Raw genomic sequence first — 63,082 nt, 5'->3', positions numbered from 1 at the left:
TACAGATCTTCAACACCAATGTTTCCCTAATCTTATCCATTTTTTCAGGGAATAACAATGATAAAGCATGATTTTGTGTGGCAAGTTTCAATATCATTCTATGACCATTCATGGTTCATGTAGTGTGATAGAAATATTTTGTAATATTACTTGTTTGTGGCACACTTTCATCAACTTTAAACGATAGCGTTCCATGTAATTACCCATTTTGTCCCATGCCATATTGGTGTGGCCAGTTGAATGCCTTGCACGGATGGGTTTAGAAATGTGTATGGGTTTTATTCAGTCTTTGAAGTGGTTTTAAGTTACAGTGTGTTATCTTGTGACAATTGGATAAATAAAGTGTTCCCCTGTTGCGGGCACGCCCGCATGTTCTCTAGTTTCGCGAAATATGTCGATATTGCAGCGCAGTGAGCGCTGCGATTTAGCAAGAGTTTATCTTTCAACAAAATATCGATTTGGGGCCGCAGCAGTTCATATCGGTCCCTGTGCATCGATACCCAGAGGGGCCAGATATTGTGTCGTATTGCAGCGGTTCCGGCGTTGGTCATGGGACCTATGCTAGTGGACAAAGTGGATGGTTCACTCTCTATAGTCATTGTGATGGATCTGAGTGCCAGCCAGTCTGTGCAGCTGGCTACTTGGCAAATGATCTCAGACTTTCAACAACCTACAAACAGCAAATGAATGCAGCAGCTGAGAAGAACAAGAAGAACAGCAGCTTGTCTGGCACTTTGAATCGATCTGTTTCAGTATTCAAGTTTAGCGTTGAATTATCAAATCAATCATGGCCATTTGGATTCTATTCCATGTGTTGCCTTGGGCTTGAATGGAAGACATCCCCCTCCAAGTAGCTTTTTGCTTTGCAAATATCAATGCACAAGTCTGTTCTAGTGCTACTTGGGTCCAACATGCCTCTTATCATCTGTATGGGGGTATGCTGAAAGAATTTATTCAAGAACTGCAGGTAAGATAAATTCTCTAAGTATCTTACTAGCCTTGAATGATGTTTGATAGATACTGATTGGATTGATTATTTACAAGGGGATCTCCAGGAAATTCTGTCTCATAAAAATCTAGGGACTATGGACATCCAAGAGAAAAAAACATGTGTTCATTGGTGTTTCTGTTACATACATCAATCCAGACTGGAAGTTTTGCTGCCAACACCTGAAATTTAAGCTTGAGGATAGCATCACTATGGTGCTCCTCTGGCTCACCCATTTGTGTGCTTTTGACTCAACCAATTGTGTACTTTCTCATCAAACACAGGTTACATAAGAAGATAAGTAGTCTAATATTTCATCTTTGATTTCCTTCCTTGTTTGGCACTGTCTCTTGGTATTTCTTTATATACCTGTTGGCTCAGACCACCAACTCAGGTTCAAACAACAATATAATGGATCAATGACTGGCCAAGAACTCTGCTCATGCAAAGGATCCAGCTTCATGGAACCCAAAATCCATGCACACCATTGTGACGCTCACAAGCTGTCACTCGTGGTGAAAGCAGGACTTGCTCACATGGATTTATTGGTAGGACACATCAAGCTGTCCTCTCTACCAGGAGTAGAAATCCCTTTGATTATGTTGAACAATGGAGAATCAAATGTTGATATGTGGGCCAATTCTGAAGACTCTTATTGTGCTGGACACATCTAGTATCAAAAGGATACCAAAAATGGAGACCGTCTCTCTGGAGGGCTGATGGACCACCCAAACCCAAAGAAGATCAATCATAGCAACCATTGATCTGTACTTCTGGGGTACTCACCAGAGTATAGAAGCCTGACAATTTTTGGTTGGCTGTGAAAGAAGTAGTTGCATACATTCCTCTCATTCAAACAAACAAGTATGTACTGATTTTTATCATTTTCTTTTGATTTGACAAGGCAATACAATGAATCTCTTCTAGTAGCCCTTGAAGTGACTAATTCAAGGCAATTATGGGTGGAGGTAAAGGTAGCATTGCTGGTAGTTGTAGTCAATGAAATGGTAAGCATGGAGCACACAAACATGCCTGTGATGGTCAAAAGGTAAGTGTTTCTACTCCATCAACAATATCATATTGTAACCTTGTGTGCTGATACAAATAAAAATCTCATCAGGCAATCATTCAGATAATTGCCAAAAATTCCAAAGGACTCTTCTACAGAGAACTTTGCATAACTGGAAATGATTGGGCATTGGTCAAGGTGTTGAACAATGTTACAGAGGTAAGTCATTTGATTTGTCAGTTGTATCAGTTGTATCTGACATCAAACATTAAAATAAATCATGAAATATTGTTTTACAGCGAAATCTGCACATAGAAGGTGATAAGACAACCACAGGTATCATATTTATAGAGTAACAGCTTATCAAGGAATCTCTATTGGCTAAAGCAGGCAGCTCACCTTACAAAAGTATCAAAGACATGATTGGAGTCATGCTCAAGAAGCTTGATGGCTATAAAAAAGAGGTATTCAATTGTGATGTGGTTATTCTATCAAATATCCTAAACCCATCATCACAACTAGGTGTCTTTACAAAGTGCTTTATGGACAAAGTTCCCTGTGTGGAGGCTTTATGTAAATCAGTATCTGAAGTTGTCAAATCTGATGTCCAAACTGACCAAGAGCCACAGCTTGAATATTTGTCTCCAAAAGATCAGTCATCTTCTCACCCATTGTACAACTCATTGAAATTCAACCCAAAGACTCATGCACAGAATACCAACAAGACCAAGATCCAAAGGTATGCAGACATGGATCCAGGTGTTATATTGGAGGGTAAGATAGTGCCAAGTCGCTCAGATGTCCCTAGGGCAAAAAAACACAAGTTATACACCTTGTACAATTCCCAGTAGCACGTCAATGTGCACACACAAAGGGATTTGAAAAAACCAACAAAGAAAGGTTTCTGCAGTTTTGTTGGATTTCAGTGACAATCTCAGCACCCCTTTGTTGACCTTGCCTTCTGAGCACCTGGACAAAGGAATCAGTCTTTAGATGCAAAGACCTCTTCAAAGCATCTATCATCCCTCTATGAATTGTTTTTGGTGTGTGCACATTGATGTGCTACCAGAAAACTTACACAGTGATATAGTGGAGCAGAGCACTTGAATTCATAGTTTTTGTGCACTACACTACCAAATATAGGGAATAAAGTGGAGCGGCTCAGCGTAGCATCTCACATCACTAGTCAAGCTACCCCCCACACACAAAATTGCTTACAAAGGGAAAAAAGAGGTCATCTTTTTGTGGGATGCCCCATTGTATTTAACACAGTTGATGAGCCAAAATGTATCATTTTGGCCCTATTTCTGCATGATCTTGTGTTTCGGCTCAGAAAATGCATTAAATGTAATCAGTATCCTCATGGGAAAATACATCTTTGTTTCCTGTGTTATGCCATTCAGTTGTGATGACAGTAAATTTTACGCTGAGGTATGTCCCACACTGTACAACAACATCCTTGAAATTATGGTACTCCCATACCGTCAGGTCTCAATAGAGCAATGTGGTTGCAGTGAAAATTATGATCACACCACAACTTGACCACAGTCACTGCAACAAAACCTGTATCTGCTACATTAGGGGTTCTCAAAGTTGGCCCGGTTTCAAGAAAATCCAGTTGACCCGGTTGCTTTTTGGCAGTAACCTTGTGTATTGAGTTGTCTTTTTTTGACAGATCACAGCCAAAAAGTCAACTGGGTCAACCGGGTTTTTACAAACCGGGTCTACTTTGAGAACCCCTATTGACAACAGGGACATACCAAATTCTGTAATATCTGCAGCCTTTTTTGGTTTTTTGGTGCACCACACACCATGTCATCCTTGTTTTTCATTGAAAGGGGTCTCAACATCCCAAATTGGTAATTTTCCCCTGAATAGTGGAAGCAATTGTTGGCTAAAAAATGAAGAGTCTATAAAGTCACTACCCGCTCTTTCTCTAAATATCTTCATTCATCTCCATATCTTCATTCTGAAAATTTTTCAGCCTTCTACTAGTAGTAGTACCAATACTCACCCATTTTTATTATTATTATTATCTTGTGCTCCTGTCAACATTACCTTTACAATGGATGGTCCTGGAATCCCAGCTGGCTAGATTTGCTTTTTCCTGTCATTTTTTTATCCAGAAGTATTTCTATCAAAAGATATTGTCCTGATCTTGAGAGATTCTGGTTCAATTTCTGGAATTTCTGGCTTTCTTTTCCAGATGGGCTGAGATCATTCTGGTGTGTGAATCAACATCAATAATCTGTTCAGTTTTCACTACATTGGTTTTACGTAATTGATACCTTTCTGATCTACCTTCCAATACAAGTGTATATATCTGTCATTTTATTGGTCAAGACTGCAACAATGTCTGGATCCCTGGCATCAAAATTAGTGATTTGGGGTTTCATCACCTCAAAATAATAAAAGTTTTTTGTTTCATAATTCATTCTTGTAAGATGATATGGGTGCATCTCTGAAAGCATTTTATGCAATAATTCTAAACACAGAAATACCCAGCTCAGAACTGGGTTACATGATGAAAATCTAGTGAAAGGTAATTCCACTTTACTGACCATTTTCAGCAGCTCTTGGTAATGGAAGGTTTTCATCTGAATATTCTTCAGTAATCTTGTTAAGATCTGGGCATTGGAATTTGTGATGTTATTGAATTGATGCAGTTCCTTCTTGCAATGAATAGTCAATGTGTCCACCAAATATGTCCTGGTAATTGTGATTTCTGAAAAGAACATGTCCAATTGCCCAGAGTATGAGCCACAACTTTAGAGGAAACAAAGACTTAGAGAACATGACCCATGATTCTTTGACTGGGAAATAGTCTTCAGGAGAAGGAGAGAGAAAATTTCAATATCTGGATCAATGTGTTCAATAATTTGGACAGTCCTATCAACTATGTTGAGTCATTGGCAATGGTGAGTTTTGCCTCACAAGTTTACATAAGCCCAACTCTTATGTGCCAAAAGTTGTGAACCATGGAGATCAATATTGATTTGACTGCTTGTTAATCACATCCTGGAACAATTGAACACTTAGAAATTATTGATACAAAGTCTTCTACCAGTGCAATGAATCAATACATGATGTTAAATTGTGTTCTGGTAAATGAACTGCTCCAAGTTGAGTGTTGCCACAGTTGGCAACTATAATTACCCAAATTCAGTTTGCCACTGTTCAAAACTGGACTGAACAGAATTGCATTGCATTTTTTTGTTGTTTTCCATGTCACACAACACTGGTGACTTCAATATAACAAGAAGGTGATGATTCCTTGTGCTCTCCTTCATATGTATAAACATAACCTTAATGCTGGAAAAGCATCATGGGGAGCTTTGATATTTGGTTTGAGTTTTGCCAGCAACAAGATATGCATGGGGCAGTGCAATTTCAAATACCCAGCTGCAAGGCAGTGGCAAATGCCAAACTTTTCACAATGCCATGTATCTCTGGTATTTGCCCTGGTCATTCAAATACCTGAGGCCATATCAGTATTTTGGGGCACAAAACCCTCCTGCAAATGAGATTTTGTTGTCAATCTCCTGAAGTAATGCTTCAAGCCTTCTGTTTGGCTCTTGGCTCACACCTACAAAAATGTGTTACACCAAGAGCACTTGCAGACTTCTCTACAGGGAAAACACTCAGCACAGGTTTCATGTTTCTTGCATTCAGAGCTGGTGTCTGAAAGCTGAGTGTTGGCTTCACAAGAACAAAAGACCCTAGAAAAGGTTATCTCTTGCTGTGAGTAGCCATGCATATATTGTTTGTGTCCCACTAGACTCCCAAAAATAATGGTCATGAAGGTGCATGTACAAAAAATCCCTGTATCAAAAGAAAGGTCAATGTACAATAGCCCATAAAAAGCTCATCCAGCTAGCAAGAATAAGCATTAGTGCCAAAGTGAGACCAATATGACCGCGTAAGACCGTTCCACGTGATGGCCTTGTTTCAAGACTGTGGTGATTTGTAGATGTGAGAAAGTGTAGACCAGCAAAGAGAATGGCCAATAGGAACTCAATCGAGTTAAGGAAGATGAAAAACTTGACAAGTCGAACCATTAGGACAGTCCGATCCTCGGACTTGTGGCTCAGAATTGCTCCTGCCATCTAAGGAAGGTTCAGATGTGATGAATAGGCAGGGGATGGATCAAGGAAAGATTAGTTATTTGGGGATGAGGGAAATTTGAACAATGTAGCAGGATGAGGACTCAGCACAGTTTGAGATACAGTTGAGCCAGCCATCTCAATAGCCTTATGGATCCCCAAAGCTGTACTAAAATGTCTGAGAAAAATTCACACAACATTATCAAAGATGTTTGCGAGGTTTTAAGAAGCCTACACATTACATCGTATTCGAAGATGATTGAACGAACTCATTCTTGATGATTTTCGGTAGAACAGCTACAAGGAGAAGGGGAGCAGAGCCTCGCCCGATTGAAAACCAGATCATTGCGCCTACCTGCCCAAATGTTTCCCTCATCTTTGAGGTAGCAAGAATTAGAAGTGTCGCTAGCGTGCAGAGAGACCCCAGCCACAGAAGGACCGACGGTGAGGTGTAGCGAGGATAGTGGTCCAGGAAGTAGCCTAGTGTAGGATAAATCTGTACGAGATTAGGCTATCAGGTAAGGTGTCTCTCCTGGTACGGCAGTAGGATAAGGAATAAGTCGCATACGAATAAAGGTGTAAAAAGTAGCAGCGAAGAAACCCTTGAAGCTTCCTTTGCTGAGGAGCCAAAGAGTGTAGATAAGATGTCACTGAGATTAAGGAACAAAACAAGATAAAGATCAAACTTGGCATCTGTCCGTACCGGATAGCGGTAGATCCCATCACTGCCTTTTATCCTTAGGAGAGAAGGAGAAGGTGCGCACGTTGACAAATGTATGAAGGGGAACCATAGTGCCCCACACAGCGCACAGAGTGAGATATAGAGCCAAAACTGGTCTCCGAAAGATATGATTTCTTTCAATCTTACTATTGATCTGGGCGAAGGAAGAGGTGCCCGGGTCCGCGAGGCATGCGATATCTGAGCAAATGTTATGGCTGATAGAACCGAGCCCAGACAAAGTCCCAATGAAACGGCAAAAGGTAAACTCAGACCCCATTTAGAGCTAGATAATGGGACTGCAATGATGGAAGCTACCCAAGAAGCCTATGTATGATTTTGAAGACAAGAGGAATCAGCCAACACGTGTATCCGGGCCCAAACTGCCAATGGCCATGGCAAGGAGCAAAAATGATGCGTGTGGGTTCCAATCACCCATACAAGTTTGGGGAAGCAAACTCAAAGTACAATGACGCACCAATTTACCAAGTAATAAACTCAGTCCCATTGATTTTCCCCTTATACCCTTGCCGAAATGAGCAAGAATAATGGATTCTTGAACAATAGCTACAGGGCTGATACCAAGGCCAGTGACAAAGTATCCCAAAAGCATCCCACTGGATAATTCTTGAAGGGCCGATAGACAGACAATCAGTTGGCCCAGTGCAATGACCGAAGTACATAGCAATGCGGATTTTGCAAGGCCCTACCATATTCAGAACAATAATGAATCACTTTATGCTCAAAGATAGCTCTGAGGAGAGACACGCTCAGAAAGATCGAAGTGGGATAATTGAGCGATCCCATCATGAGGGTGACAAACCAGACGGGGCACAATGAATCCAATTAACGGTGTGATTGAGTTGATAACTTGAAAAGACGACAATAGTGCTGTTGAGAGATCGTGGTATATCAACACTACGTTCTCAAAGCCTTTATTTGATGACGATAAAGCTTCCTATGAGTATGTAGCAAAATGTTTGTCCATTGGCTGACCTGCAAAAACTGTCTCCGATACTTGGAGATTGTGCATAATCTCGGCTTTGAGCGGTCCCAGGAGATAAGAAGCACTGATTGATACTCTTGGACGTCAGCGATATGTTGGGTGATCTGGTATCGCTCAGCCCGGATTGGCTCACAAATGACTTCAGCAATTCCAGGACGAAGCAAATTTTGACATGAGTTGAATAATTCCATTTCTGGGTCACGGTATTGTAAAATACTAGACAAGACGAACCATCCAAAAGATAGAAAACCAGTTGCAATGATCCCTACCACCGCGCTACTCAACTCCCCGGCGGTCTCGTCATCTGGCAATGCATTCGGATCAGGTGAAACTATAATACCACTTTGAGATGAGTGAAGGATAAGAGGTGTGCTTTCTGATTGATGTTCTTCCTCTGGCATTGCTTGTGAACTGAGAAGTTTCCCGAAAATGACGTAGATCAAGATGTATGCGCTACATAGCGACTTCACAGACAAAGATACCAGCAGAAGCCAAAAGCATGCTCAGAGACATTTCACACACATGTAACCCAATGGACATATGTCACTACCTCCTATCTCTCATTGCAAAGCCCCTGAGGAAGGCTTATGGTAGCTCTCAATACTGACCTGACTATACCTTTTGGTCATTCAGCACTTTGGAGAGTATGTATGCGTTTTGGAACTATCATGAGCTTTGATGTAACTTCAGAGTTTATCAAAGAACACCATATATGCAGTCGAATCTCCAAACATGTAATCTATCCCAAGTCTTCCTTTTGAATCACAATTGACTTGAGAAAAGAGAAAAGGACACTGCACTTCTTGTTGAACAACTAATGCATTCCAAGAACGTGGCCCATATTACACCTCAGTGTCAAGCTTAGCTATACACTGATACAGCACCAAAATTCTTCAATGGATAGTTGAATGTCTTGAGGGGAAACTCACTGAGGGGATATAAATACTTTATCATACCCAAAAACACCCTTACAGTATTATACCCCCAATAATGAAGCTACCTAAGAGATCTATCTATCTGGCCACCAGTGGGGTTCTGTTGAAGCAATTCTGCGGCCTCAAAATTGTACCATCTCTTATGTCAGGAGATATATGCTTTAAAACCTAGAGCTTGTCTCAGGATATGATATTTGTCAGGATGTTGGGCTGCAGACAGGACCTGAGCTGCATGGAAGTGGGAATGACCATTTTTGAGACAGGTCCATCCCTATCTACCTCAAAGGCACTTTGGAGAACTCTAAGACTAGAGCTTGGTCTTTGGAGAAAAGTCACGAGCAGTTAATTAAAAAGAAAAGACACCAAATGTTGGGTTCCTGGACCAAATGTGAGTAGAGTTTTGGTCCAAGTTTTAAGCCAGCTCAAACCTCAAGGTTCTGTTAGCTCTCGTCACAGTAATGGCTGGCTTGTTAAAGTTGGTAACTTATGATCTCTTGCTGTGTCGGTCAAAGCAGATATTCGCGTGTAAATTGCCAAGGGTCACTCAATGACCCCCGTGACAACATCAGATACTCATTTTGAAAAGTTCTGAGGCAACAGAAAAACTTTCCAGCTTTCTCCCAATAGTGTCTCAGTATCACCTTCAAAGATGCCCAGGATTCTAGGATTCCAAGCAGTTATCCTCCAATGAAACTGTCCAAGAATGGTGGGACTCAAGGCACTGATGGGCTTTGGATGATCCTGTTGGGTCCATGCGGTATCAAAGGATAACTGAAAGACTACTTTTTCCTAAGATCCAATGCAGCAAGCCAAATGAATGTAATCTCCAGTCTCAGGTTAATGTCCTGGTTGAATTCTTGGTCAAACCCCTTGTCTACTGTTTTCTAAATGTCATTAGCAGCATCACTGCCCACATGATTGTGTCAGAAGCCACTAGAAATGCTGGTATCCCAACAGAAGAATAAACAAAGGGCATAATCTGAGCCTTAGACTTGCTTTTGACTCATGACAATCACCTGGATCAATGTCTTAGGTACCCTTCACCTCAGGGATGCCATCCTGGAACACCTCAGATGGTGGTGTGTGATACAATGATGGTGAAAGTGTTTCTTGATAAGTTTGGTGTGCCTTGGCAATGTGGACAGATTGTAAGTTTTTTGAGATGGTCAAAAGTTGACATCTTACATCTTTGGGTGCTTGAGGGCACGGAATGCATGTCAGGAGGATTCCTTACTCAACAAAAGCAGTGGATATATATATATAGGTATGTTCACATGATTTCTCATAAGATTCTTGGCACTAGGCATAGGATGTGGGTGTGGCCCAAAAAGCATGAAAGAGGTACAAGCCCAGAATTCAACTAAGAATATTGGAGCGCACCCACAGCCTGAGTGATATATCAAAAGCTACAACATGGGTTTTATAACAATTGAAGGTTTAGCCCACATGTCTTTGGCCTTTGATTCATCTGTAGTAGTTATAAGGTTGTTGAACAAGTGCAACAGCTTTGATAGATTTTTGCTCTTGTACTTTAAGTTCACAGGCGCATTCCATTTGATGTCATTGTTCTTGCTTTGGTCTTTGAGATACTCAATCTTCGTGGTTATGGGCTACTTTAAGTTGATTGTTCACTATGCTTCTGCGGTTTTTTGGGCGTTTGAAAGTATCCTCTCCTTTCGTGATTGGCTGAAACAAGATTTGATTTTACAAATTCGATAGACCCGGAATTGAACCACCTGATCTCGCTCACTTACCCTGAACGCGGGTGGGCCACTCTTCCTGTGTGAAAAGACAAGCGTCTTGCAAAGTGTCACATCTCCAAGACCGTAGTGATTGGTCCAGTCAGAAAAGACCTCAATATACCAACAATGGATAACAAACAAGCGAAAAGCGACCGGTTTGAAGTATCAGGGACGCTGCGCCTTGTTGTGCGTTCATGGGATTGTTACACGGAAGAACGATGGGAGAGATAAATGTCGACACAAGGGTTAAGCTGTACTTGTCTGCCGTCCAGTAACGATCTCATTCCCTAGTTCATACAGTCCCAACCTACAATGGGAACATACAATATGATTGGAGATAGAACAATCATCCCAGTGAATATTTTGGGTGAAAAGCAAGCTAATGCGAACGGTATGGTCAAAGGAGCCCTGCGAGGCAGATATAACTAATGGCCAGTCCGACTACGGTAAAGATAAAGCTTCTCGGTATGAGGAAGGATGATGAGGCAGAAGGTAAAGAAGGTCGATTCCGCTATAATATGGTGGTTAAGAAACTTTACTTTGGACAAATCTAACACATCCGAAGGTAAGAAGCGATTGCACAGGGAACTCATTTGTCGTCTGCTTCCTCGTCTTCATCCTCGTCATGACTGTCCTCATCATCCTCCAAGTCTTTGCTCTCGTCTCCCACAACAACATCCTCATCATCCTCGCTAGAATAACACAAAGTGAAGAGCGAAGTCAGTCAATCGAAGTCAAGTGGTTAGATCGGACGAAGTGTTAAAAAGGCTTACTCATCCTCATCCACACCCTCGTCGGCGATCTTGGTGAAATCAATCTTCTTTCCACGTGTTCGGGCGCCACTAATGATGTTACTCTCATCGATCTCGGCTAAGTCGTCTGAAAATCGAACAAAAGAAAGAGGAAGACGCGTCAAAAGATAAACAAGAGACTGAATATGGGATATAAGCAATTAAAACCCAGAAACTATCGTAGCGAGCGCTTGTTGATATCAATCAGGCTTGAACATGACATAGAGAATGAGGATAGACGGAGTGATATTCAGCTCATACCTTCATCATCATCATCAAAGTCTCCACCCTCGCCTTGAGGTGGGACATCGGAGTCCATTGATTTGTTTCTTCGTTAAATAATAAAGAGACAATAAAAACAAGAGACAGGCAGGTCAACAAGTGCAGAGTATGGTTTTGAAAGAGGAGGAGGATGTATGCACTTCTTCGCGTCCGGAACAGCAGCTGATTCTTCTCCGGCGCGTTTGCTTGATGGGTCAGATGATTTGACGCTTGTTGAATCAGTCATTTTGATGGAGTAAGTTCTGAGTGTATGAAGCGACGAGAGAAAGATTGCTAGTTCAGCGATAATAATGAGTTATGAAGACAAGGGGATAAATCAAAGCTTCAGAGAATGGGGTTCTAAAGGATATTTTGCCCTTGAAGTGAAGTCTTTATACTTTTGATGTGAATATGTGTGATTCTTGAGTTGAATTTTAAATGTGTGGCAATGGAAAGAGTGGGAGACAATTCAAACGGTCTTGGTGATGGTGAACAAAGAAGTCGGTGAGATCGTTTGAAAGTGTAAACTGGTGTTCAAGGGAAAGATTTCAAAACTCTCAAGGTGTGTGGTTACCAAAAATATCCCCATGACCAATCGTCATTAATGCGCTTCATGCATCCCCCGCTGTACCGAAGTTTTCGCTGGTACCGCGCCGGCGCGGCTTCATGGAAACCTATGGAATATTCAATTTTCAAATCGAATGAGTCACCAAAACCCTTTCCTTGGAGGTGAACTGGACCATGGCGCGAGACTCTTGCTCATTGTCTGACATCGTCATCAAGACAACGACCAACCGTGTCACGCGTCGTTGAGCTGAAAATTGGAAAAGAATTGCAAGTGTCCCCCCACTACGCATACAACATGTATGCTCAGCGGTCAACACCGGAAACGGAACGCAGCAATATTTGAGTGATTGTTGCGTTGCGGAGCCCCCACTATGCACCCAAGCGCTACCAAAACACTAAATACAATAAAAAAACCCTCACAAGGTATTGCAGTGGTGAAATTGCTAGGTGTTAAAGCGCTACATATGGCCCTATTGAGCTCAAGCTGATATTTCCAGTGATCTTTGAACAAGTAGAATAGTTGTCAATCAGCCATCACTGGGATATAGGAGTCACTTGCAAAGATCAGGCGTTGATGATACGGATGAAAGAAGTTGTATGTCACTGTGACTCACCAATCTTATAACTTACGCCAAGTACACCTGGGCCCGCATTGCAGATGTACTCGCTCATGGCGGGATACACGAGGGTCACGAGTCACGACGCAAAAGATGGCGAGCCAGAAGTGATTCATAAAGATGACAATAAAGTTGTGGGAAGCAGGAGATAGGGAATGTCTCTTTTTCTCGAGGAAATAGAGGTGTATTTCATAGCTTGACATTGTCCTATTCGCCCCCGCTTGTTTGCATGAATCACATATATCGCTCTGTGGGATATCCAGAGAGAATCACCTTTAGCAAGCTTGACTATGTAAATCAACTCGCTCTGCTCTACCGAGCTCTCGTTTAATCAAATCTGCACTTGGACCGACTCTCCTGCTGATTTATGTCCAACGTAGATGATGCGCACGCGGCCGCGTAACAGGGGAATTTCAAGCGAGGGCTGATTTCTTAAGAGGTGAATCCGAGTAAAATATTAGCAACGATGGATGATTGCGATTATCGTTGGATAAGATCCATAGAGATGTGGCAATATGCAAAAGACGAAAAATCCTCGTTTCTTTCTAATAAGCTATAGTATACATGGAATGCTCTGCTCTCGATGAGAGCATCCAAGAACTCCTATCAGCTGGTGGATATTGTACAGCTTGGCTGTTTCGGACATGTCTTTCAGATTGACAAGGTTTTCTAATTTTCACTCTTTGCGGCTGTGTTCAATCGTCTTACAATTTCTGATAACAATTGAGATTGCTGGTGTTAGGGCGTCTCACCACTTGAGGAAGCGCTGGATCAAATCATAGGGCATCACGCACGCTACGCTGCATGGTATCCTTTTCAGCTACATATACATACATTTTCAATCTCAGTTGACTGAAGCTTCGATTTCTAAGATCACAAAGCATCTGAACTTGATGGGTCAGCTGAGTGACCAAAGCTGCAAAACTTGTGCCCTGTGAGCCTGGCTGTTTAACTCCGGGTCAAGATTTGAATATATTTTTCTTATTTGTTAAGCTTTCTTTGGGAATTTGAAGGAGAAGCTTTCAGCATCCGCTCTCTACACACGTCTTCCGTCTGAAAGGACTTTAACCAACTCCGAGCAGCCCAAACGCCATTCAGGCAGCTCGAAGCTCAAAAGTTGTTATGTTATACCGACGTAAATATCTTAAAGTTCCATGTCTAACTGGGAGCATTGTTCTAACTGGGAGCATTGTAGGTGGGCCAACGCTGAGAGGAAGCTCAGATTTTAATTCGATGTCCAACTTATCAAGTCGCGCATACAAGCAGCAACCGAGTTTGTATTTCCTTGGTGTGGCTTGGAATGATTTTTCAAGCGCGTGAAGCGTGATTGAGTTCTCCTCCGACGCGTTTGAAATTAGCCGATCCGCTCACGGGTTGAGTCTGAAACTCAATTTGAAAGTTTTGTCTGAAGAACGTTGAGCCCGATTGGTTGAATGAAGTCCAAAAGCAGGTAAGTTTTAACTGATAGCCCTAACCATTTCTCAACTAAAAGCAAAATCATAAAATTTCTGTGGGGGAATGATACGGTGGTACCGAGTTTTGGATATCCGACCGGTTTAAGGGCTCGGTGAAATCCGGTGTTGAAAAAAAATAACAAGGTCGATAAGATTTTGAGTTTCTCTCTGTACCCACAAATAAAAAGCCTCATTACCACTTTTCAATATTTTCTTCAGTCTTCTCACTCTAGGGAATTTTGAAGCGCTTAAACTCCTGAACTCAATACTTTGATATCTTTCAAGAACCGTCATATCTCTTTCCATCAACTGCAATGTCTATCGAAACTACGCAAGAAGTTAAACCTTTAGACTCTGGTACCACTAATGGTGATAGCGATGCAGTAGCTCCAATTACTGGTGCAGTCACCAAGATTGAGGGTGTTGATGAAGAAGACCGGCTAGGAGCTATCAGTCAAGGTGCGTACCACCAAAATTTTGAATTGCCTCTATGCTTGATATACGACGTGTATCTGATCATTGTTTTTGTTTTGAATTAAATGTAATCTCAGTGGAATTTTATTTATCTGATGCCAATCTTCCCTTCGACAAGTTCATGTTCTTTCAAACCAGTCCTCATCTCGATCCGATCAAAGGTCCTACTTTATCACCAGAAGCACGGGCTAAAGCTGAAGCCTATGGACCTGGTTGTTCTCCCGTCCTTTTACAAACCATTGCATCTTTTAAACGCATGAGGCCTTACTCTAGCAAGTTTCCTACTAGCAAATTAGCTCAGATTATGGAATCAGATACAACGGTACCTAAATTATTTGAAGTCATTACAGAAGATCATAATGGTAAACCCACCCCGTTCATCCGTCGAATTCAAAAACTAGAGGAAAAGACCCGAGCCGGTGCTAGTGATCGATGTGTTTATGTCAAAGGATTTTTGAAAGACGAAGACTTAGCCAAAGAAGAACCAAGCGATATTCAAATGAAATTAGAGAAATGGGCTTCACAGTGGGGTAAAGTGGCTGTTTTGAGAATGAGACGTGAAGATCCTAAGAAGAAAGGTGGTGCAAAGTCAGATAAAGATGTAGAAAAAGAAGATAAACCTGAAAAGAAGAGGTGGAAGAACTCAGTCTTCATTGAATACAGGGACGCTGCTAATGCCGAAAAACTCGTTGCCGCCTCGAAACAAGAGTCAGATAAGCCTACATTCGAAGGACGAGCTCTTACGCCGATCATGTTCAAGTAAGCTCAACCAAGCACGTTGAGCCTTGTATCTTATATAGCTGCTAATACGTCCATCATCTGTCCCCGGAATCAGAATCGACTACGTTACGATGAAAGCAAAAGAAATGGGTCTACCTGCCCCCAAGCTCAGCGGTATGCGTCAGGCTTTTGCCGGTATCCAAGGTGGTGCCGTTGGTGGGAATGGTACCTCTTTCAATGCTTTCAGGGAAATGGCTGCTATCGCTGCCGGTGAAAAAGAATACGTCTGCGGCCCATTCTTAAAGTCAAGCGGAAAGGCAACTTCTCAACCTGTTACAATGGTTCACGAGTTCGAATATGAAGGTAATCAAATTCAAGTTGATAAGGAAGGAGTTATGAAAGATCCATCTCAACTGAAGACCTTTCGAGAAAACTTGGTCTTGGGTTTTGAGCTCAAGGGTGAAATTCCAGCTGACTTCAAGCAGGCTCGCGTCAACTTCAAAGAAGTCAAAGTAAGTCTACTACAAACGTGATCTTTGACATTCAAACTTGGTCCCTTAACTCCGTCTTTCGGTTCTTTTTGAATTTTTCAGACTAGCCTAACCGAAGGTGATGTGGTCTGTCAATTCTTACAAATGACAGAGGGTAGCAAAAGTTCAGGCGCCCTCGGATTCTTGAATCCTATCACTGATGAGATCTTGGAGAAAATCAAAGGCAAAGGTCTTCAAGCTGGTGGTCGAGAAATGGAATTCCGCAGATTGAGCTGTGAGTTATGACCCTATTGCTTTTCCCTCGCTATTTAACTGAGTTGTTTCATTCTCTTCGCCTGCCTAATTCAATTCAAAGTGGACGAGCAAAGGGAATACCATTTACAAAGTGCAGCACATATCGCAAAGAGTATGTTTGGTTCACAGGATCGAAACGGCCGAAATGGTAAGCAGGGTGGTGGTGATGACCGAAACGGTCGACGAGATGGTGGCCGGGGTGGTCGAGGTGGTGGTCGAGGCGGTCGAGGCGGTCGAGGTGGAGGAAGAGATAAGCCTCGGGATCGCAATGCTGAGCGAAAAGACGCAGCTGAAGCCGAGTCTGGAGCGGCAAAAGGAAATGGTACAGAAGCTGCTCCTGCTAAGAAGCGAGATGTTGAAGGAAATGTGATCGGTGCGCCTACTACAGGATCAGCTGAGCGAGTTTCAGTTCCTGAGATCGGCCGAGCAGAGAAAAAGTCAAAAGTTGCAGAATGATGAGTGTCATTAATCAAAAACAATCATCATTCTGAATTTATCAAAAGATAATTCTTATTATGTTGAATCTTTGCATACCTGATCTTCCTGCTGAAATGTATATTCAAAAATTATGGCTTCATATCAATTAGACTTGTGTTTTCTTTTGTTTCTGTCTGTTTCTATAATGAATTGTGCGTGGTATCTCACTTTTGGCAATCTAGATCATCTTTGTTATGGCAATCCATTCGTGCTTTCAATGATAATTGGATCTTTAGAGGAATCTGAGCCGGAGGATCATTTTCTTCATCACTTGATGTCCAATGTAGTGTTAAATGAGGTAGTCAGCTTGTTGTACCATGAATGAGACTAATGATGTCTGGATAGTATTATAGCATGCAATGGCAGCAATGGGTCCGGTCACTTCAAAGTTCAGCCCAGCTTTCTCAAGTTCCTTTGGTTGAGAATCAGTAAGCAATATCCACCAACTCAGTAGTTGTACCTACAAGTTTTTCTTAGAATAATAAAAGGGCTCTGGCTTAAACATTCAAGGGCTTCTTAGCTTACCCTATCAGTCTGATAGTAAGAGGCAAAGCTCTGGTACAGTTATATTTGCCATAGGTAAGGGCTATTTCCACAACAGTGGAAGAGTACAAATTAATTGGGGAATTTACCAGCCTCTCAACTTGTGTAGTCCAATCAAACTCAAAAAGTCTGTATTGTTCTACCACTTCATCATCATCATTTGCACATTTTTCCTTTGAAGAACAAAACCCTCTTTCTTTTCAACCAGCTGTTTTTCTAAAGACCAATCAGATTCTATGGCAACAAGGAGAACTACGTATGTTGGGTCTTAAAAACTCCAAGGTGACCTTGGGTGAGATTTACTTGGGTGATGAAGTAATTTATGTATCTCTTCACAACTAAGATCCTGGGTTTGTCAGTAACAGAAAACAAAAGCCATCCCTGACTCTTTCTTTCTATTTTTACTGTTTTTTTTCTACCAAGTGAGTAATTCACACCAAGGCAATCTAATTTGACTCAAATTCATTCATGATTTCATACTATGAGATGATAAAGAAATCTGAGAAAAAAAACAAAAATGATAAGAACAAAAGAGAAAATGAAGATGAAAATGTAAAAAAAACCTTGCCAATATGTCATCTTTTTTTTGCTGTGACCCAACTCCCCCTACCCGCGATTCCCTTTTTGAAAAACAATACCCAACACTTCTCCGATACAATTAAGTATTGGGATTGCCACAAAGAACAACTACAATTAAACCTTTCTAAAACTTCTCTAAGCTCGAATTTACTTCTTCTTTTGTCCCATCAAGTTCAATGCTGAACCAGCCTTGAACCATTCAATTTGACCAGCATTAAAACTATGACTCAATGGAATTCGATCAACACTTCCATCTTTATGTTTGGCTACCATAGTCACTTTACTACCTTCAGCGAGTTCAGTAATACCTTCGAGATCGATTCGATCGTCTGGTTTGACTTTTGAATAATCAGCAGGATCGGTAAAGGTTAGAGGCAACATTCCTTGCTTCTTGCAGTTGGTTTCATCTATGAACAAGTCAAAATATTGTGTACCATCAGTGATTATAATCATATGAGATTTATATAGATTCAAGGACCGGACATACGGATTCGAGCAAATGAGCGAGTGATGATTGCAATACCACCCAAAAACCTGGGTTCAAGTGCGGCATGTTCACGTGAGGATCCCTCACCGTAGTTCTGGTCTCCGATCACACCTGTTGATGATGACGGTTTCATAAATTAGTCTCAGTCGCAAGAGTCACAATTAATTAACCAGAGATACTAACACCACTGGATCCCATGATCACGGTAATATGCTGCGACTTCAGGAACACCTCCCCATTTACCGGTTTCTTGGTTCAAGACCTCATTTGCCTTCCCATTGGCTTCATTGATGGCACCGATTAACATGTTCTGGGAGATGTTCTCAAGATGTCCACGGAACTTCAACCAAGGACCACCGGCCGAGACTGGAAGAAAAATCAGAATACAGAGAAATCAACATCGATTGAAAAACGTGGAATCGGTCAAATCTCACTAACTGTGATCAGTTGTACATTTGCCAGATGCTTTGATGAGCACAGGCATGTTACTTGGGTTCTTTCCATTCCAAGGCTTGAATGGCTTCAATAATTGGAGTCTGTCACTGCTTGGAGAAACAGCAACATTGATAGATGCACGGTCCTCTGGGGGAGCTGAGTATGTGTTTTGACCGGGGTCGTATCCTCGTGGGGGAAGCTCCTTTCCGGATGGGTCGGAGAACTTAAAGGGCTTTCCATCCTTTCCGGTCAGACTATCAGTCAGAGGGTTGAATGTAAGGTCTCCAGCGAAAGCCATGGCGGTGACGAGATCAGGGGAAGCAACAAAGGCGTGCGTTCCAGCGTTGGCATCATTTCGACCAGTGAAGTTACGGTTGTACGAAGTGATGATGGAGTTAACCTGTTATAGAGGATTCCTTAAGTTCACGCAGATACAAAAGTGTTTGGGAGTGTTTGTTTCGACTTACATCACCCTTCTTGATATCCTGACGATCCCATTGACCGATGCAAGGTCCACAAGCATTAGCTAATACGAGACCACCGGCCTTTTCCAAAACTTCCATTTGTCCATCACGTTCGATCGTTGCCCGGATTTGCTCGGAACCGGGGGTGACAGTGTATTTCGATTTGACGGTAAGACCGTGATCAATGGCTTCTTGAGCGATCGAGGCGGATCTTGACATATCCTCATAAGATGAGTTTGTGCAAGAACCGATAAGAGCAACTTTCACTTCTGCTGGCCAACCCTTCTCCTTTACTGTCTTGGCAAAGACTGATAAGGGAGTAGCCAAATCGGGAGTGTACTAAAGAGATTCAACAACAATTTGAGTCAAATCGTCAGTTACTATGATTCAAAGTCCCTTTGACCCAGGAGCGGACGGGGGCAAGCCGCCCAAGCGTAGATAACTCACAGGACCATTGATGTGAGGCTCCAATTCGTTCAAGTTGATCTCGATCACCTGATCGTATTCGGCACCTTCATCTCCTTGTAAGTTGTATTTGAATTGTTCCGCGTACTTGGCAATGTTAGCACGTTTGGTAGCTTTCAAATAATCCGCCATACGGTTGTTGTAGGGAAACATCGAAGTGGTTGCTCCAATCTCGGCACCCATGTTACAGATAGTACCCATTCCTGTGGCAGATAAGGATTCGACACCTGGACCAAAGTATTCAACAATGGCCCCGGTTCCACCCTTGACAGTCAAAACACCGGCAACCTTGAGAATCACATCTACATGAGATGACGTGATATAGTGGGAATTTATCAATTTGTCAGCATCTGCCGATCAGATAGTTAGTAGAGACGGTTTCTGCAGACCTTTGGGAGTAGTCCAGCCGCTGATCTTGCCAGTAAGTTTGACTCCGATCACTTTCGGGCATTTAAGTTCCCACGGCAAGTCAGCCATGACGTCAACAGCGTCAGCACCTCCCACTCCGACTGCGATCATTCCAAGACCTCCGGCATTGGGTGTGTGAGAGTCGGTACCGATCATAAGTCCACCAGGGAAAGCGTAATTCTCAAGGATGATTTGGTGGATGATTCCGGAACCAGGTTGCCAGAATCCGATGCCGTATTTAGCTGTGGCCGTTGCAAGGAAATCGTAGACTTCCTTGTTGATGTTGATCGCTCGGGCAAGATCCTTTGGGCCTCCGGTTTGTGCCTCGATCAGATGGTCACAATGTACGGTGGTCGGGACAGCTACAGTAGGTAGACCGGCTGACATGAATTGAAGTAAGGCCATCTGTGCAGTCGCATCTTGACAGGCTACACGCTAAGGCGACATCATCAAAATCACATTAACGTGTCTTCCAGTGAAATTCTAGTATCGGTCAAGTCACTCGAAATAGGCTCACATCGGGTCGAAGTTTGAGATAAGAAGCACCACGGCGGATATCAGCCTCATGTGGATTGTCAAGATGACCGTAAAGTACTTTCTCCGAGAGGGTCAAAGGTCGGTTCAAACTGAAAAAAAATTGGAGATCCACATCAGTAAGTCTATCACTGGTGTCATATGAAGTGGAAGAGATTCCAGCTGAGAAGACTGACCGTTTTCGTACCACCTGGAGGTTATCTTCAATACGTTGATAGTTGATGAACTTGTCCTGCTCAAAGTTGGACATTGCGACCTTGGTGTCACCGATCCGAGCCGCATGCTTTAGATTGGCAAAGAAAGGTAAGAATGAATGTTAATGATAAACCCGAATGACCAAACCAGGTTCAAAGCAACGTACGGATGCATATGATCGAGCAAGAAGAGTAGATTTGTTGATGTGATTGGAGGCCAATCGGCCAGCCTTGATGGGAAGCATCTTGAACCAAACAAGCTCCACAGTAAAGAGATGAGGTTAAGGAAGACGCGATGAAGAAAAGTGTAAAGTAAGGTAAAGAGGAAATCAGGAAGATGATGTTGAGTTTTGATCAGTCAGTTGGTAGGTTGCTATGGATCAGCTAAGCCTATCACCACTAAATTCAATTCGATCGATTTCTTCCGGCTTACTAAAAACCCGATCGACCGAACACAGCAATCACATGAAAAATAACGGAGCTTCACGGATTGATACCACACCTGTCACAGTTTACGGTCATGAAATCTCTTCTTGACCAATCAGCGCTCTTCAAATTATCGCACTCAAACTTTTCATTTCGCCCTCGAAAAACCGAAATACCAACAAATCAGTTCTTGATGAACAGTCTCGTATCCATTACTGGTTACGGCTAAGACAACGAGAGGGTCGGGGGGATTTTCTTCATGGAGACGACTCTTTTGGCTATCTTCCTAACAACCATAAGTTGATCATCAATGATATTCATTTGTGAATCAATTGCAGCCTTGTACACATATATACCAAGTGCTCTCACTCATCTGCAAACTCAACAATCAGTGAAATACAAAGTCATACGCTCCTTATATGTTTGATTGCTCCTTTTTAGTGACTCATAGTGAGGAAAGCAATGATACATGGTTCATGATGAGTTCAGTATTCCACCTTGCCCTCATTGAAACAATAATCATTTATCGAGCACATGAACAACTTGATTAAGCGAGCTAGTTAAAGTCCAAGGAGCAAATCAGCAGTGTACAAATATTAGAATCAATAGAGCTACAATGAAGGTAATAGAAAAGGTCAAATTGGAGTACCAACATTCAAACCGAAGTCTAGGAAATCGGTCTTCAACAATGAGAATAGATTAAGAGAGAAAAAAAAGACAGATGCATGAGATTGAGAAGAATGAAAATATGTAAGTGATTAGGACTCTTGATGCACAGCAAAAGAAGCACAAATCGAAGCACACAAATCATTATTCAATGAACAAGTCAACAACATGTAGTGTAGATAAAGTCGTAAATCGAATAAACATCCCTAATGAAGGTCAAGTACCGGGTGAAAGGTTGTTATGCTTTCCAATATCTCATATTTGGGTATTTAGCGCTAGTAGTTGGTGCATCTGTAGAGTTGTAGCCGGTGGATGGAACAGCTGGCATCTTGACTTCACCGGCCGCTGGGAAACTTGGAATCTTCATACTACCGGACGTCGTCATACTTGACATCTTCATACCACCTGGCATTGTGAACCGATAGTTGAAACCGCCTGTTTTCCCCTTTGTTTGTACTGTGCTAGAGCTTGCAGAGTTTTCATAGCTTTGATGGGTGGTGGGTATGTTGGAATGATAATTAACCTCTTCATCATCTTGAGAAACGTAAGTCTCTTGCGAATCGTGGACCGAGACTGTTTGTGACGCTGTCTGGACGGATCGGGCTGGGAGGACAGAAGCAATTGCAACATGTAGTAAAGCCATCACGATGAAAACTTGAGCTTTAAGATTCATTATGAAAAGGTTCTGTTCTCAAGAAAAGACCAAAATAAGTACGGGAGTTCGATAGAGCGAAATAAATGCAGCTGAGGCATAGGGAATGGAGGCAGTACTCACGGTAAAATGAGTGACTGATGACAAAGGATTTGACACGTATGTGTTACGGACTAGATCTTTGAGAATGATGAACTGGATGGGTGTGAATTCGGAGTAACAAGGAGACTTTGAAATTGATGCTGAGTGGATTTGAGGGATGAATGTGATGTGAAAGGGGTAACATACGACAACATTTATCTGAGCTCAAATCCTCGGTTCTGCTGCTGTTCATTATCAATAAACAAGACAAGGAAAAAAATTGTGCGTATGTGCTCTTAGTTACTACCGAGCTGCACGTTCGAGTCAATTGGGAAATTATGAGGTGCGTGATGCGGTATGACTTGATCCGGCATTTCCTCAAGCGGTGAGAGTGACTCTGAGCACCAGCAATAATGGCTGTTTTCAGAAATGGGACGATCAAAAACATCCGCAAAGAGTGAAAAACACAGACGCAATGACGAAGAGATTCGAAAGTGGTATAAACGTCATGGATGCCTAATCATCTGTGGTATTTCCGTGCCACTCTTTAATTGTGAGCTGAACTTGCATGTTGGTCGATGAATGTCGTTGCATGTCTTGCAAGCTGTTTGTTTTGCCCAGGCTAGCCTTTTCCATGATCCTGGTGAGCCTAAGGATGTATCATCAGTTGTCTGTGGTGAGCCAGCTCAATAATCTTCTTCAAATCAGCTCTCGGATAGTTGATCTTTCATCTAACTCGTGTCGAAAGTTCTTGGGATGAGCTCACGTATCATCTAAGGCAGAAAATTCACAAAGTCAATGCATGAGAGGTATGATCAAATACAAAAAGGATCAAGCAAAAGGCTGCAGGGGAAGATTGAACCTACATAGGGAAGCTGTGTGTCTGTGCGGCGTGCACTCTTCACTCTTCTGGCAGTTCAATCATAGAAAGGTGTTCAGAATTCTATGCTTCATTTGGGCTGAGGGTAGACCATCTTTCAGACTGACGTGTGTTCATACTTTTAGTGCAGAAATTGAGATTGCCTTGTATCATTCCATTTTCGCGCCCACACGCCGCCATTCTGGCCAGGACGCGCCTAGGCGCACTTCTTAGCAAGAAAATGCTTATTGTGGTTATTGATGATTTGTCACTTATGAATATGTTCAGGTATTTCTTCAAATTTTCCTTCAACATTCCTGTTTTACTCTCACTTGTGGAATATCTTGTTGAGCTCTCTTGCCGCACAGTCATGGAAGAAAGCTGAAACACAGCACATCCAATGCATGGTTTTTCATTGATTTTATCTTAAGACTTATTTGATGACTAATAACACAAATGAAAATCACAAAATCGCCAAAAAAAAAAAACAGCTCAAGAGAGATGACAGGTACACAAAAGAATTTGAAGTGCTAGGATATTCAGTAAGAGAAGATTACATGGAACGGATCTATCGGACACGCTTCCTTTTGGCCGGACGTGAAGATTGATTTTCTGACCAGAAGACATATTGCGTGAATTTCCTGAGCTTGATCGTCTGGCGACAATAGGGACAAGTGTTTTCTCCTTGATTGAGCCAGGGCTTAATTTTGCGAAAGCATCAATTGAATCCAAACAAAAAATCACAAGCGATCAGCTATCTTGTCTTCACTCTAAAGACATCATTTTTATTTACCCTGAGACATTGTTCATGAAAATCGTGCGTTTTTCGTTTGGTACATTGCAACCGAAGAACTCGCTGTCCAACCAGAAAATGCTGCATGCAAATGGAGCATTCATTCTCTTGGTCTTCCTCTCGTGGATCGTCAAATTGAGGTAGTCTTTTGAACCTAAATATATCATCTTGAAGTTTGTTTTCATCACAAAAACATGTCAGCTATCAATAATGTCCCTCTATTTTTCCAAAGGATCTTAACGGTATATCAAAATCCCACAGGAATTATAGAGAAGATTTGGATACGGGCATCAAATTTCTTATATATTAAGATAGGCAAAAGCTCACTTTTGTAGTCCAATTCACTATTCAAATAAGGAACAACTTCATGAGGATTATGTGCACTTGCTTTGTATAATACTCCAAGAATGATATTCTGATCTTCAAGATATTCTTGAATCTTGAAAGGAGATATCCCGTACTGCTGTTCCTGAAAATTATGAATCGCGTGGTTTTGCACTTTGAAAGAGTCGATCACATGTTTGAAATGAGAAAAATCTGCTGGGGTATCCTTTTTGAAAGGCTGCAAGATGTTTGTGATATAAGGATCGTTTGATGCCTTTCGAATGATTCTCAGGATGTCTGCTTTAACTGTTGAAGCCCAGAATCTCTGAGAGTTTGTCTTGAAGAATCCATCAATCGTAAATCGCCATTCAGTATACCTCCTCACATTGACATCATATCTCAACATATGATTGAGGATGTCATAGGCCCAACGTGTTTCTAGACTTAAATCAAGATGTCGACTCCAATGTTCTTCAAATGTAGATACGAATCTCACAGCTTGGTCCTTATCCAGTGGTAATGCTGCTTGAACAAGCATGTCATGTAGCTTCCTACCACTCTGACTCAAGCGGGGTACAATTTTGGTTTTGATTGCTTTCTGCATAGCTGCCAAAAGTTCCGCTCTCTGAAGGGCCTCTATCAGACCTGAAACCCATAAAATTTTACGTTCAGTTATTATTTTGGTACCTGTAGAATGATAACGTACTGATAGGCAATGATGGGAGAGCTTTTGGATTGCACATCCTCTGCGCAATTGGTAGCAGATCAATTCCTTGTCCTAAAATTTGAAGACGAGTCAAAATGAAAATTCAGTACATATCTTTCTCATGAATCATTGAAGGGAAGGCATGAATATAGTCAAGATATACCTCTGATTAGGTGTAGCTCGAAAGCTCCTCGTCTCACGGGTCCCTCTAGAATATCCGTCCTCATTGGCTGCAACTCTCCCCTTGGAAGAGAAGCCTGGAGACCATCAAGGATAGCCAAAGTCCATATCCTCTCCTTTCTTGACAAATCTGCTCGATGTAAAGCATCGAGTGCAGTGTTGATGCATTTTTCTAGATCAGACCCCTTGCGAAAAGCCTCGGCCATTGAAAAATTATCCGGAGAGTCAAAAATGTTTGGCCGAGATGCGCTCTTGAATAGTCGGGGTAAAGTACCCGGAAGTGAGGACTCTAGTGCCGCGGAAACTAGGTCTTTGTATGGCTCAAGATTCCTTGCACTGGGTCTTGGTATTGGTGGGCTTGCGCGATATTCTAACGGTATGTTGCTGGTATCAAGCAGTTCAAAATGTTTTCTTGAATGCAACGTATACGTAGTTGAACTTGACTCTGCAAGATCTCGTTTTTGCTCCATGAAGTAACGGCTTTCCCCAAGGAGGTCGTATTCTATCGAGGACAGGATCGTAAGAGGCAGCTGAAAGAGGCAAATGAAGTATTTCATCTTGATCAGGACGATATCGATCAGAAAGAGGGCGTTACGATTGAAGTCTGGTCAGGGACTTAGTAGCAACTTGGCTTGAACCGCAGCTTTACTTGCAGCATAATCCAGGTCGGAGAACGTATTTACGGCCGACAGCGTGCTTCCACCTAGAGATTCGGCCCAGGAGGCACTTAGAGCAATGCATAAAAAAACCTAGAGAGGTATAACCTGTTTCGACTCACAGCTTACAATTGATATTCAATCAGAACTTAATCAAGTCAACGTTTCAACTTGAGAACATGAATATGAGGATGAGTCAATTCCAACACCGCTCGATATCGAAATTCTTTTTTGGTTCCAAGTCCCATGCGCGTACAATCGATTTTGTGTCCAACACAGCACGAGCTGGATAAAGAATCAAAAGGCAAGATCGTGTGTCAAAGCCTTCACAGGAACAAGCACTTGACCTTTTGAGATCATTTCCGCTTCGTTATAAGAGTTCCCTTTGTTATACTGCTGTCCTGCATATTGCTGTTCCATTATCGTAACTCAACTGTTTGTTCCCTCATATACCATGATCACATGTACAGAGCAAGTTCTAATACTATCATTTGTTTAAGGATTATTGATCCAATCTTATTCATCAATACAAAAAAAGAGATGAAAGATGAAACAGTTCACAAGACAATCTATGCCATATCATCACGAAAAGTCGTCAGCACTAAGCAGGAATTCCCTCTGAATAGGAAGTGTTAGTTAAACGGTATAACACATCTTTTACACAGATGAGATGAGAGTTCGATGTCACGTCGGAGAGGGTGTTATGCCGTGGATCGGATTTCTCATGGTGAAAATCTGGCTTCATCATCTATTGCACAGGGCAAACAATTGCAAAATGCACCCAAAACCATGGCGAGTTTGTTCATCTTTCAAATTTGACGGTGGCTCTAAATACTATTCCAAGAGCTTATTCTCTGAACTCTGATTCAACTGAGCTTGATCACACTGATGGTTCCCCTTGGTGGGGCATAATATTAAGACTATGGGTGGGGATCTGTGTGATATATTACAGTCATTTCGAGAAAGCTTGTCACAAATTCCCCGCCAATTTGCTCGAGTTTGGCGGGCAAAATTGGTCAAGCTTTTGTGAATTGACTGTATGTATTCTAGATTGAGTCTTGGCTGTAATAATAATATTCCCCGCTACTTTCTGGGTGCAGTGTAAACTACAAATTATTATGTCCTTACCTGTCCTTACCAAGGGCAAAGATGGCAACCATCAGTATGATATATGATCTGTGGTTGGTAAACCTAAAACGAGAGTTAAGGTGGCTTTGCTGTTACCTGCATCCACAGTAGTGTTTTTACAACTCATGAAACCATGTATCAATCCAGCAGGTCTTTTGTTACAGAACTCATCTTTCACTTGAACCATGCATCATAGTTTTTGTTTTATAAGGCATGAATATTTATTGTATCAATTTGAGTCTAACAGGGCCCAGGGGTGATGGACAAGATCTGAAAAAAGAGTGTATCATCAGTGAAATCTTGCAATTCCAGAATCATAACCCGAAAATAAAGCAGTCTATGCCCTTTGATTAGAAGATTGATACTCATCAGATCTATACATCAAAAGTGAAATTGATGTATGTATCCCCCTACCTTTTTGCAACATTGCCCCCTGCCTACTTATCAGAGCAAGAACTAAAAGAAGTGTTCCCAAGTCATACTGATATGGCATCAAATTTTGTTGTCAAAATGATAATTGATTTCTGGCAAAACGGGCTAAATAAGCAAGTGGATATCACATCAAATACACACATTTGCCCTTATTTTGTCTTTGTCAATAAAACAAAGAGTGATATGATAGCTTTGAAAAACCACCAAAAAAATATGGTTTCACAGAACTGTCAGCATAATTGGACCGGAGGCCAGTATCCAAGGCAGCATTGTAAAGCGGCCCCGATGTAAAGGGAATACAAGACCGTGATCCGAGAATGCTGAGCAAACAGCAACCGTAGAATTATGGATTTTCACCAAAGCTGTCTTAGGTCTCATGACACTTTTCAAGTGAAGTGAAGTTCAAAGGAAGTCACATCAAAATCAAGCAACATACTCACTCCTGGAAACCTAGTAAAAGACATTGGGACAAAATTTCAAGATTATGTTACAAATGCACAATTGTTCATGTGAATGATCAAAACTGATCAAGATTATAAATGATCACAACTACAAAGAAATAAAGAAACAGGTTAAGATTGATTAAATGTGGATGTGATGATACAAATTATCACATGAAGCAACCAAAGATTAAAAAAGTAATATATGTGTAGTAAATTTGATTAAGAAAGATTAATATCATCTGATAAAGCTCTCAGTAAATCTTGATAGGATTCCAGTCATAGTAATATCAGAACTTTCACTTTTGGATTTAGACGTTTCTGATATTTTATCTTCCTTGAAGTCTACAACTGTAAGAACAAATTATCAGCTTATCTGGCTATTAAATTGCTTATGTGAAAAGATGCTTACCCGCTTGGAGCTCAGAGGGGGACTCTTTGCGTTCTTCCTTTACATGTAAATCAGACTACAAGAAATAGTGGAGAGATCAGTTCATATATAAAGTGGATCACGCTCATTCTGAGAATCAATGTTGCAATAAACTTACATCTTCTTCCAAGGCGCCATCTTCCTCCTGGAAAGATAAGGGATTGTTCAGCACTAGGCCCATTGAGAGAACTAAAGTGTGACTTACATCAGCAGACCAGGCTTCACTTCTGGGGTCGAGGCTTGTATGGTAAGTTGGTATGTCTGAAATCGTGCTAGACTGAAATGCCAAAGGGATAAGTTCATCTTAAAAGGATATAAAGGAAAGGCGATTTTCTTACCGCTGATAATGTCGAGCTAAATCTCTCGTTGACATGAGTAGAAGTCTCATCTCCTTGAGAACTACCTCTGCGAGCTTCCAGCCGCACTATCTCCACACTCTCCATTCGATTGTGAATTTCTTCTTCACTTTCAAACACTTCTTCCTCCTCCTCCTCGGGTCCATAACCTGCAAAAAAACTCGTAGGTCAGAAAATCTGATGTGTTTATTTTGAACTTGTACTAGATGATCAATCGTCTTACGAACCTACTGCTCGTACCGCGGCCTGCACATCTACACCTCTCTCTTGAGGAATAGAACTGATCAAATAAACTTTACATAATTCTTTTAAAGCATTCCACCAAATCATTAATTCATCATGATTCTTAGCACGAAATGTATAAGCTTGTTCTCGATTGAATTTTGATTTTTTTCCAAGAATCAAATTGAATTTTGGTGTACGTGATTGAGAATGAGTTGGAGCTCCTAAAGTACATTCAAGTAAGAAAATCGATAATTCTGGTGTTGAACTTTTTTTTATGTCAGATGATTTAAATTCATGCAGGTAGCCAGCTGGTGTTATGACAAAATAGCCTTCACCGTAAGACCTTGTATATCTGTATGTAGGTAATCGAAAGTCAGAAATACCTTCATATAAACCAAAAATTTATAGGAATAGACTAGGAAGATATTGAGATCGGAAGGCCTACCTCTTTTTACGCCAAAGTATTCCTTGATGAATCGGAATTGTACAAGGATCTCCCATGCCAGGATAATTTATCTTTTGAGGGTTTCGAAGAGGTGTATCAGGGTCAAGCAAACAGTCCTCGCGAGAGCTGAATGCTTCCCACTCGGTGGTAGGTGAGATGGCATCGATCAAATTAGCGGAATTCGCCCAACGGTTGTACACTTCACCCGATTTACGAGTATTGTACTCGTGGTAAACAGCCCAGATACTTTGGATAGCACTACAAGAAGAACAAGGTCGCAATGAGTACGATGTACCATCTCAAGATTTAAACAGGTTTTCATGAAGTGCTATGAACGAACCGAACTAAACCTTCTTCAAACTGAGCGCTATTGGTTTGCATGATCAATATACTTTTCTGTAGCATGTTTTCTTCTTGAACTTGTTTTCGAAGTTGTTCGACTACAAGTTGATTGCAAAGCCATGGGTCTTGTCGGCCTTCAAGGTTCAAAGGGCTGTGTGTAGCAAACGCAATGGAACGTGTCAAGGATGTGATGAGTCGAGTGGACGACTCTCGCTCGCTAGCGACCAAAGTTGCCAATTTACCCGTGTCTTCTATGATGTTACGAATGTGAAGTTTCACCTCGGTTTTGAGTTTCTGGAGGTGTAGAACGATTGAGGAATGGACGATCTTTGCCAGTGCATCGTGCTCCTCAGCTATGATTCGAGTATTTTCTCGGACACCGTATAAGATGTCCTGTAGACCGCCTTCGTCCAAAAACTGGCTACTTCTCAGCGGTAGGACTTCATGGACAGCATTTCCCAAACGGTGAAGCTCGTTTGAAGTCTCTTGTTCAACACGATTGACACCTACGTATCAGCGTAACAATGTCAGGCTTCAGCTCACGTCGGGTTCTGATTCAAAAGTCGACAGATTTGGAGCTGACCTTTGAAGAATGTTAACAAAGTATCACAAACCGACTTCCAGACCTGAAATCGCTCGATGAGGATATCTGATGGTTTGAGATCATTGGATGCAGTAGCACGCTTGATAAGTATACTGTTCCTTGTGGACGCAATACTACGACTTGTCTGACTGGATTGCGAATATGATTGCGACATCTTTGAACGATGGAGGTAATACTAGTTGAGAATGAAAATGAATCTGATCGTTTAAGGTCAATGAGGAAGTGAATGAAGCTATAAGGTCAAGAGAGTGATCTGGTTGATTACCAACTTCGGAATCTTACCCAAATTGGTATTCATCCTCAACTTTTATCTAGTTTTGTCTCATCAAATCTTAATCCATCAAGCCTTATATCAACATACAATCCATCTTCTTTGATTTTCTTCATTAGGATTTGTCCTTGGTTTGATCCGTACGAAGATATCTGCTTTCTCTGTTTTTAGTTTTACTCCATTACCAATGTGACGTCATTCACCGATTATCACCTTCATCTCTTCCGTTCTTGCATGCTATTTACCGTGTTACCGGATTTGGACCTCTTTACCACCAAAAAAGGACGCTTCTCAACTTGGATTCTTTATAACAAACTGACCTTCATTGGTCATGTTCGGTCTTTTTAGTGATTCTGGTGGTGTATCACGTACCAATTCCTTTCAAAGAAACTCTGAAGCTCGCATTTCTACCTTTGAACATACTTCATCTGCACTGGGAGATAAAAACCTGCTCGGATCACTTGAAAGTGTCCTGCGGTCATTAAGGTGATTGATGACTTGAATGTAGCCTACGTTTGCCATGACAAAAGAGGTGTTTCGAAAAAAAAACTTGAAGTTCCCTGTGAGAATCGTAGGAATCGGGGATCCCAATAGATCAAGAGAACAGATGCCAAAGAATCGTGGGTCAACCAGTTGACGGGGATTGGTTTTCCTTTTTGATCTCTAGCAATAGTTGACTTGCGGAACTACATCCAGCGTGAGTGAAGTATTGAGGACGGATAAGATGTGACATTGTAGGCTTTGAAAGCAAACCCATCCATAATCCTAGGCGTACCCATGTCCATTGTGGGTAAAACAAGCCCCTCTCGGGTTGTTATGATCCTCTCCGGAGTTTTATTAGAAAAGGTTGTGGATAGCATCAATGAGGTAGGGAAACAATTGGAGATATATGAAAAGAAAGGGTTTTTCTTTTTTTTTAATTCGAAAAAGAGATGGAAAAGAAGTAGCAAATGTTGACAGGATCAACAAGTGAAGTGATTTTGATTATGGATAAACTTCAATGATGTACCTATTTACACATACATACACAATCTTCTTTATCTGAAGCATGTTAAAACAGTTCTTTTTCTCACAATTGCACACAAAACCTTCACATAGAAACTGAGGAGCATAGTGCTTAGAAGGGATGATATATGTGACAATGAGCCCGGGAACAAGTCCCCTCACCCCTACATTTCCCTTGGATTGGGGTGCATCCTCTTGATCTCAAAGATGACCATTATAAAGATGATTGTCTGGGTGTCAGTTTAATTTGATATGTATCTTAAATGATATCACAGTGGCAAGGTGGGAAGTGACTTTACCAGGGCTCAAAATGGTGTTTGGAATACAGGAGCAAGCATACAATCAAAATAGAAGTGCAAAGACAGTGGAATAGTTGGAGATAGAGACAAACAAAGACATTTTGATCTTGGACAAATATCAATAACATAGTAGAAGGTTTTGGTTGACATCAATAATCAGCATTTGTAGTTTTAAGTTTTGTTCAAGTTTGACTCAATTTTGTTTGCCTGCCAGGAGGATGTTTGGATTGAGTTCAAATGAAATTTAAAGTCATTAATTAAAAAATGTCTTGAAACTTCAATGAGCTTGGAAGCTTTGTATGTATTGTCTTAGGATTGTGTTATGTTTATTGTATGGATTGTACAAATAAAAAGGTGGAATGATGAAATGAAAGGAGTAAGAAATCATATGTTGGTTTAGTCTCAAGGTCTAGTAGTTACAAATTTAAAGGCTCTGAATTTACAGGAAAGAGCATATGTTGAGAAGAGATGAGTAAGGTGATAAAAGTTGTTCTGACAGGTCTCCCTTCACTCATTCTTGGTGGTACACAAGAAAGACAACCAAAATGTTAGAAACTTCAGGCCAGGAAAGTCTAAAAGAATGTGGTACAAAGTGTTGAATCAGGGAAGATCAAAACCTCTCATTTTAAATGAAAAATTGGATCTACCTGCAGCATTTCGATCATCTTCTTGCTGGCGGATAAGGCCGGTCTATGATGGCTTTGATATTGGCTTGTGCACAATGCTCCTCCAATGAAATTAATATGTCCTCAAGCACTTCAGGTTGAAAATCGTAGTTTGGAAGTTCGTGCCAAAGTTGCCGTTTTGAAACCACCTTCTTGAGCTGAGGCCAAGGACCTTGAAGGAGAGTACTTTTAAGTGACCGACAATGGTCTGATGACCAAAAAGGCCAACGAAGACAGCTTATGGAATTGCAGTCTCGAAAGCTGTTGAGTGACTGAGTGCTCCGGGCACATATCTCCAAATCAGCCAGTAATGGAAGAGAGAAACGAAGTTGAGGATACCAGTTGGAATCAATGGCCCATGTATCATGGCCGAATATATTGGAAGAGCGCAGCTGAAGCTTTGTTACGCAAGGTGCAATGTGATGGACGATCCGATGGGCTGAACTTGGTGATACACCGCCACAATCCCAAAATGAAAGATCAGTAATTGTCTTTGGCCAATCATGAAGGCACCAACTTTCATCTACATTGTCAACTCTTGCTAAATGTAATTGTGATAAGAATTTGAGCTTAGACAGATTAAATCCAAAAGAACCATCCCCAAGGTTTCGTTGATCTGAAAGTCCACGCCATGTGAGCGACTCAAGCAAAGGTAGAGCACAAACAAGTTTTAACGGGAAATCATTCAAAGTTATCTGGTCGTGTACATCGTTCAACGTGAATTTTCGAAGGTGTTTGAGACTTGTTAGTAATGGAATTAAATCCAATAGAAAAGCTGTTGTTCCGCCCTCGTCTTCATTATCTTCAGCGCATTCATACGAAATCTTTAGTGTAGATAGGTTAGGGCACCGATCCAACAGCGCCCTTACATTCTCTGGAGAGATCTGTTCCTCGATGTCATCATGAGACTCTTTACAAACGAGATTATCGTAGAGGGGTGGATACTCGTTATATTCACCAGGAGGTTTACTGCAGTTTGAGGAGAGTGAAATTGATAGAGCTCGGACATAAAAGCCTTGTCTGATTAGAATATCTTCGGTCCAAAGATCCATTGGTGCAGGAAGGGAAGAAGGAAACTCTAGTTTCTGAAAATTGGCATGAGTGATATCATGATCAGACAGGATTGAGTATTGAACGAGTTACTTTGAAGATGACTCACTCGCCAAAGCCATGGTCGACATAATTGATGTATTTCACGCGAAATGAGTGCAAAGGCTTGAATGCTATTCAACACTGGTGGGTTTCGATGTAAGTAGGTCCAGTATCCCTCTTCTTCATCTAGACCACAGATGTTCACCATGGCGCTCTCCTTTTTTTCTCCAACATCCTTAGCTTCGAACTGAGCCATGCAATCGAGAATTTTAATTATATTTTCAATGACCTCATTGGGTAAATCCACGAGGCCTCGGGGACGAGATGCAGTTTTCAATTCCTTGTCTTGAATGGCTTTTTCGACTTCATCCGATGGAAGTTCAAACTGTTGATAGGCGGGTGATTTGAGTTTCCTGCGGACGGATGAGATAGGACCACGTGGGCTGTCTGAGATACCGATTTGAAGGAAGATATCAAGAATCGACTTCTTGGACCAAACAAATCCTCCCGAGTCAAGTTCATCAAACCGCTTTCGAATGAAACCGAGATGTTGATCCACTGGCTCAGTCTCCGGGTGACGTTTCGAAACGATTTCGCGCCAAAGTCCAAGCTGAGCTGTATGACCCGAGGATGGCATCTTGACTTATATTCTTGAGAAGCTATACGGTTAGATCTTCAAAGATCTCAATATAGAGGACCGAGCTGAGAAGCTTGTGTGCACTGAGAATTGTCGCGCGAAGAGACGTAGTATGATGAGTCATGACAACAAATGATTATTTCCAAAGACATTGAGGAGGATTTGTGTATTGTCCCGGTACCGAGTGCCATGATCATGACAAAATCCTTTTTTCCTTTTCCTTTCTCCTTTCGCAGTTTCCTTCCTCAAATGCCATCTTTCAGGTAAAAACATTTCGAAGGCAGACTTAAAGTCACATCGCGCAAGACTTAACTTCAGAATGATGGTAAAGTCTCATATCAAAGATAGCTACATTTTTAATGTTGAGCCGGGATGAGGTCAGCTAGCGTCTGAGATGGGTGAAAATTATAATGGTGAATTGTCTCTCGACTCTCTCCCTTACAATCAAGCCACGTCCGAAGCTTACAGAATCATAACGCTACATTCATTCGCCATTGTAATTAATCATCAACTTTCTTGAATAAGATACAGCCCTTTGCAAAATTGATGACTTTGGAAAAGGAGAAAACGCTTGAGTTTTCAAAAAAACCTGCGAGTTTTTTTCCAAAACTCATTCATTTTTTCAAAAACTGAGCGAGCTCTTTCTCTTTTAGACTTACTGAGCCAGGTTTCCAAAAAAAACTCACTGACTTTTTGAAAAACTCAGCAGCTTTTTGACAAAACTCAAGGTTTTCTTTGAAAACTCAATGTTTTTTCTTCTTCAAAGTCATCAATTATGCAAAGGGCTGTAAGTCTTTCCAGTCAGAAAGAAGTCAATTCCTGATTTGAGGAAATATTGGTAATTGGCTTTTGTGGAACACTTAAGAGTGATATCAAAACATAAGATTCGTGATACCCTTATAAGTTGGCGAGAGCAACTGGCATTACAAGATAGCAATCAAAAATTCTTGTTCAACATGAATCTAACAATTCCCTAAGAGCAAGTCTACGTACCCATTTTTTTGAAACAAGAATATATGAATGTCCTTGACATATGTATCACTTTATACATTCTTGAATTGGGTCTTGATGTTCTACTTTTTTTGAAAAGCACTTGCATCAAGCATTCAAAATCATAAACCAAGAAACAGATCCCAAGTATATATAACGATCTTTCAGTCCTGATTCACAAACCAGTGTAAGCCGGTTTGGCTGACCTAACCTTTCTCTAATATCATTTCAAATAAAAAACATTTTTCTCAGTAACCATTCACCCTATTAGAAGACAAAACTGAGTAGAATAGAGCTTACTAGGGAAGGATTCGCGATAAGCCTTGGGAGGAGTACCGCGACCCATAGGCATTTTTCTGGCCCCAGATCGACATATATTTTGTTTATCTGAGAGAACATGACTGAAAACATGTTTAAGTGTCAATTCGATTTGATTATAAACCACATTGAATGTTAAAATGAATTACCGCTTCAAGGCTCTAGGAAGCTTCATAATTGTGATAGCTTCAAGTGAAATGCAAAAAGAAAATGTGTGAATTTGTTATAGCCAAATGAAGAATTCAAGTCGAGATAAGTAACCTACGCGTTGGACCCCGGGAGATGGAGCTCCTCTTTTTTCAATCCTCTCGAGGAGTACTAGTAGAAGAGTTGGCCTGCTTTGTAACTTCAGATGCCTCACCCGCCGAGTTAAAATATGGTTAGATAACCCCATCAGCTGATATATATTAACTGATGATAAACATAAGGTTATATGAATGATTTGTGTGGTCAAAGATACCTACGAGCTTGATTTTCATTTGCGCCACTTTCGGGAGCGCTGGATTCTATTTGAGAAAGGGAATGAAAATCAAAAATGTGGATCAGCATTGTGAAAGTGGATCAATCAGCAATTTGCACTTCTGAGAATGTGAATGTAGGATTGATTACGGATGGAATGTGATGTTGTAGGTATTGGAAGAAAGGTCATCTATATGATAAGCAGATGATCCTCGGCGGACCCTTATTTTTGGATATTGAGGTAACCTTGGCCTCATCAGGTTCAGGAGTCTTGCTCGAGCCTGGAAAATAGGTTGTGGGGAAACTGAACGGACCTGGGAAGTTGTCAAAGAAAAGTGTCAATCTTTTGTGCTAGAAGTTTGATGAGTTTTCAGAATCCTGCGGATATCTTCTATCAGCTTACACGTTCAAAGGTCATGGAGCATCCACTCCGTTACTGGGAGATAGATACCTGTGCCGTGTCCTAGTGCAGGACCGTGAACGTGAGGCACTGAAAATGGAAATTCACAATTAGATGATGACATTAGGGTGATGTATCAAAGATGGGACCTACAGCCATCCTTATAGAAAGCAGGAAGCTCCAATTTGTCCATTTGATCTAAGAAAAAAGCTACAAAAATGGGCAGAAAGAGTTTCAAAAAGAGGGCTTATAGCAGATGTCAAAGTAGATAAGAAGCAAAAAGGAACAATCATCACAGAGATATAACAACAGCCCTTTGATATGATGGATAGATAGTCTTGAGTCTTGCCATCCTTCTCCACTTTGAACAAATCCTTAAATAGGATCCTTGCGTACCTTAAGGCATCATAACCCTGAGGTTAGTACTTGCTTCCGTTACTAGACTTTCATAAGCAGCCATGATGGACTTTGGAACGGGCAAGGATTGTACCGGTGAAGGATTGTACCGGTGAAGGATTGATCAGAGAATATGGCAACTACTTATTCAACCTTCCATTACATTCCATGATCTTGGATAAACCCATAGAAATGGATTGAATCTTGTATGTAAAGGTCTTGTATTCAAGTGTATACTGCATATATATATACACAAATATTGAGATGAATTTGCTTTACATGTTGTTTTGAGGTAATTGTGCTTAATCACGTAATTCATGGCTTCATAAGCGTTTGAAAAAACAGGTGAAAGGTCACCAGGTTTATAGGGGTTGGGCGAAAAAGCGACCAACCGGTTTCCAAACCCAATTCAGTCGCAGTTCAAAAAGTTGGGAATGCTTTTGAGATTGCTCAAAAGCAATATGAAAGTCACTCCAAACTGACAAACATTTTTGTCTGTCTTTTTGCTTTGCAAAAATACACACCGGTATAAAGTGCTTCTAGATGACACCAAAGTTTTATCTATTCAAAAGTCTTGCAGGCAAGACAAATTTGCGCCGCTACAAGCCACACAAACACCCGCTTTTCTTTTCTTTTTTTTTTTTATATGAATGTATTTAAAGTGCGATACCTGGCCCTAGGGCATAAAAACACACTATCTGAAAACAAGCGGCGACTGACAACTTTAAGCTGAAAAGATGAAAGATAACTTGGTGTGACATGATTTTGGGTTAAGATTGGACCCGGCGCAGCTCGATATGAGAAATGAATGAAAGAAAAATATAGGAAATAAAATGAACAGAGACATGATACGCTCATGGCGTCGGGTGGAAGCTAAGCAGTAGCAGTTCAGGGTGCGGCGTTGACTTTGACTCGGCAGAATCTCTCTACGCCAGATGGCCAGTGCGGAGGTAACACTCTTAGGCGCCGGGGTGATGTCCCCGTTGGTCTTTTAAGACATCTTTTAGTCGGTGGAGGGTTTGACAGAGAATACTCTGCGTCGTCTCAGTCTCAGCTTTCCCCATCCCTATTCCTGGCTCCGTACCCATCGGACACAATTTGAATAGAACTGAGAAAAGGAAAAGAGAAAAAGAGAGAAAACGAGAGGAACTGATGAGAGATGAAATGCAATTGATGTGGTTTGATTTGAGGTTGTTTGGTCGGAGAAGAGACGATAATGAGAGAGGTTAAACTTGAGGTTTAAGATAAAGAGATGTTGAGGTTGAGGTTGAGGTGAGGTTGGGTGATGGATTAGGTTCGTTGGTATGATGATGTGTTGGTGTGAATGTCTTGATGTCTTGAAACTTGAAGCTTGGAACTTGTTGTCTTGAAGGCTTGAGGTCTTGAGTCTTGATGTAGAGTGAGTCAGAGTGGGAAGGGTCTTTAGGGCAGCGTGAAATCAGAACGTGAGGTCTGGTAATCGGTGGAAGTTTTGGTGGTTAGGTTCCCCGCCTGAGTATCAAGGCGATATTGGCGTGTTGGTGTTTGGTCTTGGTGGAGGTTGAGCCGCGCGGTGTGGTGGTCGACTCAGTCTGTTGTTTGGGAGTCGCCTAGTTGATGGCCGTGGCCGCGGTGGTGGTGGTTGAGTCTGTTGTTGTTGGTGTTGCAAAGGGATGTATGTCTTGATGCCCGCTTTTCACCACAGGTCCCCGGCCCCTTCTGTGAAAGGTGCAAAAGCTTACTCAACGAGAACTTTTTGAAACAGCCTTTCTCAAAGAATGAAAAAAATCATGTCGGGCCCAAAGGCTGACCTTGGGTCTGACCTGTGAAACCTTCACACAGGTCTTTTGGTCATCTTCCACTCTTTTCTGCTCTCTTCTCAAAGGTGTGAAACTGGTCGGTCAAAATTTCGCCCAACCCCTTATGTTTTCCTGAGAAAATGTAGCGCACATCTTTGACTCTTTCCTCCTATATCCAGTTTCAATACCTGATTCAATTCTTCTTGTGTTTCTTCATTTCTGGTGGTAGTGTAGGGGTTATTTTGAAGATTTTCTACCCAAATCTAATAACTTGTCAAGAATTGGAAAAGTCCAGTTTATCTAGCATCTATCCAAGGCCGTCCACCGGGGCGGGCTTTGAGGGTTGAAATCCCTGTTGCAAACTGGTTAACCAACTTCGATCACATATGGGAATGTCCACAAGAACACTTCTTCAAACACATCCGAGCACCTTTGATACTGCCCGCAATAGGGGGGCTCAAGTCAAAATACTTTACTACTTTTATCGTAAAAAACTTTTCCCAATTGTGTAAAATTTACGCAAAATTTTACAGCTATTCCAGGAATTTGTGTCGTGGTCGCACAAATTCATGGTCTTTTTCCCCCCAGCGCCACCGGCGAATACAGGCAGTGCGCAGCGCAGCACAGCTGTAACGGGGTGTGGACCTGTGTGGACTCGTATATCCGGCAGCATTGGATGTACGAGTTTGACTGGCCCTGATGGTTTGTTTGGGTTTGTTTGCGACATCCGTTCAGTGACCCACCGGATTGATCTATCCATATCCACCACCATACCGAATCCACCACCATACCGAATCCACCACCATACCATATCCACCACCATACCAACCCAAGCTCACACATCAACACCTCAACCCAACCATCCCAAGGCCGGATGGCCTTCCTACGTTTGGCCAATGTTTGGTTGCCCATTCACCAGAACCGGACATTCACTCAACCCACGAGATGACCAAATCCAACCGGACCCCCTCATCCCATAAAAAGACGGCCTCCGTGACCGTTTCGCCCCTCAAGACACTCACTATTGTCAACAGATACTCCACATTTGTCAAAAATTACTCAACGCCCTCAATCATCACCTTCAGTATGGTTAACAGCAAGACTTCCAACGCACCTTTGTATGTCTTTTGTCCCTCCAATCCGTTCTTCATCTCGTCATGATCTCATTTTTTTGTTCATTTTCATTTTGTCAATTCCTCTCATTGTGATTCCGATAGGTCGGCCACAGGTAGAATTGATGTTGTGTCCCGTGTGCTTCGCAACCGCACCTATTCACAAGCACTTATGAATCAGAATGCCGGTACAGCTTGGTGAGTTTTTTGTTCTCGATTATTGAAACAGAGAGATTAACTTATCTTTTTGGCATTGTGTTGGATCGCCAGATCCTCTATCTTCCCCTCTTCTGCTAGGTCGATCATGCCCCCACCGGTTATTGCTCCCTCGCTCATTGGGGTGTCATCACCCCTAGCTTCGCCTTGCAAGGAGCCCTCTAAGCGATGTGATCACCCGGCCGGCACGATAACCCCGTCGATGAAAGATTTTCGCAACGGTAGCTCTGCTGGCCCCACCCCTTCCGGGTCACAAACTTCTTCGGTTTCTTCTTTTAACCCCCATCTCAATCCTTCGATTTGCGACACATTTGACTCTTTAGAATCTATACCGCCTCTTCCTCCATCCATTGTCCGGCCAATTCTTTCCACCGCTGCCAAACCAATCCCTGATTCAAGGTCCTCAAATAAGAGGTCGGCTGCGGTCCTTGACCTAGACTCTGACCAGTTCGACCAACTGGATGGTAGGTCAAACGAGTCTCTGGTTACCTCGTCGAAATGATCCTCATGCTGACTTTCATTCTATGTAGAACTAGCTGAGGCAAATGACCATCGAGTCGAAGATTATGGTCAGTAATGGTTTCTATTCCTCTTTACCACGTGAATCTCAAGCTGACATTCATGCTTACTAGATGTAAATTTAGAACGGCTTGACCCCCAGGATGAAGATGACGGTTAGTACCTAGTTTCACTTTTTGCTTTACCCTCATGAATGTCTAAACTGACTTTGGACCTTTTTAGATCTACCTCCCAATATGTTCTATGACCCCAAACCAAACACCGATTTACCTGTCGACTTGCAACCTAACGAAGGGGAAACATCCGATCTTGCGCGTACCTTCCAAGTCGGTTTCAACCTCTGGCAACCAGTAGTCCCCGACGAGCCTGAACCTTCCACTTCTAACGGTAAGAAACGCAAGAAGGCTCAACCAGCTCGCAAGACCCCAGCTCCCAAATTTGAGAACTACAACCCCAAGGCCCCCATAAGTTTGTAATCAGCAGCCCTGCACTCCACTTCGCTCAATTCCGATCGGTACTTTTCAGAAGTTGCAACAAACGGCTTGATGGTGTTCAGGATTCACTTAGGAAAGCCTGGTACGACAACACCATCGAGATTCAGGGTTACATCCACGGCTCTTGTCACCACAAGGCCACTAAGATGGGTATTGATGATAACAACAGTTTTCAAGAGTTCATGGCCATTACTCAGTCTGTCCCTGCTACCACGGTCATGGGTTTCAAAATCTATCACGAAAACCCTAAACTCACTTCGAACGTTCAACGGAACTTGGAGATTGCTCGCAAAAACCACGCCCCTAAGCCTCCTTCTTCTGATACCGAAGCTCACCCTGAATCAGACGACTCCGCAGGGGTTAGTAACTTTTTTACCTTGCTTGTTGATCAAGGGCTGACTTTATCATTTGCATGATTAGTCCGCGATATTGAGCAATGGCGAGCGTCACTTTCGAAAACTATGGGCACGGTTTTCAAAGGACTTCACAGCAGGCGAAAACGTCACTTACGCGCTGAATCCAAAGGACCCAAATCTATGTGTCGTGCTCAGCATTGCGCGCATACGCACATGGGCTACCGATTGGGTAAGTCTTCATCATTCCTCTATCTCCTTTGAGGTTTAGTTAACGCTCTCCTTTGTATTAGGCTGCAGGGGTCGCAGGCGTTGATGAGGTTAATCCTCCTTCTAAGCGCCCTGATTTCCGTTGGATTCCTGTGGCCGAATACGAGAAGGAAAAAAATCAGCTTAATGGTCGAACTACCCCCGGACCAGTGCAGCCGACTGCCAGTTCGACTTCAGGAACGGTGGTCCACCATAACTATTATGGTGCACCATATCCTTCATCTGCTTTCCCACCATCTCAAACTTTCCCTTCGGCTCCTTTCCCACCATCTCAAACTTTCCCTTCGGCTCCTTTGCCGCCCTCTCAACCTTTTCCTTCGGCTGCTTTCCCGCCCTCGCAAAATTGCCCTTCGGCTGCGTTTCCACCGGCTCAACCTTCCCTTCCAGTCCCCACACCCAATACCTATGCTCCCACTGATTCAACTCGATTATCGCCACCTCCCGAGATGCCTCTTTTCGAGGACTTCCTCCTTTTCGCCGGTATCAAGTCTGAAATGAAGAAAACACGTGACATCCTGTCTGATGAAGGTATCAACGATTTTGCTCGACTGTTGGACCGCAAGACATACACTTTTGAAAGTTTCCGAAGTATGGGGATAGCGTTTGCTCACGCTGATGACCTTTACAAGGCCGTTCCTGAGTATAACCAGTTCCTGAAATCCTCTAGAGATTCTTCTTGATCTTATTCTTTTAGATGTTGCTCTTTCTGATAGACTCTTTGTGATCGATCAATATCCTTACTCAATCAAATATTTGTGATACATTTAAACAAACTTGTGATCGGCGCAATCAATAACTCAACATCCCCTCTTAAAATTTTGTGAACTGTTTCTTCTTTAATCTCCTCTTGCTTGTCTAATTTGAACTTCCAGTCTTACCTGGTGAACCTTGGCTTTTGTCTAACCTCTACATGCAATAATGAGATGTGTGATCTGATCGCTGCCTTCACTTTTCCCAAATTTGCCTCTATATGATGTGTCTATCTTGTGAGTCTCAGTCAAGAAGACCAGTCTTGCGAGATGTCAAAGTTGAGACTGGTCTTTTGAAATGAACACTTTGCAAAAGGTCCGATTTGAGACTTGCCTCTTTAAATGAACATAAGACAAATATTTCAAAGGTTCTACACAAGACCTTTTTTTGCACTCTCAGTGCGTTTTCTCACATGCACAAACTGCAAATTTTTGTGAGAGCATTACATAAAGTCCGATCTCTCACAGGGAACAATATCTTATTGTGACACTTTTTCTCACATTAGGCCTTTGGGACATTTCCAACTGAGCAAACGCTTATGACAAGCAATTTCTGATGATATTTCACATAAACTGCTAAATCCAGTAGCCACAAACTACATATAACTTGTGCATGAGCTGAGCGGTAAACAGCTTCCAGGTTGTATCCGTGATCACATCAATCTTATCTTCAGTAGCGGTTGAAACAAGGATCCGGGTGCGTCGAAAGTGGTATTTAAGGACACTAAAAGCCTTCTCGATTGGGTTCAGATCGGGCGAGTAAGGTGGGAGGTACAAGATGGGGATACGTCTTTCTGCAGCAAGTTCATCGATCCGACCCCCATGGTGAATCCTTGCATTGTCCATCACTAAGACGGAGTTTGCCTGAGGGTAGGGATTCATCATAGGAAACTAGCAAAGTTCAACGTAAGTTTTTGAAATTTGGGGGATGAAGGTTGAGAAAAACTGCTTACCAAACAATGTTTGAGGAATCCCTCAAAGTCGTCTCGATAGTAGCTGCCTTCTTGGCAGTCAAGTGCTAATACGCCGCCTTGGAATATGGCCGGTAGGAGTGAGTACCGTTTCCCTCCTTGACTCCAAGGAATTCGTGTGGTCCGTTGACCTTGTCTAGCGCGGCCGAACGTCCTGCCGAGATGCCTTTCCTGAACCGCGCACTCGTCTGAATGGGTCAATATATAATGTCAGCTAATCATTCATCATTCAAAACATGACCAAAAACAGACGAACCGAGGAAAACAAGCATGTTGGGGTTCAGCGCCCCTGCTGCATACAGATACTTAGCTCTCTTCGAGGGACTCTGGTTCGGGTGTACCGTCCGAGCCTTCTTGCGAGTCAGGTGGAGTCGATCCTTGAGATCACTCGCGATGGTTTGCAACACGACCCATTCGCCGGTACGTCGATATACCGCAAATCGATACTCGTCCAAGTAGAGAGCTGGATTGCAATCTAGTAACTCCAACATAAATTCTCTATCCTTGTTGTCCAGACGGGTTGATCTTCCAAGGCGACGATAGTCTTCAGGGTTGCGAATCACTGAATAGGTACGTCAATATAAAGAGTGCCAACGGGATATGCTCCGCGTGCTGACCGGTGACTTCAACAGCCGACGCACTTGCTCAATGGTTTTTCCTGTGCGAAGGTGCTGCACTGCCAGCACCTTGATGCCAACGTCGTATGGACCGGGTCGAGATTGCATGTCTAGAATGGGGATGTGGAAGTGTCAGCATCATGGTTCTCTGAAAATAAAAAAGAAGACTAACCAGAGAAGATATGGAATGAAATTTTCCGATGTGGGAAAAAATTCCACGTGGGAAAAATTTTTGATGGGGTGCCAGGCCCGATACCTGGTCTGTGTATCCGGCGGTTCGGGGCTGAGCTGCTCTTCACCCCGCTGCGCCTGTATTGCCGGTGGCGCTTGGGGGAAAAAGACCATGAATTTGTGCGACCACGACACGAATTCCTGGAATAGCTGTATGCAATTGGGAAAAGTTATACGACATCCCAAATTTTTTTGAGCAGCAAATTTACGCAAATTTGCGTAAATCTGCTGCTCAGAAGGAGATCCAAAAGAAATTTTTACGGTCCTTTTTTACGAATTGGGAAAAGTTTTTACAGCACGGTACTGTAAAAAACTTTCCCCAATTTTTTAAGAAAAGGCTGCAAAATTTTTGACTTGAGCCCCCTTAATAACTCATTTTGGCTTTTCAATTCTTGGCAAAGTTGCTGAGATGTTTTAGAAGTAAAGACTGCTGAAACTATCCACAAAAGAAGAGATATATCTCAGTTTGAGTTGTTGAATATCTAACTGGATTGTGATGTACAGCTGCCTCTAGGATTGAGATATGGTGTCTTCATTATCACCCAACAATATAAAAAATGCTACATATAAGCCGTCAAATATTATATAGGCCCTATTATGTGTTTGTTGTTGCCCCAGAGCCTTTAGTGGGAGTGCATCTGGTCTTTGGGGCTGAAGGGACTATTTCCTTTGAAAGAGTGCTGTATGTCCACCCTCAAAATATTATTCATCTATTGACAGTGGGATTAGCAATGAATTTGATGGTTTTTTGATCCCTTGGAGACCATGGAAGCTTGGTTTGCGGGATAGTATCAAGCAAAGGAGGCGTAGACTAAAGTCATTTGAAAGCCACAATACGTTGTATGACTTGACCAACTGAGCAAGATCTTTTGCTCAAGAACATATTATCCAACTGGATGTGATGTGCCCAAAGACAAACATTGACTGGATACAACCACGACAATTTGTGAGACTCGAACAAATCCGCGCAATATTTGGCTTTACCAACACATTGATGTATTTGCAGAACAAAAAAGATGGGGTTTATCTGGCTCTAGGAGAAACGGGCCTGAATCCATCATACAAAACATGAGAATGGAAGAAAACAATCTTTGAGGTCTTGGCCGCCTCAATTGTTACCCTTCCACTATTGGGATTTGGGTTTGCTTTTGATGATGCAAAGTGTCACAAAATATCTGGCAAGATGGAAGCATCATCACAGCTCAAGAGTTGTGGAATGAACATTTCTCAAAGGATGGAAGTCTCTGCTTCAAAAGACCGTGATGAACAGCCCGATGGGAAGATTCCAATTCTTAGACACAGCCTATGTATCATTGGCTTGTTGATGGAACGTCCCGCAAGGTGCGAGGCCGCATACAATAAGAGCCTCTGATAAAACAGATCGGATTGTTGAATCAATGCGGTTGAGGGAGCCTGGATACTCTTGAGGAGGCCTTTACCTGAGGCTGGTCAACTGCAACAGTTGTTGTGGTGTTGCAAATTGTAAAGTTTTGGCAGATGAGATGAAAAATGTGTTGAAGCAAGACTCAATCATAATCAAAGAAGAGAGAACCGGTTGCTCATACTTGGAGTATTGAGATGAATGTAGATGTGAGTACGGTATTGTAAGAGGAGAAGTTTGACTGGGGAATTTACAAGACCAAGTCAAGGACCAACCTCTTATGTATATTTGAGGTGTGATGGCAGTCACTCAGCGTTCCTCAGCACCAGCCTATGATGCATCCTAAAAGGAGATGTATAAACAGCACAATGACCTACCTGAGTAATCTTGTGCCATCAGCTCAACAGTTGTTTGCTCAAGTTGATCCAAAATCTTCATGATCAAGGATTGGTCTGTAAACCAGCTCTCTTAAAAATGTCTTTCTACTTCTTAAGAGAGTCATAGTTACTCCCGCCGTTTACCCGCGCTTATTTGAATATCTTCACTTTGACATTCAGAGCACTGGGCAGAAATCACATTGTGTCAACACCACTTTCTGGCCATCACAATGCTATGTTTTAATTAGACAGTCAGATTCCCCTTGTCTATACCAGTTCATAGTTAACAGTTAAATGCTTGCCAGACAGAAAGCGGTAAAGTTTCATCAGGTAGTGTGAAATTTTGCGCAAAAGGACCTTCATCATTGGTAGTATTGCCAGATTTTGGAACTCAGTCTGTCCAGGTCATTTTGTCAGCCTGAACTCATACCCCTATTCCTTTGAACATGTTCAAAGCTCTTTATGCATGTGTTGATATAGAACATGTCATCAGCAAGAGACCACTGTATGTCAGCAATGTGAACACGTGACAGAATTTAATGATTGACAAAGGGATCACTTAGGACAACCTACGCATGTACTTCCATAGTGTATCATGGCTTTTTTGTTGGATGATACTGTATCTTCATGAAGTTTTATGACAGCAATTGTCAATAATTGTTATCTTCAGTCATCAGGATATAGGAGGAGAGCGGATCATGATCACAAGTTTGTGAGGATTGGTGCCAAAGCTGAAATAATACTAAAGAAAATCTAATATACAAACAAGCAGTTTGGCCTGACATGTGAGGGTTGGGTACTCAGAAGAATACTCAAGGCTCACTAAAAATGGCAAGGTAAGTTGTAATTTTATATAATTAAGGTTATATTTCAAATATACTGTAATTACAATGAAATTATAAAGAAAAGAAAAGATGAGGAGGAAGGGAACTGGTCTGCTTGGACAAATCCAGACAGACTGCAGTTAAATGACTCCTTAAAAGGAGGTTGGCAATACAATATGAGAAGGCTGGATCCAAAGCCCTCCTTTAATCTTTGAGGTAATAGATTAAAGAGTGATATGTAGGTCACTAGCCTGGTTGTTTATAGTCACCAACTGGTAGTTATTCAGAAGGTCACTAACCTGTGAGTTGATGTAGGTCACTAACCTGCAGTTGTTCAAAAGGTCACTAACCTGTGAGTTGATAAAGGTTACTAACCTGCAGTTGTTCAAAAGGTGACTAACCTGGAGTTCTTTGGGAGGTCACTAACCTGAAGAGTTCTACTTGGGGAAAGTAGAGGATCCAAGGGATGAAGAACATAATTACTTTATATTTTAGGCAGGAATCTGCTTTAAAGAGTTGAAGTGAATCACTAGTCTCATGTTTATAAGACTTTTGATTATGTACTTCAAAGGAACTTTAAAGGGTTCTTTAAAAGAATTGTGTAATAAAATGCTTGTGGGAAAGTCCTTGAAGGCTGAGAGAGGAGGGGTTTACACCGCGGGAATTAATTAGTTCAAAACCCAATTGAACCAAATTTTGGTGTCCGGGTTTGAAATTTCCTCAAATTGTGAATTTCGTTCACAATTCGTTTGCAATAGGTTTGCCGATTTCCCTTGAGTGGTACTCTGCTCGCCCCGTGTATGTACAGCTACAACATACAACAACAACCCCATTTCCGACCATTGAGCCATCTTTCCTTTGTCATGCATCCTCAGTCTTGCTCATATATACACACAGAACATTGTGTGGTGACTGTTGTTGAAGGCGTTGTTGTTGTATGATGTGGCTGTGCATACACAGGGCGAGCAGAGTACCACTCAAGGGAAATTGGCAAACGTATTGCAAACAAGTTGTGAACGAAATTCACAATTTGAGGAAATTTTGAACCCGGACACCAAAATTTGGTTCGATCAGGGTTCAAGCTAATTAATTCCCGCGGTGTTATATACTCTCCTCTCCAAACCTAATTGTAGTGATATTTGATTGTATCATTACTGTGGTTTAGGGTTCAATGATTATTATCAATTATTATTATTATTAATATTACATAATTACATATACATGTTATGTAATTTATGTAGTATAAGCATTTTAACTCTTGACACTGAGTTATGAGGTGTAATTGGTGTTGTATTACATGTTACATATGTTTTTAAATGTATATGTATATGTAATTGATGTTTGTATATGTTTTATTATATTTTACATGTGTTTTATAAGCTGTATGTACATGTAATTAGGTTTATAAGAGCACCCACTATGGTTGCGTTAACTCGGTGATTTAGCGTTACCCTAACGCTAAAATACCAACAGGTCCACTATGGACCTGTTTTAGACCTGCGGTCCGTACGGCTGCGTCAAGTCTTGCACTTCGTGTGCTCAGATTTACGCAAGCCTACGACTTGATTTATCGTAGGAACTAGGGAAAGCAGACAATAAATCATCCCATAGTGGATTTCACGCGGTTACCAACTTTGGTAAAACACGCATGATCAAACTTTGCCCTCAGGAACGCAAACTTTACGATAAAACACTCCCACCATAGTGGGTGCTCTAAGTGAAAGTTCTATATTATAAGTTAGTTTTGGGTACATGTATATGTACCCAGGGCTGACATGACAATACTTGTCACAATTTCCTGATTAAGCCATATGGCAGTCGCAGTTATTGATAAAGACACAGATGTGTAGTGTTGTTAAAGTTCAGCTTGTGTACTTTCTGAATGGTTCTTGTGTCATCCTCGTATGAGTTTTACTAAATCAAAGTGATCATCATTCCCAGCACGTTATTGTTTTTCTCTATTGGATTATATGTGTCGTAGTTGCTCTCTTTGCTCTGAGTCTCTTTCCCCATCCTTTGGAAAGACAGGAAGTTCTTTCTTTTGAATTCACCGAGTTATTTATTTCACTATGCCATAATACTTTATGGTATCAACTGTCACAAGGTATCACACCCATTATGGTGTTTCTCGTTTGAACCACTTTATCCTCCTACAAACTTAAATATATATTTTATCATTTGTTTGTGTTACTTCCCATTTAGTTGATGTGTTCTTTATTGCTTTACTCTACATACTTATTCCCCTTAGGTTAGATTGGGTCTGCATTACTTTGAGTGTTAGAGTTTGAGAAGATTCCTTGTCTTTTAGCACTGTCTTGAATAATTCACGATGTTCTTCGCCATTTTAAGGTGTTGACAGTACATAACCCACGAAGGGATTTTACCCCGAGAGCAAGTACAAAAAGATCAAGGAACAAATTCACGAAGAAAGTCAAGAATGGGATTGTTGACAACAATCCTGCAACACAAGTTTTTCAAATCACAAATCGTTTTCAGGCTTGTAGAAGGACAGACTGAATGAAAGAAGCATGCAACCGAGACATCATCACAGAGGAAAAAGGCGCGTATGTAAAACTCGGGTACAGCAATAGATTGAAAGATTCAATTCAAAAGTTTTTCAAGTCAATATCTCATGACTATTTCAGCTCTTCCTTACAGTAAAATGAACCTTTGATTGACCAGGAGTCATACTCTGGTTTACATTTCGTTTTTGGAACCTCACCAAGTCAAAGTATCCCATATGTGCCAAAAGTCCATAACAAAACCCAATGAAATTTCCAAATTCCCTTGTTTCACAAAGTAAGATCCACATTCAAATTAAACAAATGATCAATGATCGACTGATAACAGATGACTTTAAAAAATATGTAAAGAGTGACTACTGAAAAAAAGTACGACTAGACAGATAATTGTAAAAAAATGTGAAAAATTCTAAGTTTACTTTATTTTGTATAATTATTTCTTGTTTTCACCACCTTTTAATTTTTTGAAAAGACTTCCAGACATTTTACGGACTCGGGATAGACTAGATGATCTTTGTAGGGGTTCTTGAATTGGATTTTGAGAGTAATAGTATTCATCGGTAAGAACAACAGCTGAAGGTTTATAAACATATCCAGTGGTCTCGTTGTTTTTGAAAGCTCCATCAACAGAAAATGCACTAGCTTGAGCAAATTCTCCGACTGAGTTATTTCTAAATCTTCCTAAAGGCGCCGAGAGAATTTGAGGAGGTGGTGGTGCGGTTGAGTAATCTATGAGTAATTCTTGAACATGACCAGGCACACTCGCAAATCCGGAAGAAGGAGACGTTGGGGAGCCAGAAGGGTGATCTAAGGGTGTGTGACCGGCACGACGTTTGACAATTTTCAAGGGCTCGACTGATGGGAGTTTTGGGTGTTGTCCTATGGTTGGAAATTTTCGGCGAGAGTATGTTGAAGTACCAGAAGAGCGGACAGGGGAAGATAGGGGAGGGCGATCGGATAGAGAAGGACGGCCGTCAGAAGACCCAGTGGCAGCGTTGTTGTTTCGAGACGAACCAGGGGAACTATAAGGGGCAAAACGAGAAAGAAAGAGCACAGGTGTGAGGCAGAGTCGTCGACTTCAAGAGCGATGTAGAACACCAGAGAGATCAAGAGCACAAGAACATACCTTAGTGGAACGTAATCGTCACCAAATACGGATGATGTAGCCAACGAAGCCTTGCGTGGAAGTGGAAGAGATGGCAGCATGTCTTGTTTGTCGTCTGAGGTTTGTTCGTTCGGTGGGTAGCGTGGAAGATTGTTGTATGGAAGTGAGCCTTTTCTCGTATAAGCGTAGGGAACGTTTGAGTCAAAAGCATTCGGCCTTGAAGTTTGAAGGTTGGATTGTGGTAGAGAGGCAGAGCGATCACGAGTGAGATGAGTAAGTTTTGGATGACCAGAAGGACTATGAGAATGATTTGGGGACATCTTCGTTGACTAGCTGATTGGAAATATTTCTGGAAATGTGAGTTGTTGAAGTCGTATGTGTTTGAAGCGTGAGTAGCTGAGAAGCGTGGTTGTGGTTGTGGTTGGATGTAGATGGACTACAATCGAGGTGCACTAAATTTATACCTTGGACTTCAGCGATCAGCGATCAACAGCACAGTGTGGATCAGCTTCTCCAATCCACGGCTGCATTATTAGCATTATTAGCATTATTTTTCTGGCGGCGCGAGGTCATTTCATTTCATTTTCAAAAATCGAAAAGCCTTTGTACATGCATTAATCGAGATACAGGAAGCTTTTTTGTCAAATGCTCGCGTTCTTAAAAATGACAAAGACATCAAAATTCATGCCTGCCCCATCGTGGAGAACAGCGCACCAAATCTAACCAGGGACCACATTTAGTCTGCTAAACATATGTTTTGTTTTGGTTTAATGAGGTCAAAACACCGCCTTTGGTTTCTTTTTTTGACTGTAAATTCGAGTCGCTGCCTCGCAGCACCATCAGCCCATGCAATGAAGAGATAACAAGTTTGTTTGCTAGAGCATTGCTCATTTATCGAGGAACTCGCGCCAAAAAACATAAGGAGGTACTTCTATGGACCATCGTGATCAATCTCATCTGGTAAAAGGCGACTTTCAGACGCAAAAGTGGATAGAGATCACATTTAATGATATAGCACTTCAAAAATCGTCAATCTCGAGACCTTTGAGGTTCATAGACTTGGGCAATTGCTCATCTCACATAATAATCGGTTTTGTCGCTAACTGTTCCTATGCATATAATCCAATTCGGGCTTACCAGGGCGCCCACGTCATTAAGCTGAAGGCTAAGCACTGTTCAGGCTATCTAGCACTAAGGGCTCTGCAGTTCCTCATCCTAATTCTACAGGTGTGTCCGCCAGACATTTTGTGGAATATAACAAGTTGGAATCGGATGATTTGCCTCGAGCAAAATATGCGAAAGTGGAATAAAAGTCACTAACTATAGCCTCGAGTTAAGACCTGTTGAGACACCAGTCTATTTTCCTTACAATATCTTAGGTAGACCTTTAGCCGGGAAGTAGTCTTTGATCTGGCTATACATGGCATTGTGTAAAGGGCATCAAGATCTAGACTCTACCCATTCCCTCAAAAGACTGCTTCATTCAGAATCGTTTCGGTCTATTACTCAGTAATGCTTATTGCGATACTTGCTGCCCAAATGATCACCTGATACAGCCTGATAGATGATCTATATCAAGAAATTCGGTTGTAAGAAGACAGGACAGAGCCATCAACAGACAAGAAAAATGACTTCGTGCTTCTCATCTGGCTCTCCGTGCGATGAAGAACGGTGCGAGTTCCTAAAAAGCGTGCAATGGTCTCATCTGATGACGTTGACGTGGTGTGTTTGAATTGATCTTGGTCCAAGAATTGCCGTACGGCGAATTGGCCATCAGGCTGTCTCAAACCAAGCTCAGGAATGTACGTTCTGCGCTCAACTCCGAAAATGATATGGCGCACAGTGAAAAACAAAGCCCTCTTCGGAACATTTTTCAATAACTCTGCGGTCACTCTTGCTCATTTTGGCGGTATGTTTGCCATACTCTGCATCAAAGATGCCAAGTTGAATGATTTGAATCGATCATAGCAGATATAAGCGTAACATATACTGCACACGCCATTGAGTCAACATCCAATCGAATGATCGCACACCGCTATGCTTGGTATAGCTCCTCTTGAATGCATCGCCGACACGGTGTAAATGCTGACATTGGGCTTGATGCAGCTTGCGATGCGTCGGATCCTCTGCTACGGTGAACCTTGAGAGACTTGAATCCAAGCCATATTCTAGAAATCATCAGACAATGTGGAAATTATTTATGATCGAATAAAGGATTCAAGCTCAAAAGTAGTCCAAAAAGTCCTGCTTCACAAGGAGAGTTTTGCGATCAATTTTTTTTGGCCTGTTTGTACCGGGCCGGACTTACTATAATTAGCTCATCACGATACGGGTCGTCCTCAAAGCTGACGTCTGCGGGTATCTCATTGAGCCTTTGTTGTTTGAATAACTCTTGAGTCAACGATCTAACTCAACTCATCTGAGCCAAGATGGTACGTATCTTTCACTGTCTATCATGTCGCAAAAATCAAAGTATATCGATCTAACATCTTTGCAATCGTTTGTTCAAATAGCACGGAGTTCAAAGACCTAAAACTGTCACACCACGTCATCCTAGTGAAATCGAAGAAGAGAGAGTTCGATTGCAAGAGTATCAATTATTGAATAAGAGTTTACTAGAACGAGTTGAGTTTTTGCCAAGATCATTCATCACTTATCTTTCCAATGAAATTTCTCTTTGATATCCTTTGATATTTCAAAAAAACTGACTTGGATCATTTCGATGTTCGCTTGAATTTTTCTTTTTTGCTTCGATCAAAAGAATCACAGAAAGGAGTTTGAAGAAGACGATTCATTTGATTTAAGTACAGCACTTTTAACCTTAAATCCAGAACATGTAACAGCTTGGTCATTCCGAAGAAAATGTTTAATCTCAATGATCAAATCAAATGAAGTTAATCACCATGAAATAATATTAGAAAAATTAAATGATGAAATGAAATTCACATTTAAAAGTTTTGAAAACCATCCAAAATGTTATTCGATTTGGGAGCATCGTAAATGGATTTTAAAACAAATGAAAAGTCAAGATTGGTTTAATGAATTGAATTTAGTAGAAAGTTTACTTAAAAAAGATGGAAGGAATTGTGAGTGAATCTTTATAATCAAATGAAACTTTCATACCTAGAATCAAACAAAAACAAAACTTGGTTAAATATTGGTTTGCCGGTCAAATGACAGGGTTTATTCTTTTGTTTTTTTTCTATTATTATTTGTTATACTTGATCTAAATTTAGTTCATGCATGGGGATATAGACGGTTTTTAATTTCGATGATTTCAAGTCAAGATGATCAACTTTCATCTCAAGAAAGGTTTAAATCTGAATTAAATTTTACAACAAAACAAATCGAATCAAATTTTTCAAATTTTTCTGCTTGGCATTATCGATCAAGATTACTTGAATCTCAGTTTCTAGGTTCTAAGACAGATGAAAAAGAAATTAGATTGAAAGAAGAATTTGAATGGGTTCGGAATGCTTTATGGATTGATCCGAATGATCAGAGCGGTTGGTTATACCATCGTTGGTTAATGAGTCATAGTTTAGTTCTCCTGATTTTGATGATTTTGAGAAATGCTTGATAAAAAAACTAACCTAATGATTATTTTTGACTCATAGACGATCGAGATGATGTTCGGGAAGCAGAGATTGCATCGATTAAAGAATTATTAGAACTCGAACCTGATTCGAAATGGGCACTAGCCACATTACTTCAATATTGTCCAAATGAAGTAGATGTTTTGAACAAGTTAGTCGAATTAGATCCATTACGTAAAGAGCGGTACTTGGATGTGGCGAAAGGTCTTGTAAAAGTTTGAGGGATTAGAAATGTTTTTTTGCCCCAGAGTCTTGATGCTTTCCTTTTCATGTTCAACTCTTTTTGTTGTGATTTGATTTTCTTTGTTTATTTTCAGCTTTTGGCCTCGTTGGATTCCAATTCTCTACCCTTGTTTTCTTCAAGTCCCATGATACAAGACTAAAGGCCCTTTCAAATATTCCATTTTGTCTCATAGAGTTCCTTGTTCTTCTCTATTCTTGTAATATATGTGATGTTCCCAATAATAAGCTAGTGAACTGCAGACATTGGCACCGATGCCATGAGGCGAGAGAAATTCTACTTGATCATCAAGACTGTTGGAGTTATGAAAAGCTTGGGTATCAAAACAGTCAAGTTTCTATTACCACAACTATCCAACATTCTTTTTATTTACAAAAGGCCATGTTTAAGATTTTACAGTGTTGTGTAAAACTTGACCAATTAGGACGCTTGGATGAGCTATGTATCTTATTGTGAAGATCAATTCTTTTGAACTTATTGCTTCGAGTTAAACTGACCGGGAATATGAAACAGGTGCAAGGATGAGTTGACTGGGATGAACCCAGAAAGGGAGACTTGAAGCGGAGGATGGATGAAAAGTATCAATATCAATGGTAAAGAGCCAAGAAAGATTATGACGTCATCGGTAATCAAGTTCAAGAAGAAACTCGTGGCGTCTGGTACCTATATGCGGAAGGCCAGGATCACTGAGAATTGGGGGCAGGAAAAAACTGAACGCATAATCTGCTCGACGACCGTTATTCAACGTCCCTATCTATCAAACTACAATAAAGGTTGGCGGAATGCTCAATATGTCAAGGCTTGCAAGCAGTGCGTGATGGTGCTTTTGATAGCTGGGCTGGGACTGAGTGGGACAAATGGTATGGGCGGTGCGTGATTTCTTGAACAAATCTTCAAGTCAAGTACTTCATGGCATCCGGCCTTCGTGAGCTTCTTTAGAGAGAAAGAACAAGATCAACGAGTTTATCCTCTTGTATTCTCTGTGTCAAACTTGACTTTTGGGAAACTTCACGTCTCTATTGAATTTGTTTCTCAATGAAACCTTTTTCGAAAACCTCACCGGTCATGATCTGTTGATAGGCCGGAAAGGTACTTTTCACGAACAAAGCATTATAACATAACTGATCACCAATTTTCCTGATCAGATTGATTTGCCGAAGAGTACCTTTCCGGTTCTCATCAGCTCAATAAAGCATGGAAATAGAACTGATATCAGGAAGCGCTTTTCATGCATCAAAGAACGTTGATTTATCTTTATAGATCACCCAGTGTTTTGCTGATTCTATCTTTCATTGCGCACACAACTCACTCAGATTATAAATATTTGCTTTAAAATATCTTTGGGACCACTACCTGCTCTTTTACCCTTTGATTTATTTATAAAAACTTTGCAATACTTATAAAAAGAATATATACATTTTTTTGAAGGAAATCACTTCAAGAAAACAAACTTTGCGCTATTTGACGTCATGGAGAATACTCATCAAGCTCATCAAGAAGTTCCAATTGAGACTATTGAAGATGATGACTTTTTTGATGTTCTGATCATTGGTGGAGGTATGTTTGAAGTTCATATATCAAGATAAACTCATCAAGCCTGAATGTCTCCAGACTCTTGCGTACAAAACTTTCGAGATCCTGATTTTTTTCATTTATATTTCGTAGGTCCACATGCACTTGGACTAGCTGCTCGTTTACGCGAACCATTTCCAGCTTCTCTATACACAGATCTAGAACATTCAAAACTATCATTTCTAAGAACTCGTAGAAAAAGCCAATCAATCAACTTAGGCAGAAGTGATACTGATGGAATACATACTAAAATCTTAGCCTTGGACTCAAATGCCTCTGAAGGTTGGTTAGGTAGATGGAATGGGTAAGCACAATTCGAGTGGAATTTTAACCATTAAAAACAAATCATTATGATGAACTGACTAATTTTTTTTGAACACCTGGATTCGAAGGTTTTTCAATCACCTTCAAATTCCACATTTACGATCTCCTATGTTCTTCCATCCTGGTCAGTATAGAAAACTTTTCGGAAATTTATCACAACGTCTAATTTAATGATCATACCACAAAAACACAGGTCCCTCCGACGTGGATGGACTAGAAGCCTTTGCCAAGAAAACCGGTGCAGAGTCAGCTTGCGCTACCTCGAACGGAGTCGAGAATACAAAACCTACAGTAGGACAATCTGAAAAAGGTGGTGATAGAAAATGTAGAAGATCACGAGCGCTTTTAGGTCGAGCAGTGAATGAGCGAGAAAGAGCTTCTTATTTTCGACCTACCACTGATCTTTTTCAGAAATTTTGTCAAATCGAATTAATCAAACGATATAATTTAGGAGAAGTGATCAAGCACGACACTGTCACTGGAATACATTACTCTATACTCCATGTTAAGACTGAAGGAAGAGGATTCGGTTTCACCGTTACAACTTCGAAGGGAAAGAAATATGGAGCTAGATTTGTCGTCATGTCGATTGGCCCTCAAGAATTTCCAATCGTACCCTCTTGCTTAATTCCTAGTCAAAGTATCACTGACTCTCATCACGGAGACGGTTGGTGTCATTCTTTGTGGTTTTCGAAAGGAGGAAATAATGAGTTCAAAGCTTCTGTCAAGCAGAGTTCGATTGACGGAGGTAGTATCGTGGTGATTGGAGGAGGGTGAGTCTCATTAGCTACTGAAAACGATATCATCTAGATTAGATACGAGAGTACGAGTTTGACATACTGTTTGGTTTTGCAAAACCAGACTAACCTCTGCCCAGATCTGTGAACTGGCAATCAATAAAGGAGCCAGAAAAGTAATACTAATATGTCGTGGCTATTTGAAAAGTACGTCAAGTTTATTCTCAGGTTGTGATTTTAATAGAGATCGATGAAATGTTTAAAACGAGTCTGGAATTATCCTGGTGGCTGATCTTGCTTCTCGTTGGGTTTTCCGTAACAAATGATATCACGTTGACCTTGCAGCCAAGCACTACGATTTTCCACTCTCCTGGGTCACCAAATATAGCAATCTAGGTTGAGTTAACCTCTTTCTGTGCTTTGTCCTCTCGAGGTGGATGAAAATTAAAACTTGATCTGGTATCTTTCGAAATTTAGAAAAAATGAACTTCTGGCAAGAAGATTGTAGAGAAGGTAAGTAAAAAGTTAATCGGGTTCCTGAATTCCTCAAAACCTTACCCATTTTGTTTTTTTCTTCTAGCTCGATTGAACATGGTTCGTAATGCTCGAAATGGTGGATCTGTTAATCCTTCAACACTTTTTCAAATCAAAAGACGCGTTGCCGAAGGTCGACTCAAGGTTCTTTTGCATACTACTGTACAAACTGCTACCCGAGATAAATCAACTGGAACTTGGTCGCTGAAGTTGAGGACTGAATCACCTGAAGCTTCGGAACCCGTCTTTGAACAAATGGAAGACGTGCGGTTTATTGTTGCATCAACTGGTAAATATATTTCCCAACGAGTTTCTTGACGATTTTTCCTCTTGAGTGTAGTTATTCTGATTGATTTTGTTGCTTCAGGCGGAAAGTTGAATTTTTGCAAGATCCCTTTTCTTCAACCACTTCTGCAGCAAATGAGAAACACTGAACTCGATCAGCCCAATAACTCGTCGAACCAAATACCTCCAATAATCCAAGGTCTACCACATTTAACAGAGAGTTTACAGTGGGGCGAACAATTACCTCTATTTGTCATGGGGGGTTACGCGGCGTTGGAACTTGGTAAGCAAGTCGTTCTGTCTTTCACAAGGCATCTTCCAAGGTATCTTCAAATTATTCAAATCTTTTCATTTTTTTCGTTGCTTGAAGGTCCAGATGCCGGTAACTTGTCAGGTTCAAGGAGTGGAGCTGAGCGTGTTGGGTCCAAGTTAAATGAGTTACTTGAAGAAGAATGGCCACTCGACTCCAATGCAATTAACCCTGAGCCCAACGACAAAGCTTTGCATCATTCAAACAAGGTATCCTATGTAAAGCGAGCGCTAAAACGGCAAAATAAGATTCACATGGGCGCTCGTGATCGTCGAGCTGGTAATATTGGTGGATGGTTTGACAGTCTGAAGGAAATCGAAGCTTGAGAACCTTTTTTGTACTTTTTTTCGTATCTTGAAGGTGTGGTTTTCTAGAGATCAACATGTTGTAATAAATAAACCTTTTCTATCCTTTCTTGTAAACATCTCACGAAGCCTCCGAGGGTTTGTCACTGCAAGCGTCCAATGTTAGTTCTCTTTCCTCTATGAAATCACTCTTGGAGTTGTCTAAATGCAAGATTGTCTGAAATTGTAATTTTGAAATCTTGAAGCTGATTGAAGCTTTGTAAGCACAACCTTCGGATTGTTGATAAAACCAACAAGAAAATATATCACATACATTTTAAATTAAAGAAAGGTACATATACATTTTGCGTTGACCAAATATACACAGACCAAAACAACTCTAACAAAAGTAAAACCAAACCTTCCGTGAAAATCCAACATACAGAAGACGCATAAAAATAGATAAGTCTTATATGTAGCAGGGCCGAAGGCCCTGTACTAGCTACATTAAGACAAATGGCTTAAACCTGACTACCGAAGGATTCCGCCATTATAAAAGGGCTAGTCTAAACCGAAGTATTGTATTCGAGACTAGACCCTAGTAAAAGAACATTTAATTGTAAACCAGGCACATGCCATCGTCATTTGTGCCTAGTCTAAACAAGGCATCCTTAGCCTTCTTGTTTGTATTAAGATTGTATAAATAAAGGAAACTATTCCCATTGTAATAGTTTCTGCACTTTATCTTTGATCAATCTGTTACCTTTTACTTTTACAAATTCTTATACATATCATCTGCTCTATAAAAGATCTTTTTATACACGCAATTATATTTCTTACTTTTGTTTACAACATTTAAAAGCCTTTTTCTGCCTTCATCGTTATTCATTGAACTCCTTCGAAAGCATCTCACCTGCCTCGGTTATCCTAACCTCCACCCGTGCCCCTTTTGACTCAATTCTTAACTTCTGAATACAGTTATAAGATCTGTGATCTTATTCCTCTTTCTTCCACTTCGTTCACCTCGAGTTCTTGTTATACAAGAACTTATATCATAACATGGGTAAATCTCCGCCCTGTTACACTGGTAGCGAGAGCTTCTTTTTTTTATTTGAAAAAATTGATCCTGACGACCTTTCAAAAAAAAAAATTTCTTTTTGTCTATATTTTAAGTTTTAACAGATTCAAAAAGACTTGTCTTTTTTCACTGTCAATAACTTCTTCAGAACGTATTAGATCTAAATTTTTTTTTTCCGAAACAAGTGAGTCTAAATTCGAGCTAAGTTGAAAAGAAGAGAGAAAAAGATATCCAAATATCTAACATCTGATTCCTTTTGTTTAGTAAAACATTAGATAACAGTCATGTCCGGAAAATCTGTCCCCCAATCTTCTGGTCGCCGAGCTGGCTCTCATATCCCTCTTACTGACGAGGATGTTAAAAAGATTATCCTCGAACTCCCGGAAGTCCTCTCTACCACCTGGGATCCAAACTACGGTGTGTGGGACAAGGCTAAGGTTGATAACTTTGAGAGTTGGGATGAGGTTTACTTTCAAACCTTGAAGACCCACAAGGAAAAACGACTTCTTTCGATTCCTCCGGTTGTCCAACGCTTGCTTGGCATCAACTCGGACGGTGAACAACGTCTTGAAGTTGAATCCCCGACCACATACAAGAATCCTGCTTTACCTACGGATGGATCTGTCGGTCAAACTCCGGCTGCCCCCCCAGCCAACACGATGCCCCCTGCTCCTGGGAAGAAGACCTCCTCTTTGTTTGATAAGAAGCAACAAGAAGCTCCTACCAACAAAGGTAAGACTCGCGCCAACAACGAAGCATCACAGTCTTACCCCCTTACTGGTTACGTTCCACGTGAACGGAAATCAGTCTCGGCCTCTTCTATGGAACCTATGGACGACGTTCTCAATGACCAAGATTATCACCGTCAAGAGTCCAAGCCACTTGTCATTGATCCAATTGAAGATCCAAACGAGGTCGCCGCCTTTCGTCAATGGAAGGCTGCCTCTGAAGCCGAAAGAACTCGACTCTCTCAACGCATCGAAAGTGTCACTCTGTCGGATTCGACAATCATCCCTAACCCTGTTTCGACGCCGGCTCAACAGCTCATCCACCAAATAACGGTTAGAGATTCTGTGGGTCCTTCTGTCCGACCTGGAACTCAGCCCGGTTTCACCAGTTTGACTTGATATTCTCAGCCACCTGAAGCTGGAATTTCCCGTGATAAAGATTATCACAAAATTTGCAAGACACTGGCCATTCAAAAATTCGAAAAATTCGACGGTACCAGTTCTTATGACGCCCCACTTTGGTTTGCTAATTTAGCCAAAGACCTCATGCTCCTCAATGTTGATGAAGCAGTATGGCATTACATTGGATTTCAGTTTCTCGACGGTGCTGCTTTAACTGAACTTCGTCAAGTTATCGGATCACCAAATTGTCCTAGCACCTATTCCGAATTGGAAGATTTCGTAATCAATGCGTTCCCCAGTTTGCTCTCCCTTATCAACATCCAAGGGAGATTCGATAACTTCAAATTCCGTCCGAATGAGAAGGTCTGTGATGCGGTTGCCCGTTTTCGAGTTCTCCAAAACGATGCTATCTACTTGGGATTCGAATATCAAGAATCCACGGTTTTCCTCAACAAATTACCTCCTTATCTACACAGATACGTTCAAGGTGAAATAGAGCGCGATTCGAGAGCTGGGAGACCTATGACGTTTTCGCAGGTCACTTTATGTGCTATCGATAGAGACAACCAACTACGATCTGAGAAGGACCATGTTAATACCGTTTCGACTCCTCAAAATCATTCATCCAACAATAAGAAGAATAACAAGAGGAAAAATCCAGAAGGTGGCAAGTCCGACGTGGTCTGTTACAATTGTGGGAAGAAGGGTCATCGTTTTGGCACGTTGGTTAATCATATTTGTCCTGAAAAAGCTTCACCGCGTACCTTAAATTATTTTAAGAAAAATAAAGGTAGCGGTTCTTCTTCTAATGCCGTGGCTAGTGGCTCTGGGGAGTCAAAAGCCTAGGCGATACAATCTTTGCTCCTATTGTATTGCCTGATCTGTCTACAACATCATCTACTGTCTTTATCACTGCTAGTAATAATACTGTCATTACCACCGCTAGTGATCAATCTTTGGATTATTGTGATGTTATTTGTGAGCCCGAAGTCAAATTGACTTCATGTGAGAAAATTATTTCATCCAAGCCCCTTAAAACGGCTAAGAGTTCGAAGACTAAGAGTGTTTTGTCTCAATGCGAGAAACAGCCTTCGAAAATCGCTCCTAGTCTTTACGACTATTTACCAAGCGCTCCATGTAAGGAGATGTGCTGTCAAACAGCGGTCAAATCTACCGCATTCTCACCGGCCAGTGAGCCCGGTGTTTTAACCTCTGGAATGGTCACGGATAGCTTCCGCGATCATTTGGCTGCTATTGAAACAGACTCAGGAATGCCTAGAGTCGATTTTGTCTTAACACTAGACAATGTGTCCACCAGGCTATTAATAGACACTGGTGCGAAGCAATCTTATATTTCGCAAAATTATGTCGATAATAGGAAGATTATCACACAAAGGAATCCGTCGCGCCCCGTAGTTTACGGCGTGTGGGGGAAAGCTCAGAAGTGTAATCACCTCGCTGGACTCAACATAGACTTTGGTCTAGTGTCAATCAGTCATGAGCTTCGTGTAGCTCCGTTGGCGTCATTTGACGTAATCCTGGGTATGGATTGGATTGGCACATACGCCGTCTCGACGGATTGGGCCTCGGGGACTTGGGTCCTTCGAGACTTTGCTGGAAAGGAGCAGTCTTTTCGACCCGCGGCCATTTCAAGCCCGGTTGAAACTTTGCACCTCATAGATGGTGAGGTTCACCTTCAAGAATGTGATGATGCTCCTAGTACAAGGAGCCAGATGCGGCGATTCATGCGAAAGAAAAACGTAGAGTCCTGGCTAGTCTATGGTTCATACTTCATTCACTCAATAGATGAAGTCGAAGGGCCGAGGGAAGAACCCCCTACGGTTCTTCCCAAGATTTCTACCGACGATCCAAATCTCAGGAGGATTGCTTCTGAGATTGTGGAAAAGTATCGGGATTTGTTTGACGAGATTTCGTCTGCCTCCAAAAAGGAGAGGACAGTCCAACACCTTATCGATACTGGTAATGAAAAACCAGTAGCACAGGCTGTTAGACGCATGTCACTGTTACTTCTTACAGAACTTCAGAAGAAACTCGAAGTTTTGGAGAAGAATGGGTTCATTCAACCTTCTACCTCACCTTGGTCTTTGCCAGTTTTATTCGCCAAAAACGCTGCTGGTAAACTGAGGTTTTGTGTTGATTATCGAGCTGTCAACTCGCTAACAAAGCGAGATCGGCATCCATTACCTTTGATCCAAGATTGTTTTGATCAGCTTCACGGTTCCACACGTTATTCCAAGTTTGATCTTCAACAAGGATTTCACCAGATGAGAATCTCACCTGATCACGTGCCTAAAACTGCTTTTAGCACTAGGTATGGGCATTACGAGTGGCTCGTGATGCCATTTGGCTTGGTGAATGCACCAAGTACGTTCCAAAGAATGATGAGTGATATATTACGACCCTACCTGGATAAGTTTG

The 63,082-nt window shown here is 41.5% G+C and overlaps 12 protein-coding genes across 12 annotated transcripts; 4 read left to right on the top strand and 8 right to left on the bottom strand.

The window, feature by feature from the left end:
* Positions 1-5,836: 5,836 nt before the first annotated feature.
* On the bottom strand, positions 5,837-8,337 carry MELLADRAFT_100921 (uncharacterized protein; the record flags this gene model as incomplete). The annotated part of the gene is made up of 9 exons (XM_007403423.1): positions 5,837-5,951; positions 6,186-6,278; positions 6,370-6,397; positions 6,456-6,580; positions 6,865-7,145; positions 7,297-7,524; positions 7,815-8,040; positions 8,110-8,235; positions 8,282-8,337. The coding sequence occupies 9 exons, from the start codon at positions 8,335-8,337 to the stop codon at positions 5,837-5,839; spliced, it is 1,278 nt and encodes a 425-aa protein (XP_007403485.1).
* Positions 8,338-10,760: 2,423 nt separating this feature from the next.
* Positions 10,761-12,103, bottom strand: MELLADRAFT_76210 (Hypothetical protein; the record flags this gene model as incomplete). Its single annotated transcript, XM_007403422.1, has 4 exons — positions 10,761-11,193; positions 11,275-11,380; positions 11,554-11,621; positions 11,715-12,103. The coding sequence occupies 4 exons, from the start codon at positions 11,798-11,800 to the stop codon at positions 11,091-11,093; spliced, it is 363 nt and encodes a 120-aa protein (XP_007403484.1).
* A 2,275-nt stretch (positions 12,104-14,378) lies between these two features.
* On the top strand, positions 14,379-16,869 carry MELLADRAFT_76209 (La ribonucleoprotein; the record flags this gene model as incomplete). Its single annotated transcript, XM_007404128.1, has 5 exons — positions 14,379-14,650; positions 14,743-15,424; positions 15,501-15,897; positions 15,979-16,150; positions 16,232-16,869. The coding sequence occupies 5 exons, from the start codon at positions 14,506-14,508 to the stop codon at positions 16,624-16,626; spliced, it is 1,791 nt and encodes a 596-aa protein (XP_007404190.1).
* Positions 16,870-17,630: 761 nt separating this feature from the next.
* MELLADRAFT_41372 (mitochondrial aconitate hydratase) lies at positions 17,631-21,108 on the bottom strand (the record flags this gene model as incomplete). Its single annotated transcript, XM_007403421.1, has 10 exons — positions 17,631-18,176; positions 18,257-18,367; positions 18,440-18,622; positions 18,695-19,091; positions 19,159-19,494; positions 19,603-19,922; positions 20,010-20,463; positions 20,546-20,654; positions 20,739-20,845; positions 20,924-21,108. The coding sequence occupies 10 exons, from the start codon at positions 20,999-21,001 to the stop codon at positions 17,917-17,919; spliced, it is 2,355 nt and encodes a 784-aa protein (XP_007403483.1).
* A 386-nt stretch (positions 21,109-21,494) lies between these two features.
* On the bottom strand, positions 21,495-22,761 carry MELLADRAFT_70366 (uncharacterized protein; the record flags this gene model as incomplete). Its single annotated transcript, XM_007403420.1, has 2 exons — positions 21,495-22,533; positions 22,624-22,761. One exon carries the CDS (start codon positions 22,519-22,521, stop codon positions 22,087-22,089), a length of 435 nt encoding a protein of 144 aa, XP_007403482.1.
* Positions 22,762-24,229: 1,468 nt separating this feature from the next.
* On the bottom strand, positions 24,230-26,519 carry MELLADRAFT_100916 (uncharacterized protein; the record flags this gene model as incomplete). Its single annotated transcript, XM_007403419.1, has 6 exons — positions 24,230-24,387; positions 24,561-25,202; positions 25,264-25,335; positions 25,427-25,973; positions 26,356-26,384; positions 26,447-26,519. The coding sequence occupies 6 exons, from the start codon at positions 26,517-26,519 to the stop codon at positions 24,230-24,232; spliced, it is 1,521 nt and encodes a 506-aa protein (XP_007403481.1).
* Positions 26,520-28,056: 1,537 nt separating this feature from the next.
* Positions 28,057-31,105, bottom strand: MELLADRAFT_114768 (Pleckstrin domain-containing protein; the record flags this gene model as incomplete). The annotated part of the gene is made up of 11 exons (XM_007403418.1): positions 28,057-28,450; positions 28,512-28,566; positions 28,648-28,674; positions 28,735-28,806; positions 28,868-29,034; positions 29,113-29,462; positions 29,556-29,813; positions 29,896-30,403; positions 30,481-30,676; positions 30,863-30,933; positions 31,093-31,105. The coding sequence occupies 11 exons, from the start codon at positions 31,103-31,105 to the stop codon at positions 28,338-28,340; spliced, it is 1,830 nt and encodes a 609-aa protein (XP_007403480.1).
* Positions 31,106-32,737: 1,632 nt separating this feature from the next.
* MELLADRAFT_58290 (uncharacterized protein) lies at positions 32,738-34,470 on the bottom strand (the record flags this gene model as incomplete). Its single annotated transcript, XM_007403417.1, has 2 exons — positions 32,738-33,826; positions 33,901-34,470. 2 exons carry the CDS (start codon positions 34,468-34,470, stop codon positions 32,738-32,740), a joined length of 1,659 nt encoding a protein of 552 aa, XP_007403479.1.
* A 15,410-nt stretch (positions 34,471-49,880) lies between these two features.
* MELLADRAFT_86677 (uncharacterized protein) lies at positions 49,881-50,872 on the bottom strand (the record flags this gene model as incomplete). Its single annotated transcript, XM_007403416.1, has 2 exons — positions 49,881-50,523; positions 50,574-50,872. The coding sequence occupies 2 exons, from the start codon at positions 50,870-50,872 to the stop codon at positions 49,881-49,883; spliced, it is 942 nt and encodes a 313-aa protein (XP_007403478.1).
* A 2,089-nt stretch (positions 50,873-52,961) lies between these two features.
* Positions 52,962-54,629, top strand: MELLADRAFT_41365 (geranylgeranyl transferase type-2 alpha subunit; the record flags this gene model as incomplete). The annotated part of the gene is made up of 5 exons (XM_007404129.1): positions 52,962-52,984; positions 53,066-53,176; positions 53,314-53,638; positions 53,789-54,091; positions 54,170-54,629. 5 exons carry the CDS (start codon positions 52,982-52,984, stop codon positions 54,367-54,369), a joined length of 942 nt encoding a protein of 313 aa, XP_007404191.1.
* Positions 54,630-55,858: 1,229 nt separating this feature from the next.
* MELLADRAFT_86675 (Hypothetical protein) lies at positions 55,859-58,477 on the top strand (the record flags this gene model as incomplete). Its single annotated transcript, XM_007404130.1, has 11 exons — positions 55,859-55,946; positions 56,055-56,265; positions 56,354-56,409; positions 56,479-57,058; positions 57,101-57,108; positions 57,188-57,229; positions 57,368-57,418; positions 57,500-57,535; positions 57,603-57,845; positions 57,924-58,124; positions 58,212-58,477. The coding sequence occupies 11 exons, from the start codon at positions 55,859-55,861 to the stop codon at positions 58,475-58,477; spliced, it is 1,782 nt and encodes a 593-aa protein (XP_007404192.1).
* Positions 58,478-59,797: 1,320 nt separating this feature from the next.
* MELLADRAFT_100910 (Hypothetical protein) lies at positions 59,798-61,489 on the top strand (the record flags this gene model as incomplete). The annotated part of the gene is made up of 2 exons (XM_007404131.1): positions 59,798-60,586; positions 60,650-61,489. 2 exons carry the CDS (start codon positions 59,798-59,800, stop codon positions 61,487-61,489), a joined length of 1,629 nt encoding a protein of 542 aa, XP_007404193.1.
* Positions 61,490-63,082: the final 1,593 nt, after the last annotated feature.

This window comes from Melampsora larici-populina (genome assembly GCF_000204055.1).
Source record: "Melampsora larici-populina 98AG31 unplaced genomic scaffold MELLAscaffold_1, whole genome shotgun sequence".
Taxonomy (NCBI): domain Eukaryota; kingdom Fungi; phylum Basidiomycota; class Pucciniomycetes; order Pucciniales; family Melampsoraceae; genus Melampsora; species Melampsora laricis-populina.
This window is presented reverse-complemented; position numbering and strand designations above follow the sequence as displayed.